General features: G+C 42.0%; 1 protein-coding gene across 1 annotated transcript; it reads right to left on the minus strand.

The window, feature by feature from the left end:
• Positions 1-15,329: 15,329 nt before the first annotated feature.
• On the minus strand, positions 15,330-55,169 carry DIRAS1 (DIRAS family GTPase 1). Its single transcript, XM_082243545.1, has 2 exons — positions 54,797-55,169; positions 15,330-16,561 (listed from the first exon to the last, which is right to left on the minus strand). The coding sequence occupies exon 2, from the start codon at positions 16,540-16,542 to the stop codon at positions 15,946-15,948; it is 597 nt and encodes a 198-aa protein (XP_082099671.1). The 5' UTR covers positions 16,543-16,561; positions 54,797-55,169; the 3' UTR covers positions 15,330-15,945.
• Positions 55,170-72,089: the final 16,920 nt, after the last annotated feature.

Here is a 72,089-nt window from a genome sequence, read left to right on the forward strand (position 1 = left end):
GGAAGAAAAACCTAATAAAAATAATTGAAAATGAAAAGGTGAACTCCGCCTTTAAAAAAGAGTGAGGTTGATTTATTAAAACTGAAGAGTTCAAAATCTGGTGCAGCTGTGCCTGGTAGCCACTCAGCTTCAACTACAGTAAGTTGAATTAAGCTTTGACAAATAAAAAAACCTGGAAGCTGATTGGTTTCTATGCATAGCTGCACCAGTGTTTGCACTCAGTTTTAGTAAATCAACCCCATTGTGACTTCTGGGTTCAAGCTCTATGAATTTTGTGTGAAAACTTTAATAAATAGACCCCTGACTGTTTTAATGTAGTCTGGTGTAACTGGGCTTTTTTTAAATAAACATTTGGACTTCATTAACACCTGATACCGTATGATGCCAGATGCACCACTTTTTGCATGCAATACCACATTTCGCTGCTAATGAATTAGGTCCATATGAATCCATGGCATATAAAAGGTTCTAAAAGTTGGGCAGGGCTAATTAGCAATGTGTGATCGAAAGTGATTGGCTGAAAACCTGGGGGACAATCATAGGTGTGCGCAGCCTATTGCATTAGGGTGTGCACCCCAAAGTTTAAATACACATGCATGTGTTTGCCTACATGTGCATGGCCCCGATACATTACTCTCCCTGCTGGCAAAGTGAAATAGAAGTGTGTGGCACTTCTCTTATGGCAGAGCAGGTCCGAGGGAGATCTTTCCCATCTCCTCACTGGCAAACAGAGCGATAATGCTAATGTGCCCTAGGTGATTAGGGTGTGCCCAGGCACACCCGGCACACCCTGTGCGCACGCCTATGGGGACAATTTTGGGACAATGAAGAACATAGCTATACAGTGGGTAATCATAATGCCATTGAAATTACATATTATGACTTAGTGCTGTTGTGTTGTAAACAGATAATTATAGATGAAAGCATGATATATTAAAAGATCATCATAAACAATTAGTCTGACAGCAAAATTGTTAATATAAAATATCATTTGGAGGTTAACATAGCTGTAAATGTATCTATGGCAATGTCTGTTTAATTTTTTTTTTTTTTTTAGAGGATGGATTTAGGAGCTAAATTTCAGGGTTTGCTAATGATACCAAATTATTACTGTTAGAGCTTTTAAAATGTGGAAATTTCTCCCCCAGGAAGTGGTATTAGCTTAGAGCAGTGATGACAAACCTTGGCACCCCAGATGTTTTGGAACTACATTTCCCATTATGCTCAACTACACTGCAGAGTGCATGAACATTATGGGAAATGTAGTTCCAAAACATCTGGGGTACCAAGGTTCGCCATCATTGGCTTAGAGTGTCGACAACTTTGAAAATGTTTTAGATGTCGTCCTCAGGAATCAGAATATACAGGGCTATGGGTATTGTTAGGGACTAAAAAACACACACATAGGTTGAACTGGATGGACCTGTGTTTTTTTTTTTTTACCAACCTTATAGACTATGGGGTTAATTTACTAAAGGCAACTAGTCTGTGCACTGCAAGTGCAATTGCTCTAGACCTGAGGAGAACATAAAAGGAAAATAAAAAAAAACAGCATTTTTGCTTGCACATGAATGGATGATAGAAATCAGCAGAGCTTCCCATCATTTCAGATCTTCCCCCCAGATCTAGCGCAACTGCACTTTGGGTGCACTTACAGTGCACAGTATATTTGCCTTTAGTAAATTAACCTCTATGTAACTATGTATATAACTTTCTATTTAGTTTCTTTGAAATCCATCCTGTACATCTATTATGACTACTAATAAAGCCACAGAGTAGTCAATATACAGTATATAAGGAGAATAAAACATGTTTTACTGGGAACAGTTTTTTGCATAGTCAATTTATTATAGTACAAAGCGAATAACATGCGTTCCTTGTAGGATGCAGGTTCTCTGCGAGGAAGACTAATTATGTTGTTTACTTCTAATTGCTCTTTTTGGGGACTGACTTATGAATTCAGGAGCACAGCAGAAGAGATGTTGGATGTGCTACCCTTATATAATTCTTAGGTTTAAAGCGAGCCTGTGCTTTGCTCATGCAAGGCAAAAAGACAGGTTTTTCTTAAAGTGGTTGTTACCCCAAAAAAAAAAAAAAAAAATATGCTCTTGTCCCTTTAATGTGCAAGCTGTTGCATAATGCTTTTGTTTTTTCAACTACCCGTTTGTATCTCCCACAATACCTGTTTGATCCTGACTGGTCCTGACTCCCCCCTGAGAGCAGACCACGTTTATCATGGTTGCTGAGCTATGAGATCGTGGTCAGGATATGTGCCTCCGTCACCCACTCTGTCCAGTGTCCTCCTCCCTCCTCCCTCCTCCCCTCCCTGCCTGTCAGCTCTGTGTGTGAGCTGCCCCTCCCCTCCCCTATTAGTATTCATTTCAACAGTTAAAAAAAATTACTGCCAGCCCCTCTCTTGTATTCAGCTATAACACACTATGTAAGTGTATGTGGAAAATGAAGCTTCTAAATACCATTTTTGCAGATAGCTCCAAGTCGGTCATTCCAGCTACTCCCACCCCCCCCCCCATCTAAGGGCTACAGCAGGAGGAGCCGAGTGGCCAGCACATCAGTCACATGACCTCCTGGCTGACGTCAGCGGGAGATCTCGGCTCCTCCTGCTGTACCCTTGGATTGGACTAGAAGAGCGGCCGGGAGTCACGTGACCGGCCTGAAGATATCTGCAAAATGGTATTTAGAACCTTCATTTTCCATATAGACTTACATAGTGTGTTATAGCTGAATACAAGAGAGGGGCTGGCAGTAGATTGCAACCCAAGGTTACAAACACTTTAAGTTTTGCCCTCACCTGCTACAAATACTTACGTTTTCCTTTCCTCTTGTGCTTCTCCATTTTGCTGCCAGCATTGATTGGAAATACCCAGTGCATCATGATGTCGGGTGTACACAGGAAAGGTGAGTATGTAAAGCTGGAGATGGTGAACCTTTTGCTTTGGCCTGTATGGGCAAAACACAGGCTCACTTTAAAATAAATTAGCCAAATGTTTTGCCCAACAGCTCTCCATATTGTTTTTCCTACAGTTTTCATAAATCAGCTTCCTAATGCATTCACCATGTGGTATTTATACCACTATTTAAAAGTAATTACAAGCCAACAGTTGGAAAATATTGGTCTTTGATGCAAAAATCTTAAACATATTTTACAATGACCACCGATATAACAATAAATCTTAGGAATAGAAATGTTTTATTAGGTTTTTCGTATATTTAGCCTTCAAACATGTAGTGTTTGTTTTTCATACCCTGCAATAATAAGCATATTTCAATTATGTTCTAGGTAAAACAAAAAGAGTTAACAGACAGACTTACCAAGTGTTGCAATGGAATATTATGAAGTTGTAAAAAGTGTACAGAAATATATGACTATGATCATATACTTTAATGTACATAAAATATTACTTTGTTGTTAAATCATAATTATGACATTGACAATGTTATATACATTTTAAGACACAAAAGTCTGTATTCAGTGGGACCACTTACAACACAATAGAAAAAAAATATGTGTCTTCTTGTGCTTTATGATCCTTTAGATCTACGTGCCACTGTTCAATGGAACTGGCTTGTGTATTTTCATGTCTTGTGCCTTCTATATTGTGCAATCAAAGATCAGGTAAAAGAAAATTAAAGTGGTTGTAAACCTCAGACATGAAATGTGAACAAAGCATATCCTTCTATAGTGTATACTTGTCTCAATTATGAGCACTAAGTGTCATTTCTCTCTGCTGCTTTGTTCCTCTGCTATCAGCATGAATCACTTCTGACAGGTTTTCCTGACACCAAGAGAAAAATGGTGACAGGGGAGGGACCTCCAGCAGATTGAAAACATCAGCTCTGTTCCTGTGTGCTGTGTAAAGGGGGATATGTCTCTTCCCTCCAATCAGCTATCAGAGCTCTCCTCACTCTGCTCTGCAGAGTGTAACCTCAGCTCTCCACCCCCCGTTTTCTGAACTCTCAGACAAGCTTATACATCCAGCACTTTGAACAGATGACGAGAAGACTGCAGATAGACAGATACAACTTATGTAGGAGGATTTGTTTCATCTCTGTGTATTACCTGAGGATAGTCACTTCCCTGGGTAAACATTTACAAACACTTTAAATAAACATATATAAGCTTATCATACACAAGTTCCTTTCCTCCTTAAGTGAGACATTTTTGAACTAATATAAGATCCCTTCTCCTATCACACACACACATTCATTCACTGCAGTTACCCGTCACAGGAGATGGACAATAACAGTGAACATAGGGCTCGGCCCCTCGTAGACAAGAAATACCTAGAAATCCAAAAGTTTCCATTCCAGCTGACTGATCCTATCATATGGCACTTTACTTTTCCAGCCAAATCCAGCTGGAATCCCCACTTTTATAAACGTTTCTACGTTTTCATTTTAAATCAAGGCACAAATAAACATTTTCATCAAATGAAATGCTTTAAGATTTCTTTTTAAGAAATATTGGATGAACTGTCTGGGAATTAAGAAAGAAACCGTAAATTTATTTAAAAATTTGTGGGAGAAAAGCCTAATTAAGTGTGTTGTGTACTTCTTTTGCATCCTTCACTAGATTATTTAATTAACAAAATTTGCAATGACCAAAAAATGTGCATGTAACAGGAATGTAGTGGTATTTTGACAGCTCCCAAAAATACACTACGGAGACATGAATACAATTGTATGGAAAACGTTAATATTTTGTGGCGGTTTGCTCTATAGTGTTAAATACACTTGTATATATTTTTCTTGAGTGCGAGTACATCTTGCAGGCATGACTACTATTTATTTATCAAGGTGGACAAAATCAAAACTCTGTTGCTGACAGCCACCAGTCAGATACAGACATCCCCCTTATTGAGTGCAAAATAATGCAATTCTTATCCTGCACATATCAGTAAGGAAGGCTTACCATTAACATTAAGCCCTGCATTTGTAGTGGTCTAAAATGCCATCATGCTAGTCTTATCCTGTCCCTTTTAGGAACTGTTCACACATGCATCACTCATCCAATGTGGCAGCAGTAAAGAAACTTATTTTGTATTATTGTACTATGACAAAGAAAAGTCCACACGTGTCTGGACTGGACAGGTTTCAGGTGCCAGACAATGTGCTTTAAAAAGCATTGCTGATTTTTAAATGGATGCTCAGCTTACTAATTAAAATATCAAGCTTGCCACAAAATTTGACTGAATTTTAAATTCTATATTAGTTTGTTCAGGTATATAATATATTGTTCAGGTATGTTTGTTTCAGCTCATTCATGCACATCCTGAATGCAGAAGCGCAACCAGCATGTGTGACCTGCTACAAATTGAAAGCAAGCAGAAAGGGCCATAGCCATCAGGCAGACAAGCGTCAATGGGACACCAGGCAAGTGTTTAAGTTAGCTTCTTTGCTTTGCACAATTTGATAAATACACCTTTTTTAGCCTCATTCACCAAGGTGTGAAAAATACATAGCGCCTCATATATTTTCCTTTCCCTATCTCATATGTGTGGATTTTTGTTACTACGAATATGTATTGCTGGTGCTTTGATTGTGTGAATTATTATCCCTAGGTCCCTGACTTTGTGGACATGCATAGATGATTAGTATACACAAACGTACTTTAGTTCCAACAATTTCTAAAACTTACCAGACAGACATATGTATTACATCTGTGAACACATATTTATCTATTTGCTTTTTCTTTGGGTGAGTATAGTTTTATATATATTTTATATCCTTGTGTGTGTATATATATATATATATATATATATATATATATATATATATATATATATATATACACAGTATCTTACAAAAGCGAGTACACCCCTCAATTTTTGTAAATATTTTATTCTATCTTTTCATGTGACAACACTGAAGAAATTACACTTTTCTACAATGTAAAGTAGTGAGTGTACAGCTTGTATAACAGTTTAAATTTGCTGTCCCCTCAAAATAACTCAACACACAGCCATTAATGTCTAAACCGCTGGCAACAAAAGCGAGTACACCCCTAAGTCAAATTGGGCCAAAAGTGTCAATATTTTGTGTGGCCACCATTATTTTCCAGCACTGCCTTAATCTTGGGCATGGAGTTCACCAGAGCATCACAGGTTGCCATTGGAGTCCTCTTTCACTCCTCCATGACGACATCACAGAGCTGGTGGATGTTAGAGACCTTGCGCTCCTCCACCATCTGTTTGAGGATGCCCTACATATGCTCAATAGGGTTTAGGTCTGGAGACATGGTTGGCCAGTCCATCACCTTTACCCTCCACTTCGATAGCAAGATAGTGGTTGTCTTGGAGGTGTGTTTGGGGTTGTTGATTATTTTGGAATACTGCTCTGCAGCCCAGTCTCCAAAGGGAAGGGATCATGCTCTGCTTCAGTATGTCACAGTACATGTTGGCATTCATGGTTTCCTCAATGATCAGCACTCATGCAGCCCCAGACTATGACACTCCAACCACCATGCTTGACTGTAGGCAAGACACACTTGTCTTTATACTCCTCACCTGGTTGCAGCCACACACACTTGAGACTATCTTGTTCTCATAAGACCACAGGACATGGTTCCAGTAATCCATGTCCTTAGTCTGCTTGTCTTTAGCAAACTGTTTGGGGTCTTTCTTGTGTATCATCTTTTGAAGAGGCTTCCTCCTGTGCGGCGTATGGTTGGAGCACTGACAGGCTGACCCCCAACCCCTTCAATCTCTCCAGCAATGCTGGCAGACTCTCATGTCTATTTCCCAAAGACAACCTCTGGATATGACGCTGAGCACGTGCACTCAACTTCTCTGGTCGAACATGGTGAGGCTTTTTCTGAGTGGAACATGTCCTGTTAATCCACTGTATGGTCTTGGCCACCGTCCTGCAGCTCAGTTTCAGGGTATTGTCAATCTTCTTTTAGCCTAGGCCAGTGATGGCAAACCTTGCCCGAGAGGTTTTAAAACTACATTTCCCATGATGCTCATGCACTCTGCGGTGTAGCTAAGCATCATGGGAAATGTAGTTCCAAAACATCTGGGGCGCCAAAGTTCACCATCACTGGCCTAGGCCATCTTTATGTAGAGCAAAAATCCTTGTTCTTTGTCATGAGGTGTCATGTTGAACTTCCAGTGACCAGTATGAGAGAGTGAGTTTTAGACATTAATGGCTGTGTGTTGAGTTATTTTGAGGGGACAGCAAATTTACACTGTTATACAAGCTGTACACTCACTACTTTACATTGTAGCAAAGTTTCATTTCTTCAGTGTTGCCACATGAAAAGATATAATAAAATATTCACAAAAATGTGAGGGGTGTACTCACTTTTTTGAGATACTGTGTGTGTATATATATATATATATATATATATATATATATATATGCACATTTGCTTTTTCTGTCTATAGCCATATTTCTTTATCTCATATCATCTACATAAATATATTCCTTAATTCTGTCTCCACAGATATACATTGAATATTCATACATACAGTATCTATAGTAAATGTACACTGAACATGAATATAATGGCGCTAGGTATAGTAAACATTGTTTCTTCTAAAGCCTAATAAAGTATGTACATTTTGATGAAAGCCAAAGGTGTACCCATTACCTCATGGTGTGGGTCACGTAACCTTAAGTACCACTTGACAACTGTAGTTCATTTATCACCAGTACCCCCCCTATTGCTCAGAAATGCTTTCCTAAGCAATCCCTTGTGTGTGGAAAATACTAGATGTTGCCCAGTGAAGGGTTACTTGAATGGGTGGATTGACTGGTTGATAGAAATACATTGATGGGGAGAGCATAGTAAAACTTTAAAGTGAATATGTGGCAGGGCTATGGACATTCGAGTATTTACATATTCCCAAAAAGCAGCAAATTAATTTTAAAACAAGATCTCTCTGACTATTGTAGCTGCTTCTTAAGTTCACATCTGAAATAGTAAAGTTATCTCTTAAAAGCTCAGCCCACCCTGCTTCCATTGCCCAGAGTACTTACTCTGTATCTACATTATAGATTTATAATAAAAGGCTAGAAGGCTTCCAAGTTACTGCTTGGGAGGTGGGTGCAAGTTAAGCTCAGCTCGCCTAAAGAACTTGCTGTGAAATTTGAAGATGAATTTCTCTACAGTTGCTGCAGCTACAGAGTTTAGTAAATGCTTGTTTTAAAGCTCATTAGCAGCGAATGTGTAAAGACCTGAATGTCCATGGCCTGGCCAAAGATCTGCTTTAATTTGGTGCAAAACCAAATTTGGTCTGGTTAAACAGTGAGTGTATATTAAATAGGAAATGCACAGTGACTGGAGACTGCACACAAAAAGGTAATTGTACATCAGATGGGGTTAATGTGAAGTGGATGGGGGATGCTAAGTGAAGGACCAATGTACATTGAATGGAAGTAAAAGGTAAATGTACTGTGGTTGGAAACTGTTCAGTAAAAAACGTAAGATGCTGTTGTATAAAGGGAAGAGTTACTTTACAGTGGTCAGGGATGAATAGCAAATGGTTAACACATAGCAATGGCATTGCAACTCTAGGTATGGTGTGCGCTATTGTGTTAACGGGGCTAGGTATAGTTCACCATAGTCTGGTGTCTACGTACCTTCTCTCGAGTTAGCAGACTCCAGTGGGAACACAGCAAGTGACCTCAGATCCCCTTAATAAATATAAAGATTATTTCTGCCTCTATAGAAACATCTCCTTTGTTTCCTGTGTTCATAGTTGAAGTTTAACATATAAGTTTAGATTTAGATTTACTGACTTTTCCTGGATACTTTTACAAATCTCGTTTCATTGCTCTTAGGCATTAATCTCTGTTTTCTGCCTCTTAAAACTCCTTTTTGTTTCATTTCCTATAGATATATAAGCTTGGCATTGTTTTTTTCTTTAGACACAATTACTTACCACACACATATACATATATATGTATATATATATATATATATATATATACATACTGTATATATGTGGTTGCATTGTACTGTAGCTTAGTAAAGATACAGTATATACATCTAGAGGGAAAGAGAGGGATAGATAGCTACACATATGATCAAAAGTGTTTAAGGGAAGAACTGTTGTTGCCATAGCAACCAGATTCCCCCCACGCTGCACTAGAAATATGTAGTCTAAATGGTTTATATGGGCAGCAAGAACGTCCTTCTGTGATGTCTGTTCCTACTTAAATACACATTAATTAAAGTAATTGGGCTTATTTACAGAAATGGGTAAAAATGGTATTAGCTTTGGTAAATAATCATAGGCATGCTTTCATTTTGTAACCTGAACTAGAGGAAAAACTTTAGGGCCTTTGTTTGCTTGAACTGGGTTTTGCATTCTCATACAAGTCTATTGGAATGCAAAATCCACTTGAAGCAGGTCAAATTTCTCTGTCAATAGATTTTAAATGATCTCAGAAGTGTTCTTGTCTGATGTCAAACTGATACTATCAATGCACACTCAAAGCTCAAAGCCCATAGACACAGGCTCTACATTTGATTAATCTGGATATTACCCAAAATTTAAGCTTTTTCCCTAACTCTAGTCTCAAAAGAATAGCCAAGGATATTTAAAGTGCTTGGTTACTTCTCAGGACAGCACATGGCATTTCTTGCTTTCTAGCATGTATCAAAGATGTCCAACTATTTGATCTGCAAGTTTGGCAGGTACATTTTTACATTATGTGCCCACTGATATAATTCCTTGTGAATTTGGGTCATGGACAATTGATTCTAAAAAATGCTAGATTATTTTTTATTTTATATTTTTTACGGTATGACTAGGAAGACAGCATGGGACTGGTCTACACTTTGGACTGTCCCTTCATCCCCAATAGTCACGATCCAGCAGATCTGTAATTTACAAAATATTTTGGGATTTTATTACTCTAGTATGTACCTCATTTTTTTTCTTTAGCTTTATTTGCTATTTATATGTATATGTAGTATTTTACCCATTAAGCTTTGTATTCCAACACTGTTTTTAATGATATGACATAAATCCAGTGCAATGGTACCGCATCTACTGTCACAAGATATATAAGAATCTATTCACCGCATGTCATTGTGGATTATAGGATTTATATGTTGCAAGGAAAATGTTGTAATATCGGCCAAAATCTTCTTTATTCATTAAGAGTTTGTCTTATATTTTATGTTGTTGGTTTTTTTTTTTTGAAAGAACTATATACATTGTGCTTGCTTAAACAGCTATATGGGCCTGAGCTAATTAAAGAATTAGTACATATAGTTTGCATAAAGTTGCATTTGTCACACATTTTGTCCTCTAAACTCACATCCATAGGTATTGACATTATACTGTAGTGATAAAATGTATTTGCTGCTAAATATCTGCTTCATGAACATTACAAGGTATTATTCTCTACAACGCTATAATGATCAAAGCTACAGCATTTGCCACACCTCTCTATATATTTTTTTGATTAGGATATAATTAGTAACAATACAAAATATCCACAATAAAAGTCATTCAACAGATGTGAGATGGGTGCTTGTGTTACATTTAAGGTTTAAATGAGCTATCATGTACTGATTTAATATTATGATTTGGGAATGTAATTAAATGGAAACCTCTTTTTTATGTTTTATGTTTTTAAGTTTTTTTTTTTTTAACACTTTAAGTTATTGTTTACATATGATTTTGTAGGAAAGGTTGAATATTATATTTTGAAATACTTGTTATTTCTGTTTAAAAGTATAAGATACAGCACAGTCCATAGAAAGCCTAACAATGTCACAGAAGATAGGACTTTTAAAAATCACTACAGATGATATAAGCAAATGTGTACTGCAAGTGCCAGAATATTTTAATTCTATGTTGTACCATTTTGAACAAGAATTTCTACTAATATTAAAACTTTTTGGCTAAAGGTTCACCAGATCAGATTAATGTACAAATTTCAACTTTTAGTTAAAGAAATAAAACACAACTAAAATAACACTTAAGGCCTCATACACACCTTGGCATCATTGCCCAGTGCAGTCCTAACACATAGTGCATACAAAAATTTGCCATGCAGATTCCTTAAGCATTTGCACAGGCACAACAAAGAAGCATATACAAGGTAATAACCTTCTGCCTCCCTAAAAGTGTTTGTGTCTGGCAGTTGGCTGACTAGGCCTAAGCTCTACATTTTGGGGGAAGGTCACAAGCCCACCCCATCCCACACAGAAATATTAGGTATTTCCAAGAGCTCTGACAGACAAACAGAACAGTAAAGTGTGGCGATGGTGAATATAGGTGCAGTGGGAGAAGGGTAGTGAGAAAACCTATAACTTTGTCCTGAATGGGCACCAGATTCCCTTTAGGTCTGATTCACACTTATGCATTTTTAGTGCTTTTTGCATTTGGCAGAAATGCACTACAGTCCATTTTAACATGGTTTCCTATGGAACATGTTCTGTAGTGCAAATCTGTAAAATGCAAAAAGCACTAAAAATGCATAAGTGTGAATCAGACCTTATATTGAATGTGTAAATGAACACAGGTTAGCTGGTTTGGTGAGACTTTAGTAAAGTACCACATTTGCTTGACTACATCCCCAGTTGCAAAATGTTTACTCATAAAGATACTGAGCAATATTGTAAATGAGATAAAAACTATTGTATGTAATTACATTTACAATGTATAAGTAGTTTTTCAATAGCATTCACCTTTCATAACTAGATTCTTTCGACTTTCTAAAGTATATCACAAGCCCAAACTTTTTTTTTTTTTTCATTTTGGAGTAGGGGAGGGTTAAAACTGGGTCCTTGGCTCAAACCCCAACCAGGACACTACCTGCATGGAGTTAGCATGTTCTGCCTGTGCTTGTATGGGTTTCCTCTAAGTACCCCAGTTTCTTTCCATACTCCAAAAACATGCTGGTAGATGAATTGGATTCTGTCTCAATTGGTTCTAGTAGATGTATAAATGCTTTTTAAGTAGTAGCATTAAGCTTGGTACACATACTGAGGTTTGTTTTTGTTTTTTTGTTCAACCAGTGGGTTGAAAAAAAAACAAAAAACTTACAGATTCTCCCCCCATTGCGCTAATATATTCTGACACCAGGGACTCCCCACATCGAATGCTGGCTTTCCAGCAGGACTGTTTGACAAAAGCTGGTCTGGTTTACACATCACATTACACATTGGCTGGTTGCTGCTGAACTGGCGAAATTCCAATATGTGCGTACCTGGCTTTAGATTGTGAGCTCCTTGAGGGTAGAGACTAATGTAAATGTACAATATATAACGTGCTGCATAAATTATTGGCACTATATAAGTACCCCCCGTAATAGATTAATCTGTATCTCATCAGATAGGTTTTCTTTCACTTCCTGTTCCTTTTTAATGGCAGGGAAAACTCCTCTTATAAAGTTATCTCCAGAACAAGTTCCCATTGAAAGTTTTCCATCTATTTCTTTTCTTGTGGCAACTCATCATTTAGGATTTAGCCTCACTTTCTTTCCCGGTGACATTGGTGATAGGACAATTAGAGAGTGAAACTCTATAACGGAGTCACAGACAGTAGTAAAAACCTGACAGAGGTTTTTAACCCATCACCACTTAAATAGCAAAAAAAGACGTTTCGAATTTTATTTATACCTAAATATAACTGCATTTGTGTGTAGGCGTGTCTATGTGTGTGTGTGTGTGTGTGTGTGTGTGTGTGTATATATATATATATATATATATATATATATATATATATATATATATTTATATATATAATAAATGAAACAGTACTTAAAACAGTGTAAATAAAAAAAAACCAGTGATGAATATGAGTGACAATGGGATGATTGGCAGTTCACAGTATATGTCCGTATGTTAAAGACATTTGGCAATAAAAGCAACATCTTCTTGGAGTTCAAAAGAGGCCAAATGTTCAGTAACTAAACTACAAGTGCATTTGTCAAAACACTTCAAAATGATTAAAAATGTCAAGCGGGACAGTTTTAAAAATAAATACAGAATATATCAATAGTGGATACAATGAAATAACAAACTAAAATGGTGGTTAAAAGTCAAAGCTTACAGGCAAGAATAGACAAAAAAAAAAAATAGTTGATATGTAACAAAGGAAAAGTTCCCAAAATTACTTTAGATTCTATCAGAGAATCTGTCAGTTTTGCTCAATCATGGCTAAGTAACTGGTTCTCTTGATAGGGCAACCCCACTAATACTTTTCTTTCCTGTGCTCCCCTGCCTCTTGCCACTCTATTTTGTCAGAAACACCCAGTACTTAAAGCAGAATTTAGCAAGGTAGGAATTCCCTCCCCCCATCCTCTTTTCAATGCTGCAGTTTTTAAATATGGCACATGCACCATTCGACACTGGTCTCTTCCAGGTATTTGGGAGCTGGCAAAGACTGGAGCACATCTGTGTATACACAGTGGGCTTCCATGCATGCGCACAAATGCTGCCAGTTTCGGGTAGATGGGTATTATAACATCCCGTGGCATTCGTGAGCATGTGCAGAAATTTGCAGCGTGTGCACACATACAGTGCAAAAGTTGTTTAGTAACACACTGCCTCCTGGGATAGCTGTGACCTGGCAATCTCAGTAGTCAGCTGGCACAGCCTAGGCTGGCAACCAGGAAGTGCTACATTGTAGCACAAAAAGTAACGCAGAGGTATAAATTGTAATACTTTTAGCATTTGTGTAAGAGTGAGAGGGAAGGGACAAATTAAGAAAATATGTTAGTAAATTAAGTAGTTACGGTAAGTTTTGCTTTAAGGTTAGGGTAAGCATGTGACCATTTCCCTTTCCTTCTGGGGTGCAGTGCTTTAGCCTGAGTAGCCATTTGCCAGGCCTGAACACTGTTGTATGGGGAGGGAAGGAGGTCATTAAGGCTTCGTGCACAGTGTATTCTATTGACACTTTTTCTCCTACAGGAGTTTAGCACCAGGGAAATCTGGTAAAAAGCTGCGTTTACATTTAAGCGCTTTTGAGTGTTTTTTTTTGCTCAAGAGCTCCTCTCCTGAAAGCCCAAGTGATATTTTTTTCTAAACTCCTTTAAACGCCTATGTGTGCATAGAACCCATAGGTTAAAGTGGAGTGGGGTTTAGAGGCAGAAAAAAAAGCTCAAACGCCTGTAAAGCAGCATTTTTAAACTCAAGTGTGCATGAAGCCAAAGGCTGTGTAAGCCCCTGCATTAATCTTACACGGGCATTAGACTTATTGCACCTGTAGGCAAAAAGGTTGGCAGGGGAGAAAAGAGACTGGTGCTATATCAAGAAACCTGTCACCCTGCCCTGATGGACACAACAACATATTCTTATAAACAAAAACCGTACTGTAAGTCTCATAAAACTGGAACTCAGAATTTGTTTGCATATGTGACCAGTGGACAAGAGAACAAAACCTGGTGTAATGTAGGCGAAACATGGACTCCTGGTAATGATAAAAAGGAACATGGTCTGATTTTTTACCTATTGCCTATTTTTGGCCAAATATAAGTGTGATATATGCCAAAAAATGACTTCAACCTACTCTATGGATAAATATATGAGAGAGATCTGTAATGGTCTAAAAAGTCATTTTGTAGTGGTCATAATTATTAAGTCACATAATTATCTTGCATGGTCATGTAAAGGCCAAGGAATAGGATTCCATTGTATAAAACTAGGTACAATCAATAAAGTAAGCACTCTTTGATTGTGATGTTCCCATTTCACAGGATATTTCCTCCAATCATATTGCTAAAATTTTCAAGGCGGCAAATAGCTTCCATATCACAACACCAAAATTGCAGTAACTATATGTTTTCCATTTTCCTTCATCCCTCAAACTAAAGCATTATATTCTCTAAGGATGGCAAATCTCACTCCACAAACTTCAGGATTTGCATGACTGCATTCCAAAGAAGGATAAAAGTGATTCTGAAGGCAAAGGGTAGTCCTGCTCCAAATGAGGGCTTTCATATAAATGTATTTGAAGTGCTTCCATTAGTTTGTCTATATATATATATATATATATATATATATATATATATATATATATATATTTTATCATAAAGCTTCGGAAGAACTGCACCAAGGCATGCAGGGCAAATGTAACAGGAGTCTTCTCCTGAAATGATTGTAAAACAGCAAAAATTGCAGTAAACTCATGATTTAATTGATAGTATATGATAACTGCAAAAAAAAACAAAAAAAACTGTTGTCATATACCTGTTATTAAAACAAGAGTACACTGTAACTTGAGAAGATTTTGCGTTATGTTGATTTACATATAATACATATGCTTAATGTAGATTTATGGTCATATCTATAGATCACTAAATCTTCATACATATTTAATGTAGTATAGTACATCCCCCAACCATCCTGTTTTTCTATCGCTGTAGAGATTAGCTGTTTATTGTTTTAAGCATACAGAATGAATAGCATATTCATTTAGAAGAATAATTAACTTTGATGCTGGTCCATCCCTTTTCATGTTAGGTTTGTGCAATTGTTGCTTTTGTTGTTCTGGGATGATGATGCATTCTTGCAAATACATTGTTTCAACGACTGGGTAAAAAATCTTTGCTGGGATGTTTGTGCTTTTAATGACATCTTTTTTACTGCACATGATTTGTTCCTGTTACTCTATTACAGCACCACTGTTCTCATAAGGCTAATACTTAGCCATTATGTGGGAGTGTGTCTTTTTTTCTTTGATTACCATTTCAAAGAAAGGGTAAATTCACAAAGCCAAAATCCTGTTACAAAAGATGATAAAAGTACGTTGCGTCAGTGTTCTTAACGAAATGACATGGTATGTAGACTTGAAGCAAAACGTATTTGCTGCCAAATTATTGTGCAAGGCAGATTGTATATGCCTGTGCAGTCACAGTGTTAAAATGCAGCCAGGGATTGAAATTCTCTTCAAAATAAAGGGAAACACTTTTTATGACCTTGCACATGCAGAACTGAAATGAATGTGCCAGGAATGTATTTGCTTACATAAGACTGCATTTCCCCTTAATTTTGTCTGCCCTCTTCTGCTTGCTGGACCTTTTACCATCAATATTTAAGCTCATGTTTCTCCTTTTCTCCAAGTTCAGTAGCTCTTGAAAAAGTTCCTTCACATTGTAGTTCATCTTAGCTGAGGTCTCCATAAAGGCACATTTCCACTCTTTGGCCAACGCCTCTACTTCTTTTGTATCCACTTCACGCTGTGTTTCGTCACACTTGTTTCCTACTAGCATTACTGGAATGCTCTCTATACTACCTTTGATCTGTAGGATCTGCTGATAGATTGGCTTCAACTCCTCTATTGACTGTTTGCTGGTGACAGAGAAGACTAGAATAAAGGCATGACCCTTAGAAATGGAGAGTCGCTGCATGGCTGGAAACTGGTGGCTTCCAGTTGTGTCTGTGATTTGCAGGGTACAGACACTTTTGTCACAGCTGATGACCTGCCGGTATGTGTCCTCAATAGTTGGTATATATGTGTCTCGAAATGTTCCTTTGACAAACCGCAGGACCAAGGAGCTCTTCCCTACACCTCCTGCCCCAAACACCACTACTCGATAATCATTACTTTGTTCTGGCATTTTAAGTGCTTGTTGGGTCCTAGAATAGGAGAAAAAAAAAACAAAACAAAATAAAACTATATATAATTTAATTCATGATGTACATAATAAAAAAAATGTGAAGTCAAACCACTTTGTAAAATTTAGAAAGAGAAACAGAGAAAAATCAATACTTCGACTATGTTGACTTTGATTAGAGCTGTTCTCGATTCTAACTTTGGCAGTGCTGTAATGGTTGATCTGCTTTGTTTGCTACAACTTTAGGTATTTTGAAAATTCATCAGCCATGTGTCCTCAAAATTAATTTGGGGTCGTTAAATTGTAGTCTTTCAGTATTCTGTATTCTAAGCAAAGTATGTAGCTTATGGTGGATGACACTTTTATGGTGTTTTAACTCTCACAAGAAGTTCTTGCTAAAAACTTTGTACTATGCAATGGTCAACAAAACTGTGTGTCCATACAAGCTTATGGATTTAAAACAAACTGTTGTCTAAAAAGCTAATAGGGTATGATTGATACTACATACCAGTGTATCAAAGCTTTTAGTTAACACACTAACGCTTCCCTGAACTCAGTAGAGATGTGTCTAATAGCACAACAGCAGTTATCTTATAAGGTTACAAGCATACTGTACAGTAAACACAATGCTACATTATTGTCAGACTCTAGTTGAAATACATATGTACAAAGAATTAAAAAGTATTTAAAAATGAATAGAAAAGTGTTACAAAACAAAGAAAGAAGATACGCTTATCACAGGCAATCACAAAAAGACTGATACAGAAGCAGCAGTTTTTGTTAACTCCCACTTTCCTTACAAACTACTATGGCAGCATTTTGAATAGCCATATGGTGAAATAGAATGTGAGTGGCTTGACCACTTCTTACCATGTGTAATTTAAAAATAGCACTGTATTAGCATTTTATTGTACTGGTAATATTAAAAAATGGCACCTAGTATAAGAGGCTGTTGGGTGCCCAATGGAACTTCCAGCTGTCAGTGGTGGTCCCAGGAACCAAACTCAATCAACTCCCTTGCTTCCAATTCTACTACAGATTGCTTTTAGAGCCCTCTGTAGCACAAGGTAATCACATTGCAGGAGAAATCCTGTGACATCATCTTACATCATTGGGATGTCCTATGAGCTCTGCTGGCCCTGCCTTTACTGCTGCAACGGACCATTGCAATAGTGAGCAATTGCTTGCAGATCACAGTGATCTGTTTCTGCAATAGTCATGTTTTCTCATATTTATAACACGCCTCCTTTTAAAACATTGAATGAAATTACATGTTAACAAATAATTCAATTTACATGATCTAGAAATTAGTTGAAGCAAGTTTGAAATTGAAAAGAGGGTGTATGAAGCCAAGTCATTTTTTTCCATGTGTCCAATTGGGGAGATTTCCTTTTATTTACTGTTCCAAAGCCACAACAGCAAGTGAGAGGAAATCCTTACAAAAAGAGGGAAATCCCTGGTTGTCATCAGGGTCACTAGAACTAAAATCCTGATTGGAAATATTTCTTCTCCTGTTTGGATGACAACTCAAAATTTGAGATTTTCTTTTACTTCACTCTCTGTTAACGGTCACCAAGGCAAATAGTGGAGCTGAATCTCCCTGATGGGTACACAGACAAAAATAAAACCTGACAGATGTTCTAATCCCTCACCACTATATCTAAGAGCCGGTTCACACTGGGGCTACTTGTCAGGCGACCTGGTCGCCTGACAAGTCGCCTGCCATAGATTAGCACAGGACCCGTTTTAATAGGAGCGACACAAGTCGCTCCGACTTAGAAAAAGGGCCCTGTACTACTTTGGGGCGATCTGGAGCGACCTGCATTGACTTCAATGATATGAAGTCCGTGCATGCCGCTCCGAGGTCGCGGTGCGAGCTGCGCACCGCGACTTCACAGGTCACCCGGCAAAGTTGGGTCGCGCCTATGTGAACCGGCTCTTAATCTTTGTGTTTTAGTTATACTTAAAAATATTTTAAAAATGTGACTGGTTGAAAAGTGTATCTGTCTCATAGTTTGTTACATGTTAACACTTGATTAGCTATAATACCTTCCAAACTTGATCTGTGAGATTGCCCCGGGGCAATCATACAGTGCAAATTAACATTATGATTAGCTATAATATTATTCAAATTTGCATTGTGGGACTGCTTTGTAGCAAAGTCTGGACTAAAAAATATAGCTTCCAAAAAGTAAATGAATTGCTAATGGTATTAGCATTATCAGTTTCATTTCTTAGTGTCTACTCCAAATATAATAGGAAAAAAGGCCGCGCTTAAGTCACAGTCAGGATTGGTAAACAATAATAAACCTAGGCAGCCAGTACAAAACAACTAAGGCAATAAAAAGATAAATACAAGTACAGCGCCAATCATAAATATAGGACAAATCACTGAAAGGTAAGAGTCCAAATATTAAAACGGATGATAATCCTCAATAGAACAGACGTGAGAGTCCAGCCACCAAAGATGGAGTCAGTAAATGGAAGACATCATCACCCCGTGCAACAGATTTAGATGTCAGCTTACCGGAAACCCTGGACCCCCTGTTAAGGTGGGTCACATGAGCGAGTGGTAAATGGATCCAGGAAGAGGGTCCTCTACAGTGCGGATACCAATCCTGGGATGGTCTCTCCAAGGAGGACACACTTCCAGTAACTCAACTCAACCCATGCAGTAGGTGAAATACCTCAAAATCAAGAGGAAGACTCCAATGGCATAGTACACTTCTCAGCTTTATTAATAAAAAGCTGTAAATGGCAACTCACATTTAGAAGACAAATCAATGCGCATAAAGGTGGTACACCAGGAATAAGTGTGAAGACAAGCGGACGCGCCTGACGTTTCTCAAAGGCAGTGTCCACCGCCATCCTCACGCTTTATATAGTCACAGGCCTTGAAACTGATTGCAGGGGTCCCGGAAGCCTCAGGCCGGCGGAAGTGCGTCCGCCGGAAGTGATGTCATCGGCGGAGATACACCACTTCCGGTCCACGATCCCAACCAAGAAGAGCCTGCGCTTCACGGCTGCTCACGGCTGCTCACGGCCGAGGAAGTAAACTCCCCTCAAGAAGGTCGCCCAATCTGAAACATCCAATCGGGACAGACCCACGTCCGGCGGAGCACTAACCACACGGCAACTGTCAGCAACAGGGACACGCACGAAAAAGCATAATTATCCCATTACGGGCAATTAAAATAAATAATTACATAGTTTAAGGCACATCAAAAAATATATGTAAAACTCTATGGGGAAACGGAAAAAAACCCCAGAATAGAGCCTACATAATAAATTGCAGCCACCATAATATTCATAGCAAGTAAATAGAGCTATATAAAGCGTGAGGATGGCGGCGGACACTGCCTTTGAGAATGTCCTAGGGAGGACGAAACGTCAGGCGCGTCCGCTTGTCTTCACGCTTATTCCTGGTGTACCACCTTTATGCGCATTGATTTGTCTTCTAAATGTGAGTTGCCATTTACACCTTTTTATTAATAAAGCTGAGAAGTGTACTATGCCATTGGAGTCTTCCGCTTGATTTTGAGGTATTTCACCTACTGCACGGGTTGAGTTGAGTTACTGGAAGTGTGCCCTCCTTGGAGAGACCATCCCAGGATTGGTATCCGCACTGTAGAGGACCCTCTTCCTGGATCCATTTACCACTCGCTCATGTGACCCACCTTAACAGGGGGTCCAGGGTTTCCGATAAGCTGACATCTAAATCTGTTGCACGGGGTGATGATGTCTTCCATTTACTGACTCCATCTTTGGTGGCTGGACTTCCACGTCTGTTCTATTGAGGATTATCATCCATTTTAATATTTGGACTCTTACCTTTCGGTGATTTGTCCTATATTTATGATTGGCGCTGTACTTGTATTTATCTTTTTATCTACTCCAAATATGCAATACCAGGGACGATGGAATATAGAAAAGTGGTAAACTGGAGCAGATTCCACATTCTGTTAAGTTCTGCTCAGCGCCCACACACATTTATGGGAACATGACAGCCTCACTGGCCAATACAAATGTACAGGATGTAAGAAAGAGTGGCTAAGCTTTGACAATATCAGGAAGTAGCAAAGCTTTTCCTGTCAGAATGGTCAGAACCTGGCAGTGAATTTAGCAGCTTTTTAAATTGTTATTTCCTTGATAGGGTTTCTTTAAGGAAAATCTATTATGGGGGGAATTGACTAAAACTGGAGTAGACAGATTCTGGATCAGCTGTGCATAGTAACCATTCAGTTTGTTCAAGTAAGCTTTGAAACCTAGCCCCCGTTCACACCCGTGCGACTTGTCATGCGATTTGACAGTTTCAAATCGCATGACAAGTTGCACCCTATTGTCGGCAATGGAATTGTCTTTGTGGTGCCACACAAATTAAAAAAAAAAAAAAAAAGATTTCTGCACTCTTTTTTATGATTTCAGGTGCATGAAGTGGCCCAAATGTCAGCCGAATAGCACCTGAAATTGCACTGATCTGATGCATTGAAATGGTGCTACTTCAAGTGAAGAAGAACGATTGCAAAGTAGCATCAATGTGAACCAGGGCTAAAAGCTAGAAACTGGTCTGTTGCAATTCACAGCTGCTCTAGATTCTGTGTGTACCAGTCTTAGTAAATTTCCCTCTGATTTCTAAAAAGAGCACAGCAGAAGCTGGGATCTCAGCAGTTTTCAAATTAGAAAACTGCCATAGATCCCCACCAGATTGGACATGGCATAAGGGATATAAACTGGTCACCTTGCAGAAAGCTGACATGCTTCTGTTTGCCTCTGTGGTAAACACACTACTGTACATGGGCAGAGCCTATATCTAGGCAGGGAAAGCTTCTTTCCTGTCTGGTATACCCCGGAAAATGCATCATTAACAGCTTTCCTCCCCCTTTTGCTCTCAGCTGAGCAAGAGGGCAGGCAGAGGGAGATGGAACAAGAAGCTCTAACTCTCCTGCTCCCTATTCCATGTCTGGTGAAAATGGAGCCAATTGCTCTTAATTACCAAAAGGGCTTGCACCCCTGTTTTTGATCAGGAGTAGGAACTGCTTTGTTCAGTTTAAATCCCACCAAAGTCAAGTAGGTAAAACCTACGTCAAAACTCTTTGTAATGAGGAGATGAGTCATGCATACCTCCCAACATTTTGAGATGGGAATGAGGGACACCTATTAGCAAAAGTATGAAGGCATAGGATACATACCCTGCCACAACCCCTTAGAAGAGAATTATAAAAAATCTGATTAGTTAAACCCACAAGTACTTTTTTTACCACTACTATTCCTTTATACTGGCTTTTGAAATTTTACAAATGCAGCAATTTACAAATTAGATGAACAGTTTAGCACTGGAAAACACTTCTCGAAAGGTAAATAGTGCATTTTATATATAACTATATAGATCAGACCAAAATGGGAGGCCACTAATACATCCACCTGCTGGTGACATGTGAAGATACCAAGTTTTTATGTACACTGGCTAACATATAACTGACTAAACCATTTTTTTACAAAAGTTTTAGTTTTTTGCCCTGGTCATAATATATATATATAGACTAGGACAGTCTGTCACAGGTTAGGCTGTGAATGATGCATATAAAACATTTTAATATGGCATGCATACTTAAGTATTTATTTGAGTGTGGAACCAGAGAAAATAAAATTTGCTTTCAACAATCAGATGTTTATAAATGGGGAGTGCTGTCATAGAGTGAGCTTAAAATGAAAAAATAAAGATATGCTATATTATAGGAACATATAGAAATGTTTAATTTACATAAGTAGTGCTCTGAAAATTGTGAGTTCCTCCTAAAACATAGCAGTGCTCTTTCTGATATGTTTCTGGCTAGGGATGGGCTCTGTGTTCGACTCGAACATAAGTTTGACTCGAAGATCAGCTGTTTGTATGTTCCCTGAACACACAAACAAATGGGGCGCTCGGCGGGAAGTTCGCCCGCCAATGAGCGCCCCATAATGCACTGCACTCTTGCAGTGCATTGATTGCTGATGATTGGCCAAAGCATGCACCTGACCTGTATGCTTTGGCCAATCACAGCACAATGTACTGTCAGAGCCATGATTGGGCAAAGACAGAGTCCACGCCCCACACTATATAAGGCTTCTGCTTACACTGCAGCCAGGTATAGTTTGTGACAATGGAGATTAGGCAGGTAGTTAGTGGATAGTGTGTTCAGTCAGTTTAGTGCAGTCAGTGTAGTGTACAGGCATACCCCACTTTTAAAATGTATGGAATTATTTTAGTCCTGCGTCCCCTCTCGGTGCTCCCCAAGTTTTGTGTCCCTGTCACTTATAGTTCGAGAGCAGTGCCATGTCAAGCTTACCAAAATTTCGCATAGACGCCAATGTTAAAGACAGGGGGCAGTGCCACGTCAAGCTGACCAAGATTTCACATAGACGCCAATGAGCACTGAAAGTTGAAAATTGGTCTGGGCGCAGGAATGGGGTGAAAGTGCCCTGCATTTAAGTGGTTAAGGGAAACCTTATGACAGAATTAAAAAAGAAAAAGAAATGGCATGGTGCCCCCCCCCCCCTTTGGGTCTGATTTAGATTTTAAGGGGAACTCGATGGCAAAATTTAAAAAACAAACAGGATGCCCCGCCCCCCAAATCCATACTTGGCCCTTTGGTTCTGGTATAGATTTTAAGAAAAACTCCACACCAAAATTAAAATTAATTCATTAATTTAATTAATTTCCCTGAAAACCCATGCCAGACCCTTATCCAAGCATGAAGCCTGGCAGACCAGGAAATGGGGGGGGGAGCAAGCGCCCCCCCTCCTGAACCATACCTGGCCGTTTGCCCTCAACATAGGGAGGGTGGTTTGGGGTGCCCCCCAAAGCACCTTGTCCCCATGTTGATGAGGACAAGGGCCTATTCTCAACAACCCTGGGCTGCGGTTGTGGGGGTCTGCGGTTGGGGGGCTTATCCAAATCTGGAAGCCCCCTTTAACAAGGAGGCCCCCAGATCCCAGCCCCCCCATGTGAATGGGTATAGGGTATATCTTACTCATACACATTCACCAAAAAAAAGTGTAAAAAAAAAGTAAAAACCACAGGAAATGTTTTTTGACAAGTCCTTTATTAAAAATAAAAAAATAAAAAATAGTGTCCCTTGATGTAAATCCATCATCAATAACGACGCCTGCCGGACCCGAAAAATAGCAAAAAAATTAAAAATGCTTCGCCTTCTAAGAGTCTACCTGCTGTATGCCCGATTTTCGACTTTAAATGTTCTTTTATAGGCAAGGGGTGGGGCCATCCGGCTATGTCACCCGGTGGCACTGCCCCTTCTGACGCCACATGATGTCACGTGATGCAGCCAGGTGGCCCCGCCCCTTGCCTAAAAAATACCTGTCAGAGCTGAAGATCGAGCATACGGTAGGCGACCTCTTAGAAGGCAAAGCATTTTTTTAAATTTTTCTATTTTTTGGGTCGGCAGACATCGTGATTGACGATGGATTTACTTCTTTTTAATGGACTTGTCAAAAACTTTTTCCTGTGGTTTTTACTTTTTTACACTTTTTTGGTGAATGGCCCAATACCCATTCACAAAGGGGGGCAGAATCTGGGGCCCCCCTTGTTAAAGGGGGCTTCCAGTTTCCAAAAAGCCTGGTATGGACTGGGGGGGGTGGACCCTACTCCATTTAAAAAAAAAAAATTACACTTTTTTTTATCTGTATTGCCGGGAGTCGGCAACATATTACAGCCGTGAGCAAGTTTAAATTACATTTTTTCGTTTAGATATGTCAGTATTGCTACAGCAGGTTCCATATATCGTACAGATGCGGCACTTTACAGGCACATTAGGGGGCCCCCGAGGCATGATATTTAAAGGCATTTTACATTTTTATTGTTTTATACTTTTTATGGCAATATCTTACATATAAGCCTTTAAAATGAGGACTTTTGATTTTTCATGTTCATGTCCTATATACTTTAATAGAGTTTGCATGTTCGCTAGAACTTTTTCCCTGTTTGAGATGTTCTGGTGCAAAACCGAACAGGTGGGTGTTCTGCCCATCCCTATTACTGACATATGAGGGTGCCCCCCTCGTACCCCCACCCTATAGATGTATGTCTGCAGGATGAAATCTAAGGTACTGCTGCCTGCTATCGCTGTTCTTAGGTTTTTTGTATTGAGCTGTGGTGTCATCACTACTGTGCTGTGCACTGCTCTCCTTTCTGACAGCTTTGACATGATTAAAGTAGGACTATAGGCAAGACTTTTTTTTCTCATTTTGCATATAGCAAGGGAGGGTTATAACCCCTGTCAGAAATTTTGTCCCATAGTGGAGATTTCCCTTCACTTCCTGTCCCATAGACAAACAGGAAGTGAGAGGAAATCCCTGCAAATTAAGGGAATCTATTGGGGACCCCCAGGTCACCAGAACTAGTGTCTCCATTGGAAGATTTCCCCTCTATTACTTTTCTGGGGACAATTAAAAATTTGGGATTTTCCTTTACTTTCACCGTTATTGATAATGGTACAAAGCACAAATAGAGAGGGTGAATCTCCTAAAAACCGAGTTCCAGCCATTTCTGTGTTCATTAAAAGTCAGCAGCTACAAAAAGTGTAATAAACACACCTGTCCCACGATCCAGCGATGCAGCCGCTCGAAGCCTCGCTTCTGTCCCTCGGCTCTCCCCAATGCTGGCATCACTGGTGTGGGAACTTCCACTTTTGGGTGGAACTCCACTTTAAGGGGGGCATAGATAGCAATAAAAATTGACAAGCATTCTAATCCCTCTCCACTCTATCCAAAGAGCTTGGATATACTTTAAGTAAAATCTGGCCACCTTCACATAGAGGCACAGTGCAGAACAAAGTATAACAAGTAATATCGGTGGCTAGTCCTTTTCCCTTTGCCTGCCAATGTTTTGGACACCGCTTCCAGAGTTCTGGCCAACAGAATGCATTACCATGCATAAACATGTGTGCAATATGCATATTTTATTGCATTTCTCCTGTCAGGAGCAGAGGGGTTCAGAGGAGCTGAGCTCAGTGTGCACAAGGCCTTATTCTGTCAGGCTGTCTGAACTGCCCTTGTTTGAGGTGGCAGCACTTGCCACTGTTTTTGCAATAAAGTGGGGTCCCCCTTTAAATGTGTGCAGTATCCCTGTTTGGTAGGGATTTCTTTCTTTTACTGCAACAGACTCATGTTCAGACTAATCCCTATATGCAACGGCTTCTCTATGGAGGATAGCAGCTGGGTGGGGGGTGTAAGGGGTGGATTTACTAAAGGCAAATAGACTGTGCACTTTGCAAAGTGCAGTTGCTCCAAAGTTTAGTAAATGAGCAGAAGCTCTGCTGACTTCCATCATCCAATCATGTGCAAGCACAAATGCTGTTTTTTTTTTTTAATGTTTTTTTGCATGTGATTGGCTTTTGTTTGCAAAGTGAAGATTTACCCAATTGACTAAGCTCTGAAGCAACTGCACTTTGGGAAGTGCACAGTCTGCCTTTAGTAAATCAACCCTGTAGTTTCTTTCTTACTGATACTTTACCTGGAAAAATGGATAATATATTAGGGATAAGCAAATATCTAAATACAAAAGTCATGTGTATTTCTTGAATCGTGGTGTGCTTTGTGTATTTTCTTCCAGATCTGTATAATAATCCAGTATGAAACTGTGCTTCTGTGCAGGAGTTTCCTGTAACAAAGATTGGCCATGGCTGCTCTCTTCACTTGTGCAGGCTTTCTGGTCTTGTCTCTGCCCCCTCCCGTACAGTATTTTGTTTTTTTTGCAGACAGCCTGTAATGTGTGAAGTCTGCTGGCTCTGCTCTCTGTACAGCCCAGTGATGAAGTCACTGCTACTTCTACAATGTAATCTCTGGGTCAACTTATATCCTTTGTGGCAATTGGGTAATGCAGTATATCTAAATGAAGGCTTTTGTTTGCGGAATTCAGCTTTAAGATTATTAAAAAAAAAAAATAGAGCATTTTTCCCAAGCCATTTTGTGCTCACAAATAGAAAATTTCCATTAAAATTCAATAGCTCCCCCCATTTTAGTCCCAGGAGCTGCCAGTTCCATTTAAAAGTATATGAAAAGTGTCACTACTAGAAGTAAAAAAAATAAAAACAAAACATGGCCTTAGAAAAAAAGTCTTAGGCTCTATTCACACTTGTGCGACTTGTCATGCGACTCTGGACATCAAAGTCGCATGAGAAGTCGCAGCCTATTTTTTTCAGTGCCTGCACTACTTTGATGCAACGTTTGATGCAACTTTGATCCAGAGAGTGTAAAGTCACACTCAAAGTTGCATCAAAGTCGTGCTCCAAGGTTGTACTGGAAATCGTGCGACTTAGGAGTCACAGAAGTGTGAATGGAGTCTTACTGTTTTAGACAGAAGAATTAACAAACTCCCTCAAGTTACGCTTTTACCAGTTGCACATTTTGTGATGAACTATTAATTAAATCGGAACTACACGACATCTGAGCACCACAAACCAGAAACACTATTTAAACAATTTAATATTCAAAACAAACACATCTATCCATCCATGTCTCCATGCTTTATTTTGCTGTGAGCAGCCGGGGTTTTTATGTAATCAATATGACCAATCATAGTTATCACATGATTACATGTAAACAAAATAGTCATGAATGGCTTCCATTCATGACTGCATGCTAACTATTGTGATTCTGTGATTGGCCCACAGCTATAACATGGTACCTGACACTCTGTACCATGTGATTAGCTGTAGCCAATCACATATCACAATAGTAAGCAAGCTGTCATGAATGGAAGCCATTCATGACAGTTAAAACTATTGGTTATAACAGTGATAATCACTGTTACAAGCAAAAAGAATGTAAAAAAAAATCCCTGATCACCCCCCCCCCCTCTCCCCCTCCAGTATGATCACACTGAACTACTATGATGAGAGTATGTAAAAAAAATGAAAAAAGAAGATCTTAAAAAAAGAAACAAAATGTTTACAAAATTGAATACATTTTTTTTTTCACAAACTGTACCATCACCAGTCAGTATGCTGGATCAATGACGTACCAGTCATATGACAATGCTGTACTGTACTGGTGACAGTACATAAAAAAAGAAAATGTTAAAAAAAAAACACATTTTATTTCATTTCTTCATTTTCCAAAAAAAACAAACAAATTGCAACTTCAATAAACTCGCCAGGTCTTCTTACTAAAAAACTGTCTACTTTCCAAACATGGTCATTTGGGGGAGTATTTGTACTGTCCTGGCACTTTAGAGCCTCAAGAAATAAGACAGGCCATCAGTACATCAGGACTGATCAATTTTCAAATATACTGTATATACCATAGTTTGTAGACCCTATAACCTTCACACAGACTAAATAATATACATTGAATTATGTTATGTTTACCAAAGAAATGTAACAGACTACAGTTTGGCCTAAATTTTTGAAGAAAGATTATTTGTTTGCAAAATTTTAGAACAGAAACGAAGAAAAACTTTTTTTTTTTTGTTTTTGTTTTTTATACATTTTTGGTATTTTTTGTTTATATAGCAAAAAATCAAAAAACCCAGTGATGATGACATACCATCAAAATAAAGCTCTATTTGTGTGAAAAATTATATAAATTGAATTTGCTTACAGTGTTGCATGACCAAGTAATTGCCAGTTAAAATAGCGCAGTGCTGAATAGCAAGAAATGGCCTGGTCAAGTGGTTAATTAGGTATAATTATGTTACCTATAAGGCTAAATAAAGTGAGACTATAATGAGCAGGGAAAAAAAACACCAAAAATGTAGATTATTCAATAACTTGTGCCTTCAGAAAAACTTGTGCGCTTAACATTGCATTGTGTCATTGTGTAGGATAAAATTATATATTGCAGTGTACTACAGATCCAAGTAATGGTCCAACAAGACATGTAGAGCCAGAAATAGGTATGTAAGGGCACATGGAAACCCTATCTTACCTTGTCCACTGGTTCCTGGTCCAATCTAAGGTCCAGGCTTTGTCTGTCCCAGTTTCACAGTGGGAATACCCCCAATGGGGTCTTCAAGGTCTGGGTATCATAGGAATGTACCATGGCCCTGGACCTGTATAGCACCCTGCTGCTAACTACACTTGTTGCACCATGTGTCAAGGTAACCACCTAATACAGGATCCAGTGCCTGAAGCAAAACATAGGTTGGCCCTGATGCCATGGTGTCCCTGATTCCCAAGGTTCACACTGAGGGTAGCTGATCCAGGAACTGCTAGTGATCCATATGGCAATAAGCAGGCAGATCTTGATAGAAGTGTCAGTCAAAGGAGAAAAGGAAATTTGGTGAAAAATATAAAAATTCTCCAACAGAAGGAGTCCATCACCTAGGGACACTAGCAAAAAAACTGGAGCCTCAGGGAGTGGGCAGGGTAATATGGATACACAGAGGGGCAGTCCTAGCTAAGCTAGATTGTTAAAAGCACCTGTTGTTTTAGGTCCAAGAGCTGGCAATCTCTTTCAATATTCAGTTGTGGCACTAATTCAGACAAAATATGCCACTTATCCAAGGTTAAAACTTGTCACAGCTAAAAATCCAAATATTCCAGATAGTACAGAAGGATATGTTCCCTCTGTTTTGCAAACATGCTAAAAGGCTCAGTAACACACAAGAGTAATCTCAGATTACCAATTATATGTTATACAGTCGCAGGAAGATTTTGGGAAGCCACCTGATGGAGACACTGCTACATGGGCCAGGCAATCTCCTCAGGGCATGAAATCATGCTTTGCCAGCTCAGTGTACCCACTAACATTGTTCATTATCCATGGAGTTGCATGTGCAATGGTGGTGGTGACTGTGAGGATCATACAAACAGTTAGGTTGGCAGGACAGTGGGTACGCACTAACTCAGTTTCAGGCTCTGATGATAGTGACATGATGACTATTAGGATACCAAGTGTTGCACAGCAAGTGACAAAAATATGCCACAAATGTATGCAAGCAATAGTGAACACACATAACAACTAAAACATAGTACAAAATCAACCTAACAATCTAGCTAACTAACTATATACAAGGGGGAAAGATCAAATAAGGCTGGGTCATATGGGACTGTAAAGCCTAAAGGGTGGTGATAAATAACATGTTCTCAGATAGGGATGATCGAACTTTTGAAAAGTTTGGTTCAACCAGAACACCCGAATTTCCCGAAAGTTCGGTTCGGATTCCCGAACCCCATTGAAATCAATGGGACCCGAACTTCGGGAATCAAAAAACACCATTTTGAAGCCCTAAAATCTAATAAATGCCCCTAAAAAGTTCCTAGGGTTCGGGGTCATGCCCCAGGGACTATGAATCAGGCAAAAAAAGTTCTTAAAAATTGTCGTTTTTGATAGAGAGCCATTTATTGAAAAAATTATTGAAAAAAAAATTAGATTTCTTTGGATTTAGTGTCTGGGGGGTCTAAAAAGTGTACCTGTGAAGTTTCAGCTCTGTAGCGTGTCCAGAACCAGAATTATAGCATGCCAAACCTTCAAAAATGACTTTTTTGCTTAACCATGCCTTTCTTTTGCTCCTAATCAACTGCACAGCCAATGTGTATGCACTTTTGCTTTATTTAGCTGCAACTTTGGGTCGCATAGCAGTGTGCGTTTTGCAGGTGAATTTCACCACGCAGAGTTGCCAAAGCCTCAATGACAACTTAATGGCTGTTCTTGTTGTAAGCCTTAAGTCCACTGCAAACGGCTTTGCTACTCTGCGTCACACACACATCTGCTTTATTTAGCGACAACGACAGTGTGCGTCTTGCAGGTGATTTTCACATCGCACAGTTGATAAAGCCTCAGTGACAACTATACATAAATTAAAATTCATCACAAAAAAAACAGATTATTTTTCTTAGAATTTCAGTAGCGTAGGGATGGTTTACCCTCCTTTCATAAAGTGCAAATAAATAAATTGCATAAATAATCCAAAACATCCAACTAAGCAAGAACAGAGTCCTTCAAAAGTCTTTGTTTATGTAGTGCCAGAGCTGGTGGTGGTGACATTATACGGTGGTTCCTATAACTGACACCAATGACCCTGCATTAAAGGTACTGTGTATTGCTCTGGCACTACATAAACAAAGACTTTTGAAGGACTCTGTTCTTGCTTAGTTGGATGTTTTGGATTTGGATTAATTTATGCACTTTATTTATTTGCACTTTATGAAAGGAGGGTAACACCATCCCTGTGTGTGACGCAGAGTAGCAAAGCCTTTTGCAGTGGACTTAAGGCTTACAACAAGAACAGCCATTAAGTTGTCACTGAGGCTTTGGCAACTCTGCGCGGTGAAATTCACCTGCAAAACGCACACTGCTATGCGACCCAAAGTTGTCGCTAAATACAGCAGATGTGTGTATCGCTAAAATGTATTTTGCACAAAAGCTGACTAGCAAGCACGTATACCTGCTGTAGATATATCAGCAGTGCAACGTGCTCACTAGAGGGAACCATGACACTTAAAAGTATCCCTACAAAAACTAGATTATTGAATCTAACTATAGTGGTATATAGTACCCTAACTACACTGCATATCCCTTTCCTCACACTAAAAGAACAGCTCCATACAGCAGAAGATAATTTCTAACTGACACTGTCCCTTTAAATTATTATTTTTTTTCTGACTCAAACAGCACAATCGCTGTATTTCTAACTACACTGACAATCTTTCTGTAAGCTGACTGCTCTTCTGCTGATCTGGAGCTTTACAAGCAATCGGCTATGCAGCAACGTTGTTTAACACAGCAGGAGAAACACAAATGCTTCCACTCTCTTCCAAAGTCTCTGTATTACAGTGCTAGAGGTTAGGTGGGGCTATGTTATATACTGTGGGGCGTATTCACTCCTGATTGGCCTCTGGTTCCCGTAGTCACTCCAATCACGTTCCTAGCAGACTCCTGCCCCCTCATTGGCTTTTACTGATGTTTCAGGCCCAATCACGGGCTTTTAAAGCCCACTTCCTGTCCCATTGCATATTGGGCGGTTCTGGTGACCGAATTCTGAACTTTTAATGCAAAAAGTTCGTAATTCGGCCAAATTTCGAACACCCAATGTTCGGGTCGAACCGATGGTCGACCCGAACCGTTCGATCATCCCTATTCTCAGACTGGTCTGGAGTGGTAAGTGGGGTCCCCCAAGGTTCTGTCTTGGGACCAATTCTGTTCAATTTATTCATAAATAATATAGAGGATGGGATTATTAACTCAATCTCAGTTTTCGCGGATGACACAAAAATAGGCAGGGCAATAACTTCACATCAGGATATAGAAATCTTACAGAATGACCTGAACAAAATAACAGGGTGGGCAACTATGTGGCAAATGAGGTTTAATGTGGAGAAATGTAAGATAATGCACTTGGGGGCTAAAAACATAAATGCAAACTACTCACTAAGGGGGGAACCTCTGGGGGAATGGAGAAAGATCTGGGGGTCCTAGTGGAAGATAGACTAAGCAATAACTTGCAATGTCAAACTGCAGCTGCCAAAGCTGGCAGAATATTTGCATGCATTAAGAAGGGAATATATCCTAGAGGTAGAACTAGAATCCTGCCACTTTATAAAACCCTGGTCCGGCCACATCTGGAGTATTCTGTCCAGTTTCTGTCACCAATCCTCAGAAGGAATGTGCTGGAACTGGAGAGAATCTAAAGAAGGGCAACTAAACTAATTACGAGGATCGATTACAAACGCTTTATTTATTCTCACTGGAGAAGAGAAGCCTGAGAGGGGACAAGATAGCGATTTACAAATACCTCAATGGTGATCCCAGCATAGGTAATAAACTATTTAGTCTCAGGGAGTGTAAGAGGACATGTGGCCACATAATGAGATTAGATGTAAAGCTGTTTAACCTTAAACTGCGTAGGGGATTTTTCACTGTCAGGGCGTTAAGAATGTGGAACTCTCTTCCACAATTGGTGGTATCAGCGGGGAGTATCGATACTTTTAAAAGAATCTTGGACGTGCATCTCAAAGAACACAATATTCAGGGATATGGGAAATTAATATTGTCACTAACACACACACACACTTGCACAGGTTGAACTGGATGGACTGTTGTCTTTATACAACCGTAACTACTATGTAACGATTACACTGGTTACTTGTAAACGGTGTTTATCTTGACAGGAGAAAAACAGCCCTATAAAATTATCTAAGTTGCATTTTTTTCAAAACAGTCTAAGTGAGTTTATCAGAGTTTAATAAAGTTTGGGAGAATTTTATTTATTTAATGGGACAGTATTTTATTTATTCTGGCTATTGAAATAAACATATGCTGAAGTGCTAAATGTGCCTACAGTTTATGAGCGTTTAACAGTGTTCAGCGTTTTTTGTGGTCAGAATTTTTAGCGTGTTCAGAAAACAGCCTTTAAACTCCCCTGCTGATAAACTGCTAAATACGTCCATGTGTGCATGGACACATAGGATAACACAGAGGGGAGTTTAAGGGCAGAAAAAACCCCCCTTAAGGCCCCTTTCACACATGCTGTCCGTTTGTCCGTTTTTCATCCATCCGTTGATGGATGAAAAACGGACATCAATGTATCTCTATGTAAAAATGGATGACAACGGATGATCATCAGTTAACATCCGTTTTCATCCACTTCCGTCAATGTCCGTTTTTTTGAACGTATGAATGCCCTATTTTTCATCTGTCAAAAAAACGGATCGGACTAAAAACGGATGACAACGGATGAAAAACGGATGACAACGGATGAAAAACGGATGAAAAACGGATGAAAAACGGATGAAAAACAGATGGAAAACGTATACATTTTGACGTGACTGAACTGATGAACTGAACGGATCTATGTATGAAAGGGGCCTAACTTACAAAAACGTGAGTTTGACCACTTTACCACCGGAGGATTTTCCTGCTTTACGTCCAGGCCACTTTTTGCAACTTGGCACTGCGTGACTTTATCTGACAATTGCGCGATCATGCAACGCTGTAACCAAACAAAATTTACGTCCTTTTTTTCCCACAAACAGAGCTTCCTTTTGGTGGTATTTGATCACCTCTGCGCTTTTCATTTTTTGTGATATTAATAAAAAAAGAGCAAATATTTTGCAAAAAAATTGACATTTTCTACTTTAACAGTTAAAAAATATCCAATATATAAAATTTTTGTCATATATTTAGGCCAAAATGTATTTAGCTACATGTCTTTGACGAAAAAACTCTCAATGAGCGTATTTTTAACCGCTTTAAGACCGGAAGATTTTACCCCATTCCTGACCAGGCTATATTTTGTGATTCGGCACTGCGTTACTTTAACGGACAATTGCGCGGTCGTGCGACGCTGTACCCAAATTAAATTTATGTTCTTTTTTTCCCCACAAATAGAGCTCTCTTTTGGTGGTATTTGATCACCTGTGCAATTTTTAATTTTTGAAAAAAAGAGTGACAATTTTGAAAAAAAAAAACAATATTTTTTACATTCTGATATTTAACATTCCCAAAAAAAAAAAATTTAAAAATCAAATTTTTTTAACATTTTAGGCGAATTTGTTTTCTGCTACATATTTTTGGTAAAAAAATCGCAATAAGCGTATTTTGATTGGTTTGCGCAAAAGTTATCGCGTTTACTAACTATGGGAAACATTTGTCATTTTTATTGTTTATTTTTTTTACTAGTAATGGCGGCGATCTGCGTTTTTTTTTGCGGGACTGCGACATTGCGGCGGACAGATCGAACCCCTAACTGACATTTTTTACACTTTTGGGGGTACCAGTGACATTACTACAGTAATCAGTGCTATAAATATGCACTGTTACTGTAATAATGACACTGGCAGGGAAGGGGTTAACTTTATTGGTGATCAAGGGGTTAAATGTATGCTTCATGCTTACTGACGTGTGTGGGGGGAGGGGATTGTGTGACACAGACACAGATCGCAGGTTCAGCTATGCTGAATCCTGTAATCTGTCACTGTCTGTCACAGAGGAGATGCGCCCGCTTTGTTTACACAAGTGGGAGAATTTCCTCACTCGATCCCCGACAATCGGGGAAGAGCGGCAGTGATCACCGCCTCTCCTCCCCTGGCCCAACTCCCGCTGTGTCCTCGCCGAGAGGGGGCGGGATCCAGCGACGTAGGTTTACGTCGCTGGACGATAACGAGCCACTTTGCCGCAGTAGCAGCTCAGTGAGCTGTCGGCAAGTGGTTAACAGCAGCAATGTGCATGAGGCCTAAGGCACGGCATGTGAGATGGGTCAGAATGGGGGCCAGATTGTGGATTCGGTACAAGGAGAGCAGATGGAGGTAGCAGGACCTGGATAAAAGGTACTAAAGGAGTTGTAAAGGCAGAGGTTTTTTTTATCTTAATACATTCCTAATGCATTCTATGCATTCACCTGAATTTGCAGGGTGTTCGTGCTGCACAGTGCATTCTGCGCCCAGATTGGGCAAGGCTTTGCCCAATCAGGGCGCAGTGTAAGCTGTTTTTTAGGAGCAGGGCCGGAAAGCCGGCAACAGCATCATTAACAACCGATGAGTCATCAACTGTCAATGAGTTTACCCGCTGACAGATGAAAAAAAAAAAGTGCCGGTAAAAAAAAAGTAAAGAAAATAATGGCGTGAGATCCCCCCTCCCAGTCCATAACAGGCTCTTTGGGTCTGCTATGGATTTTAAGGGGAACCCTATGCCAAAATCCATACCAGACCCTTATCTGAGCATGCAGCCCGGCAGGTCAGGAAAGGGGAGGGGACAAGTGAGAGCCCCCCCCTCCTGAAATATACCAGGCCACATGCCCTTAACATGGGGGGATGGGTGCTTTAGGTCAGGGGGGGCTCTGCCCCTCCACCCCAAAGCACCTTGTCCTCATGTTGATAGGGACAAGGGTCTCTTCCCAAAAACCCTGGACTGTGGTTGTTGGGGTCTGCGGGTGGGGGGCTCATCAGAATCCGGAAGCCCCCTTTAACAAGGGGGTCCCCAGATCCCGCCCCCCCCTATGTGAATGGGTATCAGGTAAAATAAAAAAATAGTGTCCCTCGATATAAATCCATCATCAAATAACGACGCCCACTGAACCCGAAAAATAGAAAAAAATAAAAATACTTTTGCCTTTTTGGAGGCCTCCTGCCCTATGCCCGCTCTGTGCTTTGACATTTCTTATAAAGGCAAGGGGCAGGGCCACCTGACTATGTCACCTGGTGGCACTGCCCCTTCTGAAGTCACATGACCCCACACTGTTTTTTTTTTAAATTTCGGACTGGAAAGGACCCCACGCCGTTTTTTTTTTAAGTTTTTTTCAAAAGCCGGGTGGCGGCATTTGGAACCACGAGTTATTTTAAATGGGATTTGACTTTTTTTTTTCTTTAGAATTGTCATTTTTGCTTTAAACATGCTACAGAGGCGCCACTTTACAGGCACATCACGGGGACTCCCCATGCACTATATTTAAATAAATGTTTCACTTTTATTGTTGCACTTTAAGCATAATAAAAAGCACTGCTCCTGAAATGTCTAGTGTTTATAATTTTTTTAATTTATTGATACATATCCCCCAGGGCAGTACCCAGACCCCCATACCCTTTAATGGCCAATTACTTGCATATAAGCCTTCAAAATGGGCACTGCCTGTTCAGCTCCCTTAGACTTCAATGGGGTTCGTTGTTTGGGTTAGAACATTTCCCCTGGTAAGGAGTTCTGCTGTGAAACAAACAGGGGGGTGTTCGGCCCATCCCTAACAGGTACATAGCACGAATAAAGGAGGAGGAGCACCTGGTAAAAGGAGCAGGAACAGGCAGTTTGTGTACAATGTGCTAAAATAAGGCCCTGTATGGAGAGTTTCCTTAATGCAGAGGATGGTTTATTATAAACAGAGGGCTGTAACCATCCCATGGGCCATAGGTTAAAGACTGGCACACACTACATAGTCCCAACCCTTGCAGCCCATACGTGATGTTGTACACTGCATATAGTAATAATGATCACTGTATCATTTAAGCTGACCACTGCCACCTTGACATTATTTCCACCCAATGAATACTGATGCTGGGATATTTTTTCCCTTCAGTGACCAGAGGACATTTTTTCATACCACCAGTCCTGTCATTTTTAGTCTTCTCACTGATCATAAGGCATTTTTTTTCATACCAACAAAACCTTGATACATTTGTTCCTACCACTAACAGCATTCTTTTCTCCCAGTGACACTGGTGCAATTTTTTCATTCAATTGACAAGCAATGTAAAGCCTGGAACACACTGAGTTTTTTTTTTTTTTTTGTTCAACCCAACGATCTGACGTTAGTACAGCGATCTCTCCTGCTAAGCAGAGGGACGGGGATGGGGATGCCCCCGCCAGAACAGCACTCTCAGCCATTGGCCAGCTTCTGTCAGACCAGCTGGCATACACACGGACCGAATGTTGGCCGATTTTTTATTGAACTGGCCGCCAACTTGCGTGTACAGGGCTTAAGGTTCATTACACTACATAACTCTAACTGCTAAACTCTGTAGGCTCTGTAGTACATTAAATACTCTTAGCCACTGTGTTATATACGCTATGCAATGTGTTCCTGACCCCTGCACTCTATATGCTATATCTCATGTTATATAGTTATGATCCCTGCACTCCTTATGCTATGTTGCATGTTACAGTCTTGATATGCTATGTCATATGTTATACAGTCTTGACTCTGCACTATGTATTACACTATTACTATTACATGTAGATGTAGCACCCTACAGGGTAGGTGCTAGGTAAAAGTATAGTGGGCCTTGGCTGCTTAACAGCAGGGTCATGATTTTAGCTGGCTGTCATGTCTCCCAGGTGTGTCTGCTGAGAGGGAAGTCTCCCCATTGGCTCCATGAGAGGATTCTCATCGGACAGTGGAGGAAACCCAATCAGAGACACGCTCAGGCCTGTATCTACCCCAGAAGGCAGATTCTGCCACAGAGGATTCTGGGAGTGGGTATAAGTTTGAGGGAACGCATGATGCAGCGTCTTTGGTGGGAAGCAGAGTCCCAGGAGGGAGAGTACGGCTGTCTCTCCTCCTGTCAGAAGGATTGGGTGATCCAGGTGGCTGCCTGGGAATCCAGAGAATGCTGAGTTGGGCTGCAGAGGGGATCCGGTGTGCTGAGGACCAGTGGAGGAAGAGGGGTTCCGTTCCAGAAAAGCCTGCCAAGGTCGTGAGTACTGTGAACTGCCCCTAGGGGTCTGCCAAGTGTAGAGGGGACCACTCCAGAGAAGGTTCGGTTCCAGTGATCCAGGAGTCAGCTAGCTGTAAAGGGGGTGCCTAGTCAGAGGACCCTGAAGTGTAAAGGGGGCACCAGTGGTTGGGCCCTGAAGAGTGAGTGTACAGTGTGCAGTGTACAGAGTTAAGAGTTGCAGCAGCACAAGCTGTGACAAGGAGCTACCTCAGCCAGTGAAGAGTTGGAGGGAGCTGTTCAGTGACTTTTGAGCTAAATTGAGTGTCAGGAGTCAAGAGTTCTACAGTCCTGGATCTTCTGAGTTAACAAACAAGTTAAAGTTGAGGCTCCAGCACTAGTTCAGCAAAGCAGTATTTTCAAGCGTCAGGAAGCGCTGGTCGGCATTCAGCTGGCGTCAAGACAGCGCCAACGGGCATTTTTGTATAGAGTCCCAGTAAACCTAGTGGAGCCAGAGGAGTATCCCACTCATTCCCTTCTCCCATCCCCAAAATACAATAAACAAACCAACCAAAGATGCCAGAATGGTCAATGTCTCAATTCTCACACTTGGGTTCACAACTTAAATGTGTTGGAGGTGTCACCGGTAACAATGGCAGACCCACATCAGGCTCAAGGCCTGGAAATATTGCTACATAATATTTCACATGATCCAGGCCTCTGCACTCTATACACAATGTAATATGGAACATAGTCCTGAATCCTGCACTTCATATGCTGTTACATAGTCCTGGCCCTGCATTTGATATGCTATGCCATACGTTACACAGCTTTGACAACAGCAACCCATAGGCTATGTCATGTGTTACATATTCCTAAACCTATACACTCTATACTGTAAGCCAGAGGCGTAACTAGAACCTTCAGGGCCCTGATGCAAGAAACCATGAAGGGCCCCCCAGACCCCTGGCCGGGGCCCTTACCTTCAAGCCCAGGGCTCTTCCCACTAATCCTGGGGCTCTTTACACGCGTTGCATGGCCTTTTATTACGGTCCCGCAGCAGGATTCTTTCACAAGTTCTGCAGTGGGCCCCCTTCCTGCAATCTTGTGGGCCCCCTTCCTGCAATCTTGGGGCCTCCCCACAGTGGTGCAATGCCAGGGTCCGGTCGCAAGTGTGACCTTTGCGATCCTGGAAGTTCACCCACTGGTTTGCTACTGGGCCCTCTGGAGCATGGGGCCCGGTAGCGATTGCAACCCCAGCAACCCCTGTAGTTACGCCCCTGCTGTAAGCAATATCATAGGTACATAGTCCTGACCACTGCACTCTATATTCTGATTCCTGACTCCTACTCACCTACTGATCATATGGCCTTTGAGCACAGTGATGCAATTCTTGTTTCTTTAGGTGATTTGAAGGTACAGTAGCGTCACTGCCTTGTGATTGGCTGGTTCATCCAAGCACTGTCACAGTAGCAGGTCACATGCTTACCCATACCTGGAAGTGTCAGGCAGTGCTGTCAGCTATAATGAACTGAGCAGATTGAGGGAGTGCAGGCAAGGTGGGTTGAAGGGTGTGATAAAAAGGACATCTGACAAACCCCAAAGTGAGATTAAAGAAGTTGTACTAAACATTGTGCCAAAGTCAGTGAAAGAAACAATCAGATTTAGGTATGTTGTCAGTGGTGGAGAGGTATAACCCCCAAATAGAGCAAAAGCTCAAAACACTTTAACCCAACTGATCATCTTAAAAGGAATGCTTACACATCTAAGCCAGGATCTGCACTAACGTGTAAATAGAGCCTGTCCTAAATGCCTGTTGCAAACCTCCATTAGGCCAGACTCTTAATGCAGCCATTTTGTAACCTGTTGGAAAACCATCCAGCAGCAATACATATTTGTAAGTCTGGTTTTCTTTGACATGAAACTGAACTTCATACATTTCAACTCCATCCTATTTCATACATATTTCATACACTTTAACTCAGTGTATGAAATATCATATCTAAGTGGGGTATGATCACCATGTATAAATACATAAGTGGTCCATATAGTGAACTTGGTGTTTTAGTTATTTACTTTAAGGTCATCACAGAGGCAAGGGGGAACTTTTTACATCCAGAGGAAAAGAGATTTAATCTCCAAATACGAAAAGGCTTCCTCACAGTAAGAGCTGGGAAAATGTGGAATAAACTCCCTCCAGAGGTGGTTCTGTCCTTGATATTTTCCTAAATGTACATAATATAACTGGATACTAATCTTTATAGGTAAAGTTGATCCATGGAATATCCAATTGCCTCTTGGGGGATCAGAAAGGAATTGTTTTCTCCTGCTGGAGCAAATTGGTTTATGCTTTGCTGGGTTTTTTTGCTTTCCTCTGGATCAACTGTAGGTATGGATTGTAAAATTTGGTTTGTTTTTCCTTTTATTGGTTGAACTGGATGGGCTTGTGTCTTTTTTATCCAGACTAACTGTATGTATCGTGAGGGAGTTACACTCATAAAAAGTGATTACAGTGAAGCATGAGAGGATGGCAATCAATTAGACACAAAACACTCTTATGCCACAATGCCCAGCAGATGAATAAAATACATCAAAGCCCCTAAGAGATATATGCATCCTTTTTATATATTCTATTCTATGATTTAATTGGTATTGCTGAATCTTGGCTTCATTCTTCACATGACTGAGCTATTAATATTCCTGGCTATGCTCTTTTTCATAGAGACAGAGTAAAATGGAGGGGTGGTGGTATCTGTCTCTATTTTGAGAAGTGATCTCAAAGTGAGTGTGAAAGAGGACCTAGTTGAACTTGGCGTTGAGTTGTTCACTTTAAGGTCAACACAGAGGACAAGGGGGTACTCTTTACGTCTAAATAGATTTAGTCTCCAAATGCGGAAAGATTTCTTCACCGTAAGAGCTGTGAAAATGTGGAATAGACTCCCTCCAGAGGTGGTTCTGGCTAGCTCACTAGATTGCTTTAAAAAAGGCCTGGATTCTTTCCTGGGTGTACATAATATAAATGGGTACTAATATTTATAGGTAAAGTTGATCAAGGGAATTTCCGATTGCCTCTCAGGGGATCAGGAAGGAATTTTTTTCCCCTGCTGTAGCAAATTGGATGATGTTTTGCTGGGGGTTTTTCACCTTCCTCTGGAGCAACTGTGGTTATAGGATTGTGTATATGGGATTGTAAGGTTGGGTTTTCTTTACTGTTTTTTTTTTTTTTTTTTTATTGGTTGAGCCAGATGAACTTGTGTCTTTTTTCAACCTGACTAACTATGTAACTGTGTAACTATATGCATTTAGTGTTTATCAAATTGTAATTTCATTATTTTTAATAATATGCTTGTCGAATTGTAAAACTTTTTTTTTTTAAATATAGATATACAGTAGTTAGCTCTTCAGCACACCCTCAGACCCTTTGGTTAGTTGTATTAATTCTGCAAATGCCTTCTTCAGGGGCCTGAAGTGTTGGTTGCATTTGGCAGCTGAAGCTCTTGTCTCTATCTAAACTCAGAGGAATGCAAAGAGTCATTTTTGAGAACCAGTGACTCTAATGCATGAGATTGGACTTCCTCCACGGTGGATTGGACTCCAAACCAGACTTTTGTTATGTATGTTTCACTTTTAATTTATTTATTTTACTGTTGCTAATTGTCTTCTTTCAATATCTTTTCGGTAAATACTTTCTTGCACCCTTTTTATTTTCTTCATTAAAATGATTATTTAAATTGTTAAGCTAAATTTCTAAATGCCCTAAATTAGAAATTAAAAAATCCTTGCCTCTGTGAGACATTTCCTGAAGGTCAAAATTGCTACATTACATGCTTTAAATGGCACTTAGGTTGTTCTTCCACAAGCTGGCAAATCTCTGCAAAGGATAAGGCTGAGAATGTAATACGTAACATTCTATAGGCAACATGTTAGGATATTTTCCATTAAAGCATTAGTGCATGAGTATGAGAGAATGAGAAAAAAACGATCTGACTAATGTGTGCCAAGCATGGCATATTGAAATACACGGCAAAACAAAAGGAGAACCTGGTTCATGAGTTACATGAAGCAGATATCAAGGCACAACAGATCCTGGTGGAACCTGCAGTACAAGGAGTTCTGCCTGTTTCAGGTACAATTGGTTCTGGTACAGCCCAGCTGGGTGCAGGTACAAGAACTGAACCTAATGTACCGACCAATACAGTAAAACCTTGGTTTGAGAGTAACTTGGTTTGAGAGCGCTTTGCAAGACAAGCACATTTTTAAAATAAATTTTGACTTGATATACAAGCGATGTCTTAAAATACAAGTAGCGTCATGTATAAAATAGAAGAGAGGAGCCTCTAAAGTGTAGCAATATGATTACATTTAATGAAGGTTCAATATTTAGAAACTCACATGGTTGATGATTAAAACAGGCACACCTAAGAATGCAGGCATCCGGGGTAAAGCTGTCCACATAGATCATCTTCTGCACAGCCATCTTCATCATCCCTTCCCCGCTGCACTCCACGAGTGATTCAAAGCCTCACTTTCAGATCACTCAACTGCAGGCTATTCTTCCCGGTCACGATTACAGACTGACAGTGGGGAGAGTTGGTGGTTCAGAAGATGGTCTATGTGGACAGCTTTACCCCGGATGCCTGCATACTTAGGTGTGCCTATTTTAATCATCAACCATGTGAGTTGCTAAATGTTGAACCCTCATTAAATGTAACCATATTGCTACACTTAGAGGCGCCTCTCATCTCTCTTATATTCTGTAGCTCTGCTATATTTTGCTTCTATTCCCCTTGGGAAGGCTGCATATTGTGGATGGACGTTTTATGGTTACACAACCTATCATATTGCTATAATCTTTGTATATAGACTATAAACTGAAGGATTTATGGAACGAATCATCTGAGTTTCCATTATTTCTTATGGGGAAATTTGCTTTGATATAAGAATGCTTTGGATTACAAGCATGTTTCCGGAACGAATTATGCTCGCAATCCAAGGTTTTACTGTATTCCGGTCCACAGCCTGAGCATGTTTTCACTAGACTGTGTACTCAACATCAATTCTTCTGCAAGTAGCTTTGCAGTGCATGTTTGCTAAGGATCCTGTGGCATAGTTCCAGCAACAAGATCAGACACTTGGTTCCCTTGAGTACAGGGAAACACCTTTGGCTTTGAGCCATGCATCCAAATTTCCAGTCATGAAGAAAGACAGTGACATTAATACTTACTTGCTATCCTTTGAAAAAACAGGTTGTCAGTACCACTCGTCACAGACATAGTGAGTCTGGTATCTGAAGCCAGGGCTACATAGTGACATAGTTAGGTTGAAAAAAGACACACGTCCATCTAGTTTAACCAACTGAATTTTTTTTAAAAAACCCTCTATATACAAAATCCTATACCCACAGTTGATGCAGAGGAAGGCAAAAAAAAAAAAAACTATAATGCATGGTCCAATTTGCTTCAATAGAGGAAAATAAATAAATAAATACAATTCCTTCCTGATCCTCAGGAATGCAATTGGATATTCCCTGTATCAATAATCTCTGGTGTTATTACCTATAAATGTAAATATCCGGTTTTATTTTGTGCATATTGAGCTTGCCAGAACTAGTTCTTAGGGGGGGGGGGGGGGTCTATTCCACATTTTCTCAGATCTTCCTATGAAGAAACCTTTCCATATGTGGAGGTTAAATTTATTTTACTCCAGAGGCTAAGAAGCAAGGTCCTGGAAGCCTGGCATTGAATTGCCAACTAAGAAAGATGATGATTATGAGGCCATAAAGGATAGCATAATTAAAAATGATCAATTGACACCAGAATTATATCGCAAGAAATTCAGGTCGCTGCAAAAAGAACCCGCAGACTCTTACAAAGGTGTGGTAAGCCACCTATGCACCACATTCCGGCATTGGGCTACAGGATTAAACAAAAGACTATTAATTCCTGGAGGACCTAATGATGCAGGACCAACTCCTACACATCTGTCCTGAAGACAGTAAACAGTTTATGTTAGAGTGCAAGCCTGATTCCCCTAAAGTGGCATCTGACCACTGCAGGGCTACTCCTTGTTGCTGGAAATGAGGGAAATCACCAGCAGCCACCTGCACTGCACCTGTAGACCAAGCCTTCTAGAAACCAGCACCTGGAATTGCTAGTAACAAATCAGCATCATCTGATACCCACAGATGCTATCTTGAGGCATGCTCAGACATCTCAGGAACATCACCTGGCCAGATCGCCAGCATCCCTTCCTCTGTGCTGTTTGTCAGTGGGAAAGGTACTGGTAACAAAACCAAACTACAGCCTGCCATCAAGGACATCTAAGCCATTACTGTCTTCCAAGACACTGGTTTAGAAGTCACACTCGCTTGCCCTGAGCTGGTGAAAGAAAAGGACATTATATCAGAATACACTGTAAATAGAACCAGCACTCACTCATGTGTACCACATTGTTTTCATTGATTGGGGAGCAGGAAGTGGCATGAGAGAGAGTTTTTTAGTCTGGGATGTGATAGCCACACCGGTGCTGCTTCATACTATGCATTTTCTGATGAGACCCAGGATTCGCAAACTGGACCCTCTGGACATACCAACATACTTTGTAAATAAGTTAGTTCGATATCTGGCAACAGGTTGGGGGGAAATGAAGTTGAGATGTACAGTTCTCCTAGGGAAGTAGACAGAGAGTAACCACATGCATGCACAGTTACCCAAAACACGTATGTTTGATGTAGGAATTTTGATGACTGAATCTGATGACAGTGTTTTGCCAGTGTTACTGGCCAAACATAGTGCTGCAAAGGCTGCCAATGTGCAGTCTCTGGTTCCAAAGTAGGGGGATGATACCTATCTTCTCTTTCCTTGCTTTGGCCTAGTAATTTTTGCTGAGCCTCAGCTGCTGTCCTTATTGGCCATGGAGCAGTTGGCTGGAACTTGTAGTACTGTGTTTCATCAAGCCAGTGCTGTATTTTGGCCTAGGCCAACAAGGCCCAGGTCTAGGGCAGCACTTTGCAGGGGGGCAGCAAAAAAGTCCCCCCGACCCCTCCACCTGAGATTCTATTTGGCCAGTGGTTGCTAGAGCTGCCTCCCGCACCCCCTCCTCTCTTTCTCATCCCCCTCTTTTCTCTCTCTCATTCCCCCTCTCTCTCCCATCCCCCTTCTCTCGCTCTCCCATCCCCCTTCTCTCTCTCCCATCCCTCCCTCTCTCTCTCTCTCGCTCTCACCCCCCTCTCTCTCTCTCTCTCTCTCTCTCTCTCTCTCTCTCCCATCCCTCTCTCTCTCTCTCTCCCACCCCCCCTCTCTCTCTCCCATCCCCCCCTCTCTCTCCCACCCCCCCTCTCTCTCTCCCTCACCCACCCCCTCTCTCTTCCACCCCCCCTCTCGTGAGATCTCAGGGGTGCATGCTGGGACTTGTAGTCCTAAAATTTTGGAGGGAGTCACATCCATTAAAAAGGAAGGAGTGGGGCAAATTTACATAGGAGGGTTAGGGAGGGGGGGGCGCCCTAATTTTAGTCTTGCCTAGGGCAGCACAAAACCAAAATACACCACTGCATCAAGCACTGAAGACTGACCCGAGTCTGGAGCAACTTAAAAGCCTAACTTCCAGCCCTCCTGCTGAGGGAGACAAAAGGTTTACTGAAACAATGGAAAGCTGTGCAGAGCATATCTACTCACTGAAGGTGGTGAGGGAGACAGCTCATTGTAACAAACACATTTTGGCAGGCCATATATGATTCATTTTCAACCTGCTTAATTGATTCCATCATTCACACATTCAAGATGGATGGGGGAATTCCTCCCGTGGAGCTAGTGTTTTCTGATGGCGGGGAGGTTTCCCCGCTGTCAGAATACACTCATTAGCGCTGCTGGCTATAGCCAGTGACACCGATCGAGTAAAGATTTTCCAACAGGCTGGTTGTACAGAAGTTGATTGAGAAATTACCTTCTGTTCAACTAGCTTGCACATACATGAATCGGTCACTGCTGAATTGGCCAAATTTCAGTCTATCTATGGCCAGCTTTAGCATACACTTTTTGAAGGTAGCGCACAAAATGACCTGAGAATCACTAAGGCCAGGACCCGAGTGACCTAACAGGATAAATAACACCAGTCTGCAGCCAAGCTTAGCAGGAAGAGACAAAGAGACAAACCCACTGTTAGGCTTAAAAATTCTTAAGGTCCTGTGAGCTGCTTAATTCCCTGATTAAATAGGCTGAGCTGCTGGCAATGGCCACAATCCCAAATCTGTGCTAGATTTACTCACTTTATAATATAATGCCGCACATCTAGTACCCAACAAATCTCTACATTCAAACATACAAACCACAAATGTGTTCTATATTTAATATAAAATAAACATGTCCAAAAATAAATCAAGCTCATAAACATGAAATATTGTGCAAATGTAAAATTTATCGTGAATCAAACACAAAACATCCAAATTAAACACTAATATTGTGCTCGCTGACAAAAATGTAGTGACATATACTGTATATCTAAGGTTTGTGCGATATATATATACAGTGGGTACGGAAAGTATTCAGACCCCCTTAAATTTTTCACTCTTTGTTATATTGCAGCCATTTGCTAAAATCATTTAAGTTCATTCTTCTTCCTCATGAATGTACACATAGCACCCCATACTGACAGAAAAACACAGAATTGTTGACATTGTTGCAGATTTATTAAAAAAGAAAAACTGAAATATCACATGGTCCTAAGTATTCAGACCCTTTGCTGTGACACTCATATATTTAACTCAGGTGCTTTCCATTTCTTCTGATCATCCTTGAGATGGTTCTACACCTTCATTAGAGTCCAGCTGTGTTTGATTATACTGATTGGACTTGATTAGGAAAGCCACACACCTGTCTATATAAGACCTTCCAGATCACAATGCATGTCAGAGCAAATGAGAATCATGAGGTCAAAGGAACTGCCTGAAGAGCTCAGAGACAGAATTGTGGCAAGGCACAGATCTGGCCAAGGTTACAAAAAGATTTCTGCTGCACTTAAGGTTCCTAAGAGCACAGTGGCCTCCATAATCCTCAAATGGAAGACGTTTGGGACGACCAGAATCCTTCCTAGAGCTGGCCGTCCGGCCAAACTGAGCTATCGGGGGGGAGAAGAGCCTTGGTCAGAGAGGTAAAGAAGAACCCAAAGATCACTGTGGCTGAGCTCCAGAGATGCAGTCAGGAGATGGGAGAAAGTTGTAGAAAGTCAACCATCACTGCAGCCCTCCACCAGTCGGGGCTTTATGGCAGAGTGGCCCGACGGAAGCCTCTCCTCAGTGTAAGACACATGAAAGCCTGCATGGAGTTTGCTAAAAAAACACCTGAAGGACTCCAAGATGGTGAGAAATAAGATTCTCTGGTCTGATGAGACCAAAATAGAACTTTTTGGCCTTAATTCTAAGCGGTATGTGTGGAGAAAACCAGGCACTGCTCATCACCTGTCCAATACAGTCCCAACAGTGAAGCATGGTGGTGGCAGCATCATGCTGTGGGGGTGTTTTTCAGCTGCAGGGACAGGACGACTGGTTGCAATCGAGGGAAAGATGAATGCGGGCCAAGTACAGGGATATCCTGGACAAAAACCTTCTCCAGAGTGCTCTGGACCTCAGACTGGGCCGAAGGTTTACCTTCCAACAAGACAATGACCCTAAGCACACAGCTAAAATAACGAAGGAGTGGCTTCACAACAACTCCGTGACTGTTCTTGAATGGCCCAGCCAGAGCCCTGACTTAAACCCAATTGAGCATCTCTGGAGAGACCTAAAAATGGCTGTCCACCAACGTTTACCATCCAACCTGACAGAACTGGAGAGGATCTGCAAGAAGGAATGGCAGAGGATCCCCAAATCCAGGTGTGAAAGACTTGTTGCATCTTTCCCAAAAAGACTCCTGGCTGTATTAGATCAAAAGGGGGCTTCTACTAAATACTGAGCAAAGGGTCTGAATACTTAGGACCATGTGATATTTCAGTTTTTCTTTTTTAATAAATCTGCAACAATGTCAACAATTCTGTGTTTTTCTGTCAGTATGGGGTGCTATGTGTACATTCATGAGGAAGAAGAATGAACTTAAATGATTTTAGCAAATGGCTGCAATATAACAAAGAGTGAAAAATTTAAGGGGGTCTGAATACTTTCCGTACCCACTGTATATATACATATATATATATATATATATATATATATATATATATATATATATATATATATATATATATATATCTGTAGCTAGTGCAATCACCACAGATACATAATAATAAATTGTCCACACACATGAAATAAAACTATTGTGAGAACTCCAAGTGATGATCCTTAAATGTAGAAAGGTGCAGCTTCTTTTCCATGCATGCAGCCAGTGTGTCTCTTCACAGTGCTCCCCCCCACCAGGAATATTGTCACCTGGGGTGATGTGACCACCACATTTACGCAGGGTGAAAAACGCCTTTTAGCCTGAAAATGGCTACATCCAGCTCCTCCAATCTCCTCTGTAATCTCCTCAATAGGGGTTATGACAATTCAGATATCATGTAATAACTTGCAGAGTGAGCAGCATGTATAATGTATCCAAAACTACTCCTGCAAAGATGGCCATAGCTATGTGCACAAGTATGGTAAGGTGTATCCTGACTCTTCCCTACGCGTTTCGTTACATATGGCGTCATCAGGAATGTATTTGGCTAAGTGTAGCCTTTTGTTATTCTGAAGTGTGTGTTTGTATTTGTCCGTTTGCGTCCATGTGGTAAGGTAATCTATCGAAAGGGTTTCTTAATTATCACCCTTACTGTTAGGCTTGTTAGCTGAGAACTGGGAAAGTGGAGACAGACCTCAAGATGAATTCATGCCTCTCTTCCATACAGAAAACTCAGTTGCTAGAAATGCTTGTTGCACATCATGACTGTTTCACAGGGAAACCAGGTAGAGGCACCTCATAGTCAACAGGGGCCCACCCACCTTCATACAGTTTGCCCACTGCATCTTGCTGGCAGTCCATACAGACATAAAACTGGAGATTGAGGAGATGCTGCAGTTACGGGTTATTCAGATGTCCCATAGTGCTTGGGCGAGCCAGTAGTAAATAGTAGTGCTGGGGAGAACAGCAAGCTACTCAGTTTGAGCTTGATTCTTCAGCAGTACAATTTCATTATGCAGCAACATGGACAGACTGTCCCCACAAGCACAGCCAGCAGAAGTCAGTCGCATTGCAAATTAACTTCTGTGCAACCAACTAAAGAGGGAAGGTGTTATAATAATGAGATCTGACAAACCCCAAACTAAATGGGGAGAATAAGGGTTGTTGTACCGAACACTGTGCTACCCCTTCCATTCTTCAAAATTCGCCAGAAAACAATTCAATTTATATCTTATGTCTGTGGTGGAGAAGTGACGCATTTTTCACAACCCCCAATATGAACAACCAGCTCAAGTCACATTGACTCATGTGTGAATGGAATGCATAAACATCTTAGCTAAGATCTGAACAAGCCTAATAATAAGCCTGGTCCTTAGCAGAAGGTTTACAGAATAAGTTATAAAAGTAAAGAAATCAGCGCTAAACTCTAAATGAGGGGGACCACTCTATCTGCCTTCAGTAATCAATACCCAATAATCTCACAAAGTTGTAGATCACAATAATCAGATGATGAATAAATAAATGTGTTGGTGGATGGCTAAAATACAGTGTGAAAATGAGGAAAATCAAAGTGATGGTACACAAGTGAAAATTTTTTTTCTCAAATAATAATCCAATGGTGATCGGTCTGCTGAATCCAAATATAAAGTGCTATTGCAAAATCACAAGTGACTAGCGATGAAAGACTGTGAAACGTTTCTACTCATTCAAATAGTAATCAGCAATAAATAAAATATAAATGTGCAAATAACAGCATGAGGTGATAATGTTGATGTAAACAAATATAGAGTGTCACAAAACGGACTCAAAAAGTGCAGCAGTGCCAAACTAAAAGTGCATAAATTGTCCAAAAAATAGCTCTAAGGCTTATATCAGTCCAATGCGGTGATTAAAGTGCAGGGTGCCACGAAATTAAGTGATATATTCCAGTGCAATCTACAGGTGAAGTCACACTTTCAAACACAGCAAAGTGAGTGTGTCCCGGTGAGCTTGCAATCCAACACTGAGTGCAGTGGCAGCTCACCTCCACAACACTCATAAAGAGCGTTAGGTATGGTTATCCAAGCTCCTCTCACTCTTCGGGTATATACTAATTGTCCTCCAGCTGATATAGGTAAAGTGGTTCAGAGTCGGTCCACGCAGGAATCTCTCAATCCCTCTGTCTCCACAACACTCATAAAGAGCGTTAGGTATGGTTATCCAAGCTCCTCTCACTCTTCGGGTATATACTAATTGTCCTCCAGCTGATACTTCCAGCAACGTCTTCTCTATAATGACTGAATTATAGAGAAGACATTGCTGGAAATATCAGCGGAGGAGAATTAGACAGAGGGATTGAGAGATACCTGCGTGGACCGACTCTGAACCACTTTACCTATATCAGCTGGAGGACAATTAGTATATACCCGAAGAGTGAGAGGAGCTTGGATAACCATACCTAACGCTCTTTATGAGTGTTGTGGAGGTGAGCGGCCACTGCACTCAGTGTTGGATTGCGAGCTCACCGGGACACACTCACTTTGCTGTGTTTGAAAGTGTGACTTCACCTGTAGATTGCACTGGAATATATCACTTAATTTCGTGGCACCCTGCACTTTAATCACCGCATTGGACTGATATAAGCCTTAGAGCTATTTTTTGGACAATTTATGCACTTTTAGTTTGGCACTGCTGCACTTTTTGAGTCCGTTTTGTGACACTCTATATTTGTTTACATCAACATTATCACCTCATGCTGTTATTTGCACATTATTGCTGATTACTATTTGAATGAGTAGAAACGTTTCACAGTCTTTCATCGCTAGTCACTTGGGATTTTGCAATAGCACTTTATATTTGGATTCAGCAGACCGATCACCATTGGATTATTATTTGAGAAATTTTTTTTTCACTTGTGTACCATCACTTTGATTTTCCTCATTTTCACACTGTATTTTAGCCATCCACCAACACATTTATTTATTCATCATCTGATTATTGTGATCTACAGCTTTGTGAGAGTATTGGGTATTGATTACTGAAGGCAGATAGAGTGGTCCCCCTCATTTAGAGTTTAGCATTGATTTCTTTACTTTTATGATCATTGTGATACGTGGGGACACTATCAAATCAGCTGCTTGCTCGGAGGAGTTCCACATCTGATATTAGTTTCTATTTTGAGCTTTCACAGTGTCGCTTACCTCATTATAGCGCATAAGTTTACTATTCCATTACAGAATAAGTTCACCTTTAGTAGCATGTTAGCATAGTAGCATGTTATAGGTTACACCAGTATTTAAAACAAGCCCTCATTTATCTATGTATCTATAAAGCGAAGAAATTAAGTCATGCGCATTTTGGTTCTAACAGACTTCAACAGGAGTGTCTAAAAAATGATTGTAAAACAAGTTTTCCTAACTTTTCATCAGCTAAAGATAAAAGAATGCTCATGCCTGAACTCCCACTTCAGGCTGAGTCAGCCCGGAGGTTCAGCCCCCCTGCTCCTTTCCCCGCCACCGGCCAGTCACAAAGCGCAGCATGCATCGCGCATGTGTAGTAGGGAACTAGCTGTAAAGCTGCAAGGCTTCACTGCTGGTTTTCCTTAACCAAGATGGCGGCAGCAGCACCCGAGAAAAATCGGCTCTGGTGATTATCAAAGGTCAGTCCTTTTTCTGAAGGAGCCTGAAGCTCCGCTTTAGGGTAAAACATAAATAATAATTCAAAATATGGTACTTTCCTAATAGGATGAGTTCATCCAGAAGCATTTATCTGCTTATAAAGGTGTTTTAGGGTCTTTTTATTAAGAAAAAAAAAACACTATTTTTCATTGTCAGTCAATAATACCATGCATGTATATTCCTGAGGCTGGAGGTCCTCACGTAAGAAGGCCCTCCATTGTTCACTTAAAGTAGTTGTGAACATAAAATGTTATAGATACATTCTAATACAATACTAACTATGCAGGCATCATGACTGATAATTCTTAGTGTCAGAAATTATTTTTCCTACCTTTTTACAAAGTTAAAAAGTTCTGTCATGTGACCATGCATCTCTTCTTCCTGATAGAGGGGAGCAGGGTTTACAGGACACTATGCAGACACAAAGCATGCCTGTATTCCATAGGTGTTCAGCCTGATACACAATGCAGGCTGTGCTTGAGCAGGGTATGTGTTCCAGAGACAGGCTGTGACTGAACAGGTGTGTGGTGGCTGAACAAACAATTTAATACAGGCATGCTGTGTTTCTGCACAGTATCCTGTTCCTCTAAATGGCCAGCCAAAGGATGAAAACTGACCACACTAACATAGATCAGCTTCTGTGCTTTGTGTGGTCAGTTTAGGTGAGAAAGGTGACTGGCAGGATCAACCAGATACTTTAGATGGAAGAAGTACATGAAAATGATAGAGAGCGTAATTTATAAAATACACAAATGTGAATGCACACATTTAAAAAATATATATATTTAAAGTAATATACACTTTAAGCGCCGGAATAGTACTTCAAGAAAGGTGCCCAAAAAAAATAAATAAGAAATAGTCTCATGTTGATGGACTATTCCTCCCCAGCACTGGTTGCCCACATAAGAACCAAAAAAGGTTTCTAGGGCCAGGATGCACAGCATCCTGCCTGCACCATTACTATTCATGACACTGTTCCAGCGCAGGTGGCATAGTGGGCTACCTACAGCATTCAAAAGAAGACAGAAGTGCGCCCAGACCTGCTCTGCCTTCTGTCCTGTGTCACGCAGCTAGAGTAAAGTAGGGCTCTGATTGGCAAAGGGGACTGTGTGATGGGACTCTTTGATAGGGGCACTGCGATGGGGGATTCTGTAAAAAGGGAACTCTGGCATGATGGGCGCTCTCATATTTGGGGGGGGGGCTCACATGTATAGGGGTGACTCTGATGGCAAGGGTGGGCTTCTGATGAGAAGATTCTGTGACTCTAATGTGATGTCGGGACTCTAATATGAAGGGGGACCACTGAAGTGATAGGGATTAATGGGATTCCAAAATACTATTCCCAATGAACACATTCCTGCAAAGTGGCTGTCAGTGTAAATGGGTGCTGCAGCGACTATTGGCTAGAACCAAAATGAATCAAAGCGAGAGAATGTCACCAACACACCACGAATCTCCTGAACAGGTCCAAAGCTTTATTCAGCGATCATATCACTGTAACAGAAGAACCATTTTAGAGCCTTATACCTGATGAAGATGTCCTGTAATGCTCTAAAACGTTGCTTTTGTTACAAAGATGAGATTGCTGAATAAATCGTTGGACCCATTCTGGTGTTCTGGTGACATTCTCTCGCTCTGACATGAAGGGGGGGGGGGGGCTCTGATGCAATGGACAATGGGGGTGGTTGTGTGCATCATCATCCAGCATCACGTTAACCATTTAATTCTACATTTACATTTTTTTTATTTTAAACTTGAGATTTTACATACTTTTAAAGGGTGCTATGACTGAAAAAGGTTGGGAAATGCTGACCTATCATATTATGTTTTTAAAAAAACGCAATATGCCCGGTCTACAAGTTGGTCTGAAACAAATTAGAAATTTTAGAGCTGAAATTTTCATTTTATTCATCCACGTATAAACTGGTCAAAATGCAAACTAGGATTTACTATGAAAAAAAAAAAAAACAGAAAGCAGAAAAATGCTTGGAAAATAAAGAAATCAAATTAAAAAAATAGCTATAACTTTTTTAATTGCCACCTTTATAAACAGGATGAGCTATGTCTCAACACGGTCAGACTGCCATCTCCACCAATATGTGCCCACATGTGTCACTTCCTATATGAAGCATCTAATTGCACTGACAGTGGTTTTCCCATGCCATGTAAACCTGTTCCCGCAGAGGCAACCAAAATCCTTCTGGACTTGGTACACGAGAGGAAATCTAATAAAGCCTAAAACGATGCATGCTGTGCTAATGTTATGTCATGTGAGTCATTCTAGTTTTCCTGTGCTCTGCTCTTCTGGTGTGTAGGAGATACCCCAGTAAATGAACGTGCACTGCAGCGCCAGCCGCATCCCTTTGCCAAGACACGACCAAACTAGCCATTTACAGCTAAATAGCCATTGGATTAATTTATTAAAACGGGATAGTGCAACATCTGGTGCAGCTGTGTATAGTAACCAATCACCTTCTAACTTCAGCTTGTTCAATTAAGCTTTGACAATAAAACCTGGAAGCTGATTGGTTCCTATGCAGAGCTGCACCAGATTTGCACTCTAGTTTTAGTAAATCAACCCCTGTGACTCTTTATTACACTAATAATAAAAAAAAAAAATCTAGAATATTAGGGTAAAACATATATTCACCCACACAAAGGTTGAACTAGGTGGACCCATGTCTTTTTTTTTTTTACATATCTCACAGAATCAGGGATAAATAGGATGACGCTGTGCGGTCATCTGCATATAAAAGGTTTAATGGAGATGCAACGTTTCTGCTGCCAAAATCTGCTGTGCACGCTTCAAATGTGGTTGAGTTGATATGCTCATGGCTTGACGTTGCACTGCAGGCACACAGCGTTGAGGATGAACCAAGTACTTGGCAACAATGTCACCCTACCACAGTGGACGTCCAGTGTCCTTCTTTACAGGACCATTAACACATGACGGCAAGGACTGGGCTCTGAACTTCTAGCAGCTCAAGGTTAGTGCGGCTCTGCTCCCATCGTCATTCGCAGCACAGAGCGCTGCTTTATTAATAATTACGGGTATTTATATAGCACCGACAATTTACGCAGAGCTTCACATAGCGTATGTTCGCATCAGTCCCCGCCGGCTATTAAGCGTAGGTCAGGAGACGATTTGCAGGTAACCGCAGCGCAGTTCCTGTCACAATTTCCTAATTAGCTCCTCAGAAAACACAACCAGTGCCAATTTCTTCCGTGTCTTCTGGATCATTCCAATGTCATGATTTCCCCTCATGCACCTAGCTTCTGGAATAGGACACCCTCCCTCATTAAAATGCAGCAAATGGCATGCCATCAGTAAAATAAAAAATCTTCTTGTTCCCTCCAAAAACAGACATGTTTAGAAGCGGCTCACCTTCTCTGTCTCCTCTGTTGGCTTTTTTTCTTATTACAGCATTGTTTGCAATGAGGCCCCTCAGCAGCAGCAGCAGCAGTAGCTCCTTCTTGTCTCAGTCAAAGCCCAGGATGGATGAGCACAGCAGCTCCTTCCACACACGTTCAGCTCTGCCTTCCCTGGAAACTTCCACACGCAGCAGTTTTTGTCTTCTCCCCCATTCCTCACACTCAGTGATTAATCATTCAAGGGACATGTCATTTGTTGGCGATCAGCTCTCCGGGTGACTCCTCAGCATTCTGCAGGAACCAGTGGGCTGCATAGAGAGGTAGCAGAGGGAGGGAGGATGGAGGAGCAGTGTGTGGAGATGCTGCTGATGCTGATGCTGATGCTGGTGCTGATGCTGATGCTGTGTCTGTATGTGTGTGTGTGTGTGTGTGAGGGCATGGCGTGGGGGAACCTCCTGAATTAGCTCACATTATTGAACCTACAAAAGGTTTTTTCTTTCATTTACCTAAATATTTAAAAAGGAAATAAAAGGAGAGGAATGGGGATGCATGAAGGAGAAGAGGATACAATGGACATACAGTAGTAATGGTGTGATTGGACATTTGTGGTTTCATGTGTGGTTCCTCAGAGTCCCATGGGGGTAGCACAGATTCTGGGTGGGAGGGAAAGGGATGATGATGGCAGGGTTAGTCAAAATGCCTCCCTTCTCAACAATTACTGGAGTCTTTTGTATTACTCGGATTTAGCAGAAGTAATATATTGGAAGCAAGCTTTTACTGACATTTTTTGCCACAGGGGAACCACTAAAATAATGTCTAGGTCTCGAAGACCCCCTAATTAAACTAATTCATCAGGGTTACAGGGGAAAAAAAGGCCGATACTGGTGGTCAGTGGGAAGAATGCTCCTTACATTGGGGGTCAGTGGGATAAATGCTCCTTACATTGGTGGCCAGTAGAAAGAATGCTCCTTACATTGAAGGTCAGTAGGAAGAATGTTTCTTACATTGGGGGTCATTGGGATAAATGCTCCTTACATTGGTTGCCAGTAGGAAGAATGCTCCTTACATTGAAGGTCAGTAGGAAGAATGTTTCTTACATTGGGGGTCAGTGGGAAGAATGTTTCTTACATTGGGGGTCAGTGGGATGAATGCTCCTTACATTGGTGGCCAGTGGGAAGAATGCTTCTTACATTGGTGGCCAGTAGGAAGAATGCTCCTTACATTGGTGGTCAGTAGAAAGAATGCTCCTTACATTAAAGGTCAGTAGGAAGAATGTTTCTTACATTGGGGGTCATTGGGATAAATGCTCCTTACATTGGTGGCCAGTAGAAAGAATGTTCCTTACATTAAAGGTCAGTAGGAAGAATGTTTCTTACATTGGGGGTCATTGGGATAAATGCTCCTTACATTGGTGGCCAGTAGAAAGAATGTTCCTTACATTAAAGGTCAGTAGGAAGAATGTTTCTTACATTGGGGGTCATTGGGATAAATGCTCCTTACATTGGTGGCCAGTAGGAAGAATGCTCCTTACATTGAAGGTCAGTAGGAAGAATGTTTCTTACATTGGGGGTCATTGGGATAAATGCTCCTTACATTGGTGGCCAGTAGAAAGAATGCTCCTTACATTGAAGGTCAGTAGGAAGAATGTTTCTTACATTGGGGGTCAGTGGGATAAATGCTCCTTACATTGGTGGCCAGTAGAAAGAATGCTCCTTACATTGGTGGCCAGTAGAAAGAATGCTCCTTACATTGGTGGCCAGTAGGAAGAATGCTCCTTACATTGGTGGTCAGTAGAAAGAATGCTCCTTACATTGGTGGCCAGTAGAAAGAATGTTCCTTACATTAAAGGTCAGTAGGAAGAATGTTTCTTACATTGGGGGTCATTGGGATAAATGCTCCTTACATTGGTGGCCAGTAGGAAGAATGCTCCTTACATTGAAGGTCAGTAGGAAGAATGTTTCTTACATTGGGGGTCATTGGGATAAATGCTCCTTACATTGGTGGCCAGTAGAAAGAATGCTCCTTACATTGAAGGTCAGTAGGAAGAATGTTTCTTACATTGGGGGTCAGTGGGATAAATGCTCCTTACATTGGTGGCCAGTAGAAAGAATGCTCCTTACATTGGTGGCCAGTAGAAAGAATGCTCCTTACATTGGTGGCCAGTAGAAAGAATGCTCCTTACATTGGTGGCCAGTAGAAAGAATGCTCCTTACATTGGTGGCCTGTAGAAAGAATGCTCCTTACATTGAAGGTCAGTAGGAAGAATGTTTCTTACATTGGGGGTCATTGGGATAAATGCTCCTTACATTGGTGGCCAGTAGGAAGAATGCTCCTTACATTGAAGGTCAGTAGGAAGAATGTTTCTTACATTGGGGGTCATTGGGATAAATGCTCTTTACATTGGTGGCCAGTGGGAAGAATGCTCCTTAAATTGGGGTAAGGAGGAAGAATGTTCCTTACATTGGTGGTCAGGAGGAAGAATGCTCCTTAAATTGGGAGTCAGTGGGACAAATGCTAAATACATTGGTGGCCAGAGGAAAGAATTCTCCTTACATTGGGGGTCAGTAGGAAGAATGTTCCTTACATTGGCAGTCAGTAGGAAGAAAGCTTCTTACATTGGGGGTCAGTGAGATAAATGCTCCTTACACTGGGGGCCAGTGGGAAAAATGGTACTTTCATTGGAGGTAAGTGGGGGAAAACGTACCTCACATTGGTGGTATTTGAAGAAAATGTACCTTACATTGGTGGTACATGAAGAAAAATATACCTTACATTGGAAAAATGGCCCTAGAAAAAAGAATGTTCCTAGCCATTAGAATGCCTCTAACATTGGTGGTCCGTGGTAAGAATGCCCCCTAACATTGGTGGTCAGTGGTAAAAAATGTCCTTTACATTGGTGGAAAGTCTTCAAAATTCCCCTTACTTCGGTAATCAGAGGGAAGAATGTCCCTTACAATAGTGGTAAGTTGGTGATAATGTACCTTACATTGATTTTAAGTGAGGAAAATGTACCTATCATTGATAGTACGTGGGCAAAAAAGCCCCTTACATTGATGGCCAGAGGGAAAAATGTCCCTTATGTTAGTGGCCATTGGTAAGAATGTCCCTACATTGGTGGTCATTGAGAAGAATGCTCCCTAAATTGGTAGTAAGTAGGAAAATGCTTCTTACATTGGTGGCAATCAGCTGGGAAAATAAATGTCCCGTACATTAGTGGCAATTGGGAAAATGCCTTTTACAAAGATGATCAGTGGGAAAAAATGTATCTGGTGGTACTTTCATGGCCAGTGGAAAAATGTCCCTTACATTGGTGCTCAGTGGTAAAAAGACACCTTACATTGGTGGTCAGTGGTAACCAGTGGCGGCTGGTGCTCAAAATTTTTTTGGGGGGGGGGGGGGGGCACAAAAAGAAAAATGTAATAGGTATAGCTTCACGGCAAAAAATGCGGTAAAAAAATTGCGTGACTTTGATGTCATGGTATAGGCATGGCACAGGTGATGGTATAGGCATGGCACAGGTGATGGTATAGGCATGGCACAGGTGATGGTACAGGCATGGCACAGGTGATGGTATAGGCATGGCACAGGTGATGGTATAGGCATGGCACAGGCATGGCACAGGTGATGGTATAGGCATGGCACAGGCATGGCACAGGTGATGGTATAGGCATGGCACAGGCATTGCACAGGCGATGGTACAGGCATGGCACAGGTGATGGTATAGGCATGGCACAGGTGATGGTACAGGCATGGCACAGGTGATGGTACAGGCATGGCACTGGTGATGGTATAGGCATGGCACAGGTGATGATATAGGCATGGTACAGGCATGGCACAGGTGATGGTACAGGCATGGCAAAGGTGATGGTATAAGCATGGCATAGGTGATGGTATAGGCATGGCACAGGTGATGGTATAGGCATGGCACAGGTGATGGTACAGGCATGGCACAGGTGATGGTATAGGCATGGCACAGGTGATGGTATAAGCATGGCACAGGTGATGGTATAGGCATGGCACAGGTGATGGTATAGGCATGTGATGGTATAGGCATGGCACAGGTGATGGTACAGGCATGGCACAGGTGATGGTACAGGCATGGCACAGGTGATGGTATAAGCATGGCACAGGTGATGGTATAGGCATGGCACAGGCTTCAATCACTTACCTGCTCTCCTAGGCTGCCTGCGAGACGTCCTCGGCGCTGCTCCTCTCCTCGAGTCCTCTTCTTCTGACGGCGGCGGGATTCCGGGAACCGGTCCGGCGGGAACCGTCCACGGCGCTGCTCCTCTCGTCCTGGAGAGTCCTCTTCTGTCTTCTTTGACGGCGGCGGGCTCTCTGGCTCTTCAGATCCGTCCGGCGGGAAGGAGATCGGGCAGTGACGGTGCGTGACTGACGTGACGCACGCACCGGCACCGCCCCCATTGCGACGTCAGGAATCGGATGTCCTGGATGATGATTGGTCCAGGCTGGAGACTGGACCAATCACAGCCAGGATATCACGAAAGTGGGGGGTGTCCTAGCGCTATGACCTGCGCCCAGGTTACGCCCCAGAAGGCAGCCAATCGGCACCTCTGCTGGGTCGTAAACCCCCCCCCCCCCATAGCCACCACTGAGACCGGCGACCGGGAATTTTTTTTTTTTTTTAACTTTTTTTTTCTTTTTGTAATCTTTTTTTTCTTTCCTTTCTTTAGGGGGGGCGGCACCCCCTATGCACAGGCCGCCACTGGGTAACAATGCCCATTACATTGGTGGTCAGTGGGTAAAAAATGCTCCTAACATTGGTGATCAGTGGGAGAAAATTGTCCCTAACATTGGTAGTCAGTGGTAAAAAGACACCTTACATTGGTGGTCAGTGGGAAGAAGGAGGAGGACACACCCAAGGAGCTCTCTCTGAGAACCAGCCTTTTTCAAGCCTGGGCCTTGCCTGCTAGCTTGGCCCAGGAACAATGCCTGATCCTGGGGGAGGCCCTGGGAGGGATCCCCCTGATGACACGGGGCCTAGTGAGGAGGAGGAGGAGGTGGAGGATCTGTCTGTGGGTCCAGGCCCTGGTGAGGATGTGGATGGCTACAGACAGAAGATCATTGATCGTTTTCGGGCGATTGGAAGAGCTGAGGAGAAACTGAAATGTTTGAAAGCTGAACATAAAAACTTCAGAGCCAAGTACTGCCAGGCCTGGAGTAAGAATCGTTTGGCCATGAAGCCGGAATTACAACAAATGGAGGAGAAAGTAAAGAAGCAATCTTTATTTTTGGAAAAGCTGAAAGACAGGAGTGGAGCTTTTGCAGAAAAATTTAATAATGAGAGGAGATTTGCCAGCCAGACACCAGCAAGCTCCATGGATCAGCAGCCTCAGGTAAGGGATGACCCGGCTCCATCTGCCTCTGCACCTCTCCCCCCATATCAGGACTGGGAATCGCCAGCGGCAACCAGCCAGGGGGTTGAGAGTGAAAATGGATCTCTGACTTTCATCCAGCAGATGGAGTCACCCCTAACAGCAAACAAGTTTGCATTTACTGATGACCCTTCAGAAGTCCCTGAGGATGGGCAGAGGAGGTACAGACCAGCTAAGCTGGTAATGGTGGAAAAATCACAGTACGCCATGCTGCCTTTTAACATGTCTGCCCCCCTGCTGTGATGGATGGTGTCTCAGGTGAGGAGACCTGCAAACAGCTGCCTGTTGAATTTTCTGCAGTGAAACATCCCTCTACAGACATGGAAGGAAAACCCCTGACAGAGATGCCTTTGGACCATCAGGAGAAGGTGGATGGGCCGCAAACACTGCTGATACATTTTTTTTTCTGGTAATGTGTCTGCTGAGACCAGTAGTGCCTCTACACTTGCATGTGGAAAGTTGGCTGCAAGCTCCAAAGAATCTGCATTACTTTCAGCTGAGCTTCCCTGTGTTCCAGGGCTGATTGCTGGTGGGGGAGGGGCTCAGCACAGTGCACCATGTGCAATGGAGGCAGCCATGGAAGTCTCTGTCAGTAATGTGTCTCCTGTTGCTGTTTTGGAGCAGCCTTCTCTATTATCGGCTGAAAGCCCTGTACTGGTGGAGGAGAAGATACCTGTTGAAGGTGAAATCAGTATGAGTAAAGCAGTGAGTATGGAAACTGTTGTGAAGACAGCAGGAACTATGAATGTGCCAGAAAATGACAGCAGTAATATTGCAAAAGCATTGAATGTGGTGGGTGGTGGTGAAGGGGTTAATATTGCTGTGAAAAATGAAAATGACATTTCTCCTCCTGCTCAGCAGAGGAAGGATTCATTGATTGTACAGACCAATCCCGAATCTGTGCAATCGTTATCTGCCAGGTGTGTGTCAGATGTTAAAAAACAAACGGATGGATCTTTTGCTGAGAGGAATATAGGAAGCTATGCTTCAGTTTTGGGGAGTCGCACCAGGGTGGGTGGTGGGAATTCTGTTAATCACAATTCAGGGAGGTTTGGTGGGGGGCTGGTTAGTGGGTATAGAAGGAGGAATGTGGTACAGTTAAGGTGGGAGGGGGTTGGAACTCCGCCAGTAAGGGGGAGGGTGGCTGAGTTGGTTTTGGAAATGGGGTTTAAAGCCTGTGATATTTTTGCTTTGATTTGCCCGGTGGGGAGTTATGAATTTGATTTATCTTTTGTAAAACCTGAGAGTTTGGATCTCTTTTGGGAGAGATTTAGGAGGTGCAAGGGCCTTCAGTAGTGGAGTGGTTTGGTGCCAAAGGTGATCTCAAGGCAGCCTTTGATAAAATCAGTGACAATCTTGGTGCGTAATGAGTCCATATCAGAGGCTGATTTATTAGTATGGCTACGACGATATGGTGAGGTCCTCACTCCACTGTGGAAGGTCCTTGATGAGCATGGGATATGAACAGGGGCCTGGACAGTGTCACTAAAATTGGGGGTGCTGGGCAATGTAGTTCAGCACCTTCCCTGCTCAGCCTTTCTGGGTAGGGATAGGCTGACCATTTTCTACCAAGGTCAGCCTAAGGTGTGTAATAAATGTGGTGATAAAGGCCACTTTGCATTGTCCTGCACCCACAAGAAGTGCTCACTGTGCCAGGATTTAGGCCATTTGGCCAGAGAATGCACCCAGATTCGGTGCAATTTGTGCCAGCAGCTGGATCATCCATATAGCCAGTGCCCAGAGGCACTGCATAACTTGCCAGGATTGGAGATTGAGCTGCAGAGGCTTGATAAAGAAGATGAAGCAGCTGAAGTTAGGGAGGAAATTGTTGCTGCCCCTCCTGTGTCTGTTGTGTCAGATTCTGTTTCCCCTAGTGATGTGGTCCCTGAGTCTGTCCCTCCTGTGGTTGTTCCTACATCTACTGTGCGTAGATCCTCCAGACTAGCGGAAGCTGCTGGGGGGGCGGGTATAGTGGATCTTCCCCCTCGGCATACTCCACCTCCAGTCCCTGTCTCTCGACACCGCAAACGTGGCCAAGAGGGTGCAGGGGTGCTGGATGGTGGTGGGGTCGATGGGGTTGAGGGAGGGGTGTCCATGTCCCATATCTCACCCTTTGTTGAGGAGGATTCGGGTGATGAGGGGTGGGAGAGGACAAGGAGAAAGAAAAAGAGGAAGACCAGTAAAGCGGTCATTTCCACCTTACAGTTAGAGCCAGGAGGGGTTCCTCTTGGCAACACATTTTCTGTTTTATCAGGGGAGGAGTTAGTATACGATTTATCCATTTCTTTATTATCTTTTATACATAGTGTAAAAAGAGCTGTTTCTGGTGATGAGAGTGTGGTAGAGGTTAAGAAACGACTACCCCAATCATCCTGATGGCAGTTCCCGCTCCGATTAAGGTGGCGACCATTAATGTCGCCAGCGTGAAATCTGCCTTATTTTTGCTCAGTGAGTTTGATGCTGAGATTTTATTTTTGCAAGAGACCTGGCTCAATACTTTGGCCGATGTCCATCTAGCAAAAAGGGAGTGGAGATGCGGTCCCTCCTTTTGGTCTCTTGCAGCTGAGCCTTGCAGCGGAGTTGCGGTTCTTTTTAAAACCGATATGGTAACATGCCGGCGGGTAATTGAGGTAGAAATGGGAAGATGCAGGGTCTTGGACGTCTCTGTTAGGGGGCAGGACCTGCACCTGATCAATATCTCTGGACCGCAGTCAAAATGGGACAGGAAATGCCTCCTCACAAAGATCAAGCCCTTCCTTTTTACATCCCAGCAGGTTGTCTTTGGAGGTGACTTTAACACCATAATTAGGCCTGAAGACAGGAGGGTCTCCATAGACAGGCTGGGTTATGATAGCGTTTATCTTAGAGATATGGTTAGACAAGCAGGCCTGGTAGATGTGCACATTAAGCACTGCCCTGGCAGCACGGGATTCACGTTTCAGAGAGGGAATAGTCAGAGTAGGATAGATAGGTTTTTTTTTAAAGGAGAACTCTGCTTTCTCGGCTCCTGAGTTGAGGGCGGTGGAGTTTTCTGACCACTGTATGCTGTCTGTGACTCTGAATGCCTCGGACACTCCACCCAGGGGAAGGGGTACCTGGAAACTGAATTCGGCTCTCCTGGAAGATGTAGAGGTAAGACAATCCTTTGAGGATTTTTTTCAGGCACAGGTTTCTATTCTGGACTTTTGCAGCACTAAGTCAGAGTGGTGGGAGCTTGTGAAACGAAGGGCGATTGGACTTTTCAAGGCCACAAGTAAGAAGAAGCAGCTTGGTATGTATATTGCCTACCAGCATTTGCGGAGGAAGCTTGATCGTCTTTTCTCGTATGGAGGAGATTCAGGGGAGATCTCGGAGGTAAAGCTTCTTCTTAGGAAGTGTCAATACGACCGGCATGCCTCCTTGGTTCTGGAGAGAGATTATAGGAAATATCACTTGCCTGATCCTTACCAGAACTGTAAGCAAGGCATAGCAGTTAAGACGGTCATAGGTCTGAGGGATGGTACGGGTTCCCTAGTGAAGTCCAGATCAGGGATCCTGGAGATCTTCAGGTCATATTACGCAGACCTTCTGGGAAGAAAGGACCTTAATCGGGACAGGATGGAAAGCTTTCTGGATTCTACTCTAGGATTGGGAAATGGTACATTGCCTTTGATGGATTTGACAGAACCAATTTCAGCGGATGAGGTAGTTCGTGCTATAGAGAAGCTGGCTACCAAAAAGTTACCTGGGCCAGATGGGTTGACAGCTGAATTTTACAAGTGTTTTAAGTCCATTCTGGCTCCCTTTTTAGCGGAGGTTTATAACAGCTGTTTAGAAGAGGGTTCTCTCCCTCCCTCCATGAGGCAATCCGCTGTGATTCTTCTGTCAAAAGGTAAAGACCCCTCAATAATTGAGAACTGGCACCCCATCAGTCTTCTCAATGTTGATAGAAAGATCTTGGCGAAGATTCTTTTTTGGCGCTTGTCGTCAGTAGCAGGCGATTTGTTGTCCAATCATCAGCACTGCTCGGTCCAGGGCAGAAGTACCTTTTCAGCAATTTTAGCTGTCCGGGAGGCTTTGGAGCGATGCAGGGCTGCTGGATGGAGAAAGTACTTGCTGGCATTAGATCAGGCGAAGGCTTTTGATCGAGTCAATCATGAGTACCTGTATTTGCTACTTGGTAGATACGGCCTGCAGAGGAGGTTTATTGATTGGCTTAAAACATTATATAAAGGGGCTGAGAGCTTCCCACTTGTTAATGGTTGGGTTGGACGGCCTTTTGAGGTTGGCTCTGGTGTGTGCCAGGGGTGTCCTTTGAGCCCCCTGCTATATGTATTCGCAATCGACCCCTTCATAAGAAGGTTAGAGGGTGGATTGTTGTGTGGGGTGCCTTTGGGCATTGCTGGTGTGCCACCTTTGAAGGTCGTGGCCTATGCCGATGATGTGTCTGTTATTATCTCTGGGATGGAGGAGGCGCAGGAGGTGGTCTCTGTGATAGAGCAGTACACGGAGGCTTCTGGCTCTAAAATCAATCATGAAAAGAGTGAAGTTTTCTGGATGGGTGAGGAGGGGGAAAGCTTCGAACTTCCGGATGCCTTCCCAGAGCCCCAGCAGGAAATTAAAGTGTTGGGCATCAAATTTGGTCCTGGTGACTATGGTCATCGAAATTGGGAAAGCAGGTTGAATGCCAATGCCAAGGTGGCAAGCTGGAAGAAATGGAAACTTTCTTTGAGGGAAAGAGTTGACTTGATTAAAACTTACCTGATCCCAATCTTTTTATATGTCAGCTTTGTCTGTATCTTGCCGGAATCTCTCTATGCAAGGATGTACAGCTGCTTTTTCCAAATGTTATGGGGAAATAGGCTGAACCTGATCAAACGCAATGTAACTTACCTGTCCAGGCGGGAGGGTGGTCTAGGAATGGTCAACCCTATAGTTTTCTTTTCTCTGCTCTTTTTAAAGTATAATCTTGGTAATATGTTTGCAGAGACCCCGCCAGGATGGGTGGGTATTTTTCAATCTTGGTTTAGGCCTTTTCTGCGATGCTGGGAAGATGGCGGGCCAGTGAAAAGTCTGAGAGTCCGACATGGCAAGCTTCTGGCTTATGTTGCCCGTGTCTGAAAATACTTAGGCAGTGGCAGGTGACAGTGGGGGATATCAAGTCCCTCCCCGGAAAGCTTCTGGAGAAGAGGATTTTGGGCTCTGCTTTCAGTGTGTCACTGACCTTAAGGGATTGCCCAGGCCCCGTAATGAGGGAGGAGTTGCGTTTAATTAACTTAGGAAGAATCCCTTTGAAGTTTAGGGATCAAGCCTGGCTCGCTTTCCATGGAAGGCTCTATGTGAGAGGGAACCTGAAGCATCGCCCTGTGGATGATCGGGATTGTCCTAGAGCGGAGTGTGTTGGTAAAGTGGAGTCTATGGACCACTTTTTGCTCCAGTGTCCCTTTAACATAGAGGTGTATAAAAGGGTGGGGAGGGCTCTAGGCATCCCCTTTCTCTATCGCATGAGTTATGCGGAGTGGGTGTACGGGGCATTCCAGACTCGCTGGGATTTTGATTTGGATACACTTTTTCTAGTTAGTATAGTTGTCCGTTACTTCACGTGGAATGCACGGTGCCAGATTACCCTGCGGAAGAAAGTCCTCCCTGTCGAGGTGGTGGTGTACGATATTCTGGGTGAGGTTGGGAAGATTCGGGGTCTTGAGAAGGGCAGGGAGCCTCGAGCGGTCTGGATAAGGGCGTGGAGGAATATCAGACCTGCCTTTGGTGAACTGTCCATCTCTGGTTGAAAAGCTTTTTTCCTATGCTATTTCTTTCACGCCCTTAGCTTTTGTTGGTTAATATCTTCTTTTTGAAGAAGGGCTGCATGCATAATGGGAGTGGTTTTTGTTTCTTGACCTCCCAGGTTTGATATCTGGTGTGGTGGTATGAGTCCTACTAAGATTATTTTCTCCGGTAATGACAGTTTCATGATGTGAGTTTTGCTTTTGCTGTAAAGCCATTCTTTGAGAGCAAAACTTTGCTATGTATTTTTTTCCCTTTTCATGTAAATATGTATATATTTATTTATGTATATTGATTTTATGCTTATTGATTGCAAGACTTTTAATAAACAAAAATTGTGAAGAATGCTCCTTAGACCTACCATTATAACCATATATTATCTATGTAATGCAAGAGTCTAACCTAATACTAATTAAATTAGACAGTATAGCTTTGTCCTCATATTACATACTTGTGGTGAATTTAAGTAAGATTCTACAGAGATTTTTCAGTCAGACTGTATAGTGTATGTCCAGATTTATATTTGTGATCAGTGGGGAAAATGCCCCTTATATTGGTGATCAGTGGGGAAAATGCCCCTTACATTGGTGGTCAGTGGGAAAAGGTCCCTAACGTTGGTGGTCAGGGGGAAAAGGCCACTAACATTGGTGGTCAGTGGGAAATGGCCCTTACATTGGTGATCAGTGGTAAATGTCCTTTGCATTGGTGGTCAGTGGGAAAATGCCCCTAACATTGGTGGTCAGTGGGAAAATGCCCCTAACATTAGTTTTCAGTGGGAGAAAAATCCCCTAACATTAGTGATCAGTGGGAAAAGACCCTGAACATTGGTGGTCAGAGTCAAAATTGCTGCGTACATTGGTGGACAGAGGGAAAAAGTACCCCTAAGGCTGACTATCAAATTTAATTGTACAATCTCCTTTTAGATCTACCATCAACTATGTGTTGCAAAAGCCTGCCTTGGTATTAAAGGAATTAAATGTATTAAAGGTATTAAAGGTATTATAGTTTTGTAAATAATTGTATAGGTAATTATGGTAAATCTAAGGAAGAATTTACAGAGATTTTACACTCAGATTGTATTGTGTATGGTCAGCTTTACATTGATGGTCAATATGCCAGTTTTGCATGTGATGTAAATTCTCAAGCATCACTATGATGTAGTTCAGCTAGATTTTCTTTATTGCTTTTTGGCCACAGCATGCACTTTTATTTCATTCATTTTTTCAACATCAGCAAACAGTTCAGGAATGGGCAGCCTAGCAAATTTAACCCAAGACATGACCATTTGATGCAAATAGACAACTCCATTAATCCCAAAATTTCGCTGTTAGGCGTTTGGTTAACTCATGCACCAGTCGGGGTCAAAGTGCATGCATCTACAGTAAGAAAGAGACCAATTTAATCTGCGTGAGAGATGTGTTAATTAGAAAGCCTTTACTGTCCAAAAAAAAGCATTCGAAAAAAACTACCATTCTGACCTTAAGTAACAAGCACTGAAGACCGAACAATCAAACATTGGGGTGGATTTACTAAAGACAAATAAACTGTGCACTTTGCAAGTGCAGTTGCACTCATTTTCCACAGAGCTTAGGGCAGCTTCACATTGCCCCACTGCACTGTTATTTTTGTTTTCCTTTCACCTGATTGGGTATTCTTTACAAAGTGAAGCTGCACCACATTCATTAAGGGCGGCTTCACACTGCCCCACTGCACTTTGGCTGAAGCGCAGCTAATATGTGGTTTTTGTGTGGGTTAGCTATGCTTTCCCATAGACTTCTATTATGTCCTGCGGTTTTGTTAAAATTGCACCACAACTGCAGAACATAATAGAAGTCTATGAGAAAGTGCAGCTAACCCGAACAAAAATGTGGGTTAGCTGCGCTTTAGCCAAAGCGTAGTGGGGCAGTGTGAAGTCGCCCTTAATGAATGTGGTGAAGCTTCACTTGTAAAGAATACCCAATCAGGTGCAAGGAAAACTAAAATAACAGAATTTTTGCATGCACATGATTGGATGGTGGAAATCAGTAGAACTTCACCATATTCACTAAGTTCTGGGAAAAGTGAATCTGCTTGCCTTTATTAACTCCTTTTAAGTTTTTAGTTCACAATAGCAGCATTTCAGAAGAAGAACCTTGGAACAACTGTGAAGCATGTTGAGGTAAATGTGATGGCAGTGGCGTACCAATAGGGGGGGCGGGGGGGCGGTCCGCCCCGGGTGCCACACATTAGGGGGGTGTCAGCGAGCACCAGGGTGACACCCGGGGCCGGCCGCCGGACTGCCTCCGCCGCTCGCTTATACAGGAGCGCAGAGGAGAAGAAGCTGTATAGCAGAGAATGGGAGAGAGACTCACTTCGCTCACGAGCCCTGCATACACTGCGGGAAATGCCGAAGTTGACACTGCTAGATAATGAGAAGGCGATTGGTTGCTAGGACCGCCTAGCAACCAATCACCGGCTCATTAACCAGCACTGTAAACTTCGGCATTTCCCGCTGACCGCTGTGTATGCAGGGCTCGTGAGCCTCTCTCCCATTCTCTGCTTTGAACAGTTCCTCCCTCTCTGCTCTCCTCCTCATAAGGTAAGGGGGCGAGGGGGGGGGACAATTGTATTGTAAAGACAGTCAGGGGGGGGGTCTGCATTGTTGTAGAGGGGGGTCTGCATTGTAGAGGGGTTTTATTGGAAGGGGGGGAGGGGTTGTCTGCACTGTAAAGGGGTTTTATTGGGGGGGGGTGTCTGCATTGTAGAGGGGTTTTATTGGGGGGGTGTGTCTGCATTGTGGAGGGGTTTTATTGGGGGGGTGTGTCTGCATTGTAGAGGGGTTTTATTGGGGGGGTGTGTCTGCATTGTGGAGGGGTTTTATTGGGGGGGTGTGTCTGCATTGTGGAGGGGTTTTATTGGGGGGGTGTGTCTGCATTGTAGAGGGGTTTTATTGGGGGGGGTGTCTGCATTGTGGAGGGGTTTTATTGGGGGGGTGTGTCTGCATTGTAGAGGGGTTTTATTGGGGGGGTGTGTCTGCATTGTGGAGGGGTTTTATTGGGGGGGGGGGGGTGTGTCTGCATTGTGGAGGGGTTTTATTGGGGGGGTGTGTCTGCATTGTGGAGGGGTTTTATTGGGGGGGTGTGTCTGCATTGTAGAGGGGTTTTATTGGGGGGGTGTGTCTGCATTGTGGAGGGGTTTTATTGGGGGGGGGGTGTCTGCATTGTGGAGGGGTTTTATTGGGGGGGTGTGTCTGCATTGTGGAGGGGTTTTATTGGGGGGGTGTGTCTGCATTGTAGAGGGGTTTTATTGGGGGGGGGGTCTGCATTGTAGAGGGGTTTTATTGGGGGGGTGTGTCTGCATTGTGGAGGGGTTTTATTGGGGGGGTGTGTCTGCATTGTAGAGGGGTTTTATTGGGGGGGGGTCTGCATTGTAGAGGGGTTTTATTGGGGGGGGGGGTCTGCATTGTAGAGGGGTTTTATTGGGGGGGGGTCTGCATTGTAGAGGGGTTTTATTGGGGGGGGTCTGCATTTTAGAGGGGTTCTATGGGGGGGGGGGTTTGTATTGTAAAGGGTTCTATTGGGGGGGTTTGTATTGTAAAGGGGTACTATTGGGGGGTTTGTATTGTAAAGGGGTTCTATTGGGGGGTCTGCATTGTAAAGGGGTACTATTGGGGGTGTTTTTATGTAAAGGGGTTCTATTGGGGGTTTGCATTGTAGAGGGGTTCTATTGGGGGGTTTGTATTGTAAAGGGGTTCTATTGGCAGGGGCTTTGTATTGTTAAGGGGTTCTATTGGGGGGCTGTATAATTTAAAGGGTTCTATTGAGGGGGGGGGGGCGAGGGCTATGTCATGTAAAGGGTTCTATTGGGGGGGGGGTGCGGAAACTGTGTAATGTAAGGGGTTCTTTTGGGGGGCAGGGGCTGTGTAATGTGAAGGGTTCCATGGGGGCTGTGTAATGTAAGGGGTTCTATTGGGGGACGGGGGCTGTATAATGGAAAAGGTTCTATGGGGGGCGGGAGCTGTGTAACATAAAGGTTTCCATGAGGGGGGTGTGGGCTGTGTAATGTAAAGGCTTCCAATGGGGGGGGCTGTGTAATGTAAAGGGTTCCAATGGGGGGGCTGTGTAATGTAAAGGGGTCCAGGGGTATGGGGGCTGTGTACTGTAAAGGGTTCCAATGGGGGGGCTGTGTAATGTAAAGGGTTCCAATGGGGGGGGCTGTGTAATGTAAAGGGGTCCAGGGGTATGGGGGCTGTGTAATGTAAAGGGTTCCAATGGGGGGCTGTGTAATGTAAAGGGGTCCAGGGGTACGGGGGCTGTGTAATATAAAGGGTTCCAATTGGGGGGCTGTGTAATGTAAAGGGGTCCAGGGGTACGGGGGCTGTGTAATGTAAAGGGTTCCAATGGGGGGACTGTGTAATGTAAAGGGGTCCAGGGGTACGGGGGCTGTGTAATGTAAAGGGGGTCTTCCTACATTTTACTCGCAGTTATTACTGCAGTCCTATAGATTTTTTTTCTGCATTTTCTGAAAGCGCACCAAAAGTCTTGCATGCTGCATCTTTGGCGCGCTTTCAGAAAACAGGAAAATAATTTTTTTGGGGGGGAGCGACACCATGGTTTACTGCACCAGGTGACACCAACCAGGTGACACCAACCCACAGTAAGTATGCCACTGCCAGTTACATGTATTTCTGTCTGGCGCCTCAAGTCAATCGGCGCCGTTTTTGCAGAGGAGGAGGGGCCTGGTCGCCGGGTCAATGTGCGGTTCGTCGCCTGCACGCCGGTGGGGGGGGGGGGGTGCCAGATATAGGATCCACCCCGGGTGCCAAATGCTCTAGGTACGCCCCTGTGTGATGGTTTGCTGATTCAGGGCCTGGACAGCTCGCAGTCAACTATACATCATATCAAAGTATGCTGTATGAGAATGTGAGGCCGTCTGCCCAAAAGTTGAAGTTGAACTGGAAAGGGGTCTTTCATCATAATGCTCCGAAAGGATGCTAGTAAATCCATCACAGAATGGTTCAGAAAGAAGAAATTGAGGGTGACATGCTGCCCTAGCCAAAGCTCCATTTACATTTGCATTTCATGCAAGGAAATGAACAAACCTTTTGCAAATGAAGGAATTTAGCTTGGTGACGTTGTTTACATTTTTAATATCAGAGACTGGTAGACAGAATGCTTAAATGCTTAAAAGAAGTAATTTCTGCTAAAAGAGGCATTAACCTTTTTTTCTCTTTTTTTGTGAGTATTTGGATACTTAGACTTGTGAGTCATTAGTTACCTAATTTTATATTTTTTTTTCCCTCAACCAACAATCTTGTTACTAATTCTGAATTGTTCTTACACTCAATGGACTCGACCTTTATTTCTACTGTAATTGTTTTTACAATATATTATAAAAAATATTATGGAATAAAAAAAAGAGGCAATACCAGCTGTGGAGCCAAGGATTTACATACTTTTTCTCACAATACACCATTATATCTATTAATATTTTTTTCTGCTGGTATTATTCAAGCATACCGTCTTTATCTGTAGGCACTGTTTGAAAATAGCTCTAATGTGTGCCTAATATGTTCAAAAAAAGTCAGCAGTTTTCACGGAGTGTATTGCATAAATTTCTTTTTATGTGTTTTATGTGTCTTTATATTTTTCTCAACATTTACAAGCAGACCAAGCTAAACAGCAAAATTATTCACAAAGTTTCTGCAGTCACTGAAACGTACCTGGTCCATACCCCGGTCATTGTCAGATTTGTTGAACATCTCAGTCTGCATTTAAAGTACACCCAAAAGTTCTTACTCTCTCTGTTACTATGTTGCAACCTTTAGGCATTGTTCTGTCACAAGCATTGTTTTCCTCCATAATTGTAAAAAATTGTGAAAAAAATCAGTTTAAATTTGCCATCCATGCTTGCGGCACTTGAGTCCTAAGGGTATGGTGGGCAACCAGTGGGTTATCCAGTGCTTTCTTGTTGTATTCGGGAGCCCAACAGATTGCTGGGTACACTGTATGGCCCATTATTCTTTTCACTTAAAGAATGAACCACCTAAAATAAACCAATAAATTAATTTGGACATTTTGTATCCTTTAGTCTTGCACTCTTTCCATTGGAGCATTATTTTCTGGTAACCTTGCTGGGGTACACACTGTAAGTGTGTCTTGGGCACTT

The sequence above is a fragment of the Pelophylax lessonae genome (assembly GCF_965119305.1).
Source record: "Pelophylax lessonae genome assembly, chromosome: 1".
Classification (NCBI taxonomy): domain Eukaryota; kingdom Metazoa; phylum Chordata; class Amphibia; order Anura; family Ranidae; genus Pelophylax; species Pelophylax lessonae.

What these genes read in the sequence shown, in the direction of transcription:
- DIRAS1 (XM_082243545.1), bottom strand. Translation starts at nt 16,542, where the DNA reads ATGCCAGAACAAAGTAATGATTATCGAGTAGTGGTGTTTGGGGCAGGA.